The following is a 72,089-nucleotide window of genomic DNA, read 5'->3' as shown; positions in this document are numbered from 1 at the left end:
TAGAAATGTTTTAATCATTGAACTTGCACTTTTTACTAAAATTCAAAAGTATTTTTAATTTCATTTTTCCTCAAAAAATTTAGGAAATAGTGAAACTTTTTGAAAATATTTAGTCCCACATTATTTAGACAGAAAGAGTTAAGAGGAGTTTATAAGCTTTAAGTTCTCTATTATTCTTACTTGTAGAACAGAGAGAGAAGAATGTTGGCTTGCATGCTCATGCAAGAGTGGGCAGTGGGATGGGGCATTGTGGCTGTAGTGGCAATAATGGCATACTTTGCATGTGCCATTGTGGCCCAATCATGCGACCCTCCGTGGACTGACACAAACCAGTGTGACTAGGCTAAGCTGTAGTAGAATCGGTCATAGTGAGTATGTCTATCACAAGATCGATCGGAAGAGAACGGCCATGAAAGCGACAATTTTACCTATCGACTATCAAATACAGATGACCCATGGATCGATCCACGAATTTCAGTCGTTATGCAAATTAGTTTACCGATAACGGCCGTTGCGCCTAATAGCAAGTGGATTCTGACATTGCATTGATCTGCTGGCAAATGTCAACCATTAGGCAAATTGGCCAACAGAAAACAACCATATTAATAATTGGCCGATGAATTTTGATCGTTTTTGTGTTTTAGTCAATTGGATCTTATTATTGCGCCTTTCGGCCATGAAAACGGTTAGTTCGGCCGAATATTACCATTGGGACGATTCGACTATTGGATGTCAACTATCGTGATGGTTCAGTTGTCAGAATCCAACCGTTGTAAAAAACAGTTACTTATACCTTTTTAAGTCAAGTTGTGTCTCCTTACAAAAGACATAATTGTTAAGTCGTATATTTTTTTTTAAGACTTGACTGTTGTAAATGATTTCAGATGCATATTTAAGAAACATCTCTTTACGAAAACGCACGACCTTTAATTCCCTATTGTAAAACGAGGATTAAATATACTCACACTGCTCTATCCAGATATAGAAATCATTTGTTAGATTTTCTTTTACCCTCTTTAAAAAAGCACGTGAAGTGGGTTATTTGTTTTCTCAATACATATAGCATACCAGAATTGCAAATTGCGTACCGAGTTTCGACTGTGGTATCCGAATGATTGTTGCACGCATAACCACCAAGGCTTGTCATATCTTAAAAGCAATTTACTAAAAACCAGGCAACAATGTCATACTAAAGAGAATGAGCGAATAACACTTTAAAGAAAGCACATCTGATATGTGCTTTAAAGTCTGGTTTAATCTTTTTATTTTTGTTTTGTTTTCAGTTTCGATCATTACATTGATAATTTCTTAATAATCACAACTATCAAGAAATGGGGCAAAGTCACGTTGTTTTAACAAATTGTTTAAAAATGATCATATAATGTCCCTTATGGTAGTATCAAGTTCCATAGGGAAACTTAGACATCCCAATCACAAGACTTGGACAATCCATTAGGCTTATAGCTATGGAAAAAAAATATAAAAATTCGACCAATTTAATGATCACATACATCCATAAGGTAGCCTTCTTTTTATATAGCCATTTGTTTTCAAAGCCATGGGTTGAATTATTAGAATGACTTGCTGAATGTTTTAGAAACTGGAACCATATATATAAATAAGCCGCTTAGACCTTTTATATAAATGATCTTAACCATTCATTTGTTCGGCTAAACTTAATTGACTGAGAAATAAACCATCTGATCTTATAATAAGTTGCTTAAATGTCCCAATTGAGGGTCCATGGACATCAAACTCTCTATTAAGATCGGGCTATTGTAAGCAAATAAAACAAAAAATAATTTAGTTTGCTAGTAAGGTTAGTTTTACGGTGGAGCTGTTAAGTTCAAATTTTCATTATTTATTTAATTTATCCAACTTCATCATTTCTGAAATTTTGCATGATTCACCGATCCACCTAGTGCAAGACTCCAAGGAATTCAAGAATCCAATTAAGGGAATCTTGTACAAACTTGAGTTATATATGATAGTGCTTACGATAGTTGATTAAGCTCATTCCTAAGGTGACTCGTTAAGTTTTTATATGAGAAATGCTCACACACAAGTAGTTATATGCCCAACTAGCTAGTGTGTGAGGCCCACTATGGTGTTTGCATGACATCTCACTTGTCCAACAAGGTTGTCCCACCATGAAAATGGGATGCCTAAAAATCAGGTCGATCCAACTGTTTGTATAATTCAATCAAACAAGAGGCCGCATGTGTTAGCGATGACTTATATTCAATTAATGTGTGTGATTAGGAAAGTATGGATGTGACAGAGTTGTACTTGATTCAATGTTTGATTGAATGCTGGTGCCTCTCGTGTTGAGATGGACCATTTACGATCGAATTTTAAGACACAACTGCCCTCTCAACCACCAGTTGTAACAACAATCAGATTTGTAGAAGGATACAGGTTAGTCCTTCCTGATTGATTATTTTTGCTTTGTGTCTTAAGGACTTATTCTTTTAATAGTAATTATGGCCAATGTATTTCTCAATGGAATGAAAATAAACAAATTAAAATAGGATCTTTTTTTTTATTGATATATAAATGATGTTGAGTATAACTGACAAAGTAATAAATAAAACTAAAGAATAAAAATAAACGAGAGATAAATACTTGAACTGTCCCATATAAGTAGACAATTTAGATAAATGGTGAGCAAGATGTTACCAATATGTTTGATCAAGTAAGGACTTGGTTTATCAAATCCAATAACAGAAGGCTGTGGATATTTATCATACTCCTAAGTGTACTACAATGGTGTTGCTTGACAGTAGCGATATACTCTAATCTAAACCTCAGACATTTTACAATATGACTGGATAAAAGCAGATGAGCAAAAACTATGCTAAGATTAAAAATAAAAATAAAGACTATGAAGATAGATTGTGTTTAGCATGGGCCTGAAGCTCTTAATTACGTTATCATTTTATAGCTCCGTGAGCTGGCAAAATCCTCGCTAGGTTTCCTAGTTAGTTCAGGATCCTTCACCGCCATGATGCTCAGTTGTTTTTTTTAATCATCCTATCTTGGCTAAAAGATTTCCTAATATCAAAAACTATTTTTCATTTTCTTACCAGTATGACTGCAAAGATTCATGGATCTTTAGGGCTTTGCTTTATTCGGTTTGGTCGCAAACCATTTTCAGATATCCCCCTATCATGACCACAAAGATATGTGTATTTGATGGGACTAGTCTCGTTGAACCCAGATTGAGACCAAATCCATTGGTTCTCATCGGCTCAAATATTGGTCTAATTTTCGAACCTTCGTAATTATCGTGAGAACTTCGAATGTCGTTAGGAAGATCTTCGATCCATTTTAGAAAGATTGTGAGAGACAACGTTATCAAGTATATCCAGATATATGATATGGTCCTTACTTTGGTGAGTCTTTTTATAGATATGTTAAGCGCACTACCTCAATCACGTGCCACATAAATTAGGAATACGTGTTATTTATTGCTGCTTCATTTCTTCTCAAAAACTGCATACAATTTGGTGCCAATACTTTAGGTAGGCGGTGTGTCACAAAAGGATAAGGGGCAAAAGATATCCTAGCATAGCGATTATATCATCATTAGATACATAGCGCCCATACATGGCTGCGTCTTATCAATTCGTCGGGGGGGGGGGGCGTGCATATACCAATCATAAAATAAGATGTTCCACATGAATGTAGAGCTTTTTCGAAAGGTTATTCATAATTTTTCCATGGTGTCTCCTACCAGATGGTTAGATCTACCACATTTTTGATGCATCATATTTTCATATGAGACAATCTTACTTAGAGGGTGAGACATCATACAAACAGCATGCATCGTGGCCCTCACATCCCAACTAGTCAGACCCACAGGTAGTTGTTTATGAACATTTATCATCTGTGACAATAACCAAGTATTCCTTTTATAAACCTCACCACCCCGCAGATAAGCATTAAGTGGGGACCATCATATGGACAGTACTTGTATATAGATGCACACCGACAGTTGGTGAGTTGCCACATTTTAATGCACGTCATAGTCCAGCACTCCACCGATTTGCTACCTTCAGGACGTGCAGTTTGTGCTTGTCGTGCAATACCAGACATGTAGCCAGTGGGTGGTGGATCCAGACCGTCCATCTTGCAAGTTTGAATCTGTTGATGAACCCCAATGGGAATTCATACCAATAGATCTATCCTATCTAAACAAAAGCCGATGCTCGAATAGGCGGTAAAAGCCGATGCGTGGATCATCCAGTAGGAATGATTTCTAGCGGTAAGCCACATACTCGCTAGATTAGGTGTGATAATCATCATCTATGAGACACGATACACTAGGTGGACGGTCTGGATGCGCATCCCATCTCCACGTGGCGACTATTTGGCGAAGAGCAGACGTTCCCAGTCGGCACACTAGATCAAGCTGTGAAGTTAAATCGTCCAGCTCGTAAGTAACGATATTATTATTATATTACGTCCAGGGACGCGGATTGCATGCTGTCGGTGCTTTGTGGGCCCCACCATGACGTATGTGTTTTATCCACGCCGTCGATGTATATTTTTCCAGCTCATTCAGGGCATGCACCCAAATGAGGCGGATTGCATGCTGTCGGTGCTCTTTGGGGCCATCGCGACGTATGTGTTTTATCCACGCCGTCAATATATTTTTCGAGCTCATTTAAGGCATGAACCCAAAATTGAGGAGGATCCAAATCTCAGGAAAACAGTAGTGATCAATAAGCTTTTAATGGTTGGCGCCACTGTTTCTTGTTGTGTGGTCCACTAGAGATTGGGATCTGCCTCAACTATTTGTCTTAAAATGAGCTCGAAAAATGGATAGACAGCGTGGATAAAACACATACATCATGTTTGGGCCCACATAACTTTCCCAGCACCGATCAGGAGCGAGGTCGGTACCGGCCGGGTGAGTATGCAATCCGCGTCCATGGTCAAACACGACGCGGTTTGACTGGTGATGCTGCCCGTGGTGAGGCAGGTGGCTACTGGTCGGTGCTCCGTGGGCTCCACAATAATGTTTGTGTTTTATCCACGCGGTCTATCCATTTTTTCAAATCATTTTAGAGATTGATGACAAAAATAAGCCAGATATAAATCTCAGATGGAACACACCACAGGAAAACAGCCTTCATTAAATGTCCACCATTAAAAACTTCCTAAGGCACACTGTAAAGTTTGTTTGACATCCCACCTGTTGATTAGGTGATACAGACCTGAATGAAGAAAAAAAAAAAAAGAAGCAAATATTAGCTTGATATAAAACTTTTGTGACCCCAAGTTTTTAATGGTGGGTATTCAATCAATACCTTTTCCTGTGATGTGATCCACTTAAGATTTTGATCTACCTCTTTTTTTTATATTATGACATTAAATAATCTGTTAAAATGGATGGACCGCGTGGATGAAAAAATACATCATGGTGGGGCCCACTGAGCACCGACAGTAGCCACTGGCTACCTACTGGAAGCGTCACCAAGCGAAACCGCGTCGGTCAAATGCTCAACGTTAGAATAATAACAAATAAAATATTCCGCGATTAACGGAGTCCAGCTAGGATTGAGAAATGATTTGTAGATTTGGTAGAACCGGAGCACAGCAGAACCATCTCTCTAGTGTACAAATGACAGGTAGATGTATGAATCAAGACCGTCCATCAGTTAGATCTACTCTACATAGGAGACCGGTGGAGATGAATAATGGCCCTCGAGAAACGGTACATAAAATAATGAAGTGAACGGTAGATATTCAACAGGATGGAATTGCAAAATCATTGATAGATATGACAATATGATAGGCATCTTTTTTTAAAAGAAGTGCCATAAACATCAAGATCCACAAGATGAACGGTCCAGATTAATATATCACGCTGGAACTTGTAAACGGTGGAGATATGGCACTGCCATACTGCAAATTCTACCTAATCCTCTGCCTCTAAAAGCAACGCATCCTGGTGAGTTTTGACCATCTGCGTCCCGTGATCGGGATACATTCTCCTACTTCTGACGATTGGGACATTAGCATTTGTATCAAGGATCATATTTCGACGATCCAAGCCGTTTATATGATGACCCTCACCTTGGACAGCGAACAGAAATAAAATATGGACGGTCTGTATAACATGAGAGTTATTGTAGCCATCTCACATCCACCGTAAGGCCCATCACATGAACGGGTTGGATTAAAGAAAAAAGTCCCCGATCTACGGGTAAAACTAGGACTTATCTTATTACAACACAACAACGTAGGTGGTCATTTTCCGATCTCGCGTTCCCACATCGACGAACAAAAGAGTCAGTAAAAACACGCCAGACCGATTAGGCGCATGTTCCACCGACAGAGCTCCATAAAAGTACCGAAATCGAAATGGCATCCCATGTGACCCCATGCAACTTGTAAACATTCAGGTCGTTTTCTATCCATTATTATGGAATGGATAGAACTCTGCATCATCAATGCTTTCATCATGTGAACAATCGTAACCGTCCGATCAGGTGCCCACAAACGAACATTGAAGATCTGGTGCGCTTTTGATTATACCTAGGAGCACTAGGCAGTGGATGGAGCACTTTCTTAAATAAAGCTGTCCTACCTTCCTGATTAGTGGGCCTTTTTACAAGTCAATGATAGCCGTTGTTAATATTCTATTAATCCCATCAGTTTTTATGTCACCGGTCAAAACGAGAGATGGGATCATGGTTTTACTGTGCCATGTGTTAAATATAATGCAGTCTAACCAATATTATTAAATTAGCTTGACACCAACTATACCTTATCATATCTATCACTAGTCAACCAAAAATTATATTATAACTTGAGCAGGTGGTATTGCAGGCACAACACATGTCAAGCGAGCAGGGGAAGAGAGAGAAAAAAAAATGAGATAAGGTTTGAGGGAAAGATTGCAAATATACAAAGGTTTAAATTATACACATAAAAAGAGTGAAAACAATATGAAAAAAGATTTCAATGATGAGCGACCCATCTTCACTTTTCTTCAATGTTATGCCTCAATTGAATTTTAAATCTCCCCAATGTTTTGGTATTGTGTCATAACATAAGATGGCACACTAGATTAATGGAGTGGATGTCACACGACCATCACAATAAGCTCATATAACCTTTTAGTACCATTGGTGCAAGTTACCCGGAACACAACAAGACAACTTTCATGAAATAATCAAAATGGCAAAATGGCCAAAAGTGGAAAAAACAACCCATTTTCTAAGAGTTTATACTCCAACTACTAATTGCTAAAGTAAAATGGGCCAAACATTGGGAAAGTTAAGATAAGAGATTATCTGACATTAGGATTGGTAGCTGTGGTTAAAAAGAAAATATTCAATATTTTTATTTGGATATATAAGTGCCAAAGAACCAAAGGTCAAGATTATTCAATTATTTTGACCTTTGGATGTGATGTAGCCATGGCGAGTTCATAGTTTAGCCAATTTACCAAGAGTAACATACAAATTCTAAGTGGGTCCAGCACCATGGCTTAGTGGTAAACAAATTCTAGGGATAGGGTGCCCATGTAGTGTGGGTGTTATATATATATTCTAAGTGCTTGTGTATAAATAAGTCCTCTCTTTTAAATAACTAGCACTAGGGTTGTTGACTTCTATGGTTAAAATGGTGGTGACTATTTGCCTGAAACATGGCATACTTGCAGGCCAATCTAGATCACCCAAGTTGCCCATCCAGTTGTAGATAGAGCAAATCCCAAAAATAATACTGAGTAGATGATAGTAACTATCTATATGACCTTACTATTGATTTTCTATTCTAGGAGTCCTGTACTATTGATTTTCTGGAAGTTTGCTCGAAACATTTTAAGAATATTACAAATCAAGAGATAGATTGAACAGGTACGAACTTTCAGTCAGTGCGATTTGGAGCCATGGATCATTCAAAGAGTTGGCCCACAAGGAGTCGATTTGATTTGGCATGTGCACCAATTCAATTGTTTGTAGGGATGCTATTATTTTGAAATGCACTTATTAAAGCCTACAAAGATAAGTGGACCATCATTGTGCAACTGTCCACATTTTAATAGAAAAGAGAAATGCATTGTTCACTTTCAGCCTATGCCATATAGCCACGTGTACCATGTCCTAACCGCATATCTAGTGACGCTTGGTGTGGTTGGCCATGAACTAAATATTAAAAACAAAAAAATCAATAGGATGATCCAAAAATTGTATGATTGGACGTCTACGAGTGTACAACCGAAAAGAAAAAGCCACGTACAGCTAACCATGCAAAGGCAAAAACCGTCAAATCACACCCAGTCCTGCCTATTCAGACGCCGATTCAGACTAATCCTTCGGTGTCTACTTCTCTTGTACTCTCCTGGGTGACTGCTCACATGTGCAATCATAGTCGGTGTGATTTGACTGTTTTTTCCTTTGTATGGTTAGCTGTACATGGAACAAATTGAGCAGTGGTTAGCTGTACAAATTGAACAAATTGAGAGATCAGACCCCTCTCCAGGCAGGGCCCACTTTCTTGATGCCTTAGCCCAAAATTTTGGCCACTTTGATCTTCTGTGGGCCACAGAATACTTAGAATAGGAACAAATTGAGCAATGCTCCGCTGGGATTGAGCTACATATGGACGATCATGATAGGGGCCCCATAAGAACTATTGTTATCTATATGTTTCATTCCCGTAGTTCATTTATTTTGATGGACTGTTTCAAGGCACGAGGCATATCAAAGGCTCAAGTGGACCACACGAAGTGAAGCAGTGAGGTTTTAAGGCCTACGTTTGAAAGCCTTCGGAGGCGACAGGAAGTTTTGGATCATCATGCCTGCCAAAATGTTTTGAATTTAAAGCATGTTGAAAACTTTTGGAGGCGACAGGAAGTTTTGAATTATCATGCCTCTCAAAAAGTTTTCAATGGTAGCTATTCAATACCTGTATCAATCAGGAAAAAACATAAATATCTACTCAATTCAAAACTTTTATGTCATCCAAAAAGTTTCCCCCGTCAAGTTTTTAATCCGCATGCTTTATTATGATATAGTTCTTATGTAGAACACATGCATTTTTAACCTGGCTAAGCTAAAAGAAGGTGAATTATAAGTTGATGATTAACTTTTTATCTAGATATTGGTATGGGGTGCATAACTTATCAATTATTATTGAAAATTGGTCATCCGAGGTGAACTGGCTTACAAAGTGGGTCGCGTCTATCCATTTAGATAATGTGTACTTTTATCTCAAAAACAAAAAATTTAAAGAAATTTTACTATTTTTAGTAATTCTGAATTTTTTAATATTTTTTTATTTTTAAATTTTAGATTTTTTAGTAATTCTGAATATTTAATATTTTTTTACTTTAAAATCTTAGATTTTTTTTTTTAAATAACTTGCAATTATGTAAAACTCTTCTAAAAAGTTTATTTGAAAATTTTATGTTTAAAATTTAAGTTTTAGAAGAATTTTATTAAAATTAGAATTATTATTATAGTTAGAATTCTATTATTTTTGGTGTCTCAAACAGCTCAATTGATTCGGAGTAGTTATCGGATTGAGGAAGACAACCTTGTTTTGCCCATCCTGTGTCAAGTCTACCAGAGCCTTCAACGTGCTCCCTTTTGAGCTGAATGATCTGTCAAGCCCAGACAGGGCCATCCATCTGCAGCAAAGTCCTGGTGGGGTAGTATTCAATTTACTTGTCATGCAAGTGGGGCCATACTAGCATTTGGCATGATAGAGTCTTCTCTCCACCGTACACATGGCAAGGTGGGATTTCTCAATCATAAGCCTGTGTCTTATGGCACGGACGCGGATTAGCTAGCTACTAAAGTGACGTCACCATGCTTTGTTGCCCCACCATGATGTATGTGTTGTATCCACACCGTGCATTGATTTTGCGATTTCATTTTAGGTAATGATATAAAGAATAAGGCAGATAAAAACTCAACTGAACCCCACCACAGAAAACAGTGGAGATTGAACGCCTACCCTTAAAAACATCTCAATACCACAGGAATTTTCGATCAAGCTGGTATATGTGTTTTCCCTTGTTCAATGTCTGTGCCAACTTATAAACAATTTGGATCTCAAATAAACATTATGGTGACCCTACGAAGGTTTCAACAGTAGTGGGCTTCATTGTCCCACTGTTTTTTATGGTGGGTTCTACTTTAGCTTTGGATCTACTTTATTCTTTGGATCATGCCCTAAAATGATCTCTCCAAATGGATGAACGGTGTGGATACAACACATACATCATGGTGAGGTCCACAGAACGTGGTGACGTCACTTCAGTAGCGAAACTCGCAATTGTAGGTTAAGTATTTTTCCAAAAAGAAAAAATTATCACTGTAAGCGCCACCTTTTATCCAGCGTCTTTTATGAACAGTACAAAACTTACCTCCCAAATTACACCTTGTACGTATAGAGAGGACCAAAAAGCTGCCGCCCGTACGTGTATTGCATGTGAAAAGCAGGGGTATTTTCGTCCTAAAATGCTCTTTCCGTACCTACAAGGTCTAAGTTGGAAAGGTAAGTTTTGGACATTTAGTAAAAGTCGCTGGATGCTGGATAAAAGGTAGCGTTTACAGTGGTTATTTTCTCTTCCAAAAACAAGCGATGGCTAGGATTGTTGGTGTAACCTCAGATGCACTGCATGGATTGAATTCCCACCATCAAAAGCTTCTAGGGGTCCTACAGCGCATACATGTAGGTGGCCCCACCGTCAGACCCAGCTGCTACATCCTATTCCGCTTCTCAAGGTGAGAGGCGGGGGAGGGAAAGTATATGGTAGAGCCTGGGAAACAGAATGTTGTAGACACCCCTCTCCATCATTCGCGGGGCCAGGCCATGAAAGTATAAGTCGGCACCGTCCATCTGATTAATTCCCACCCCGGATGACTGAAAGCACAATAACTATCCTAATTGGAAGATCCTTGACATCCATTCAGTGGCCGGTAAACCAACAGTTGGTAACACGTCAACTGGAAAGAGTATAGAAATATGATCTACGGCGAAGCACACAAAAAAGGTAGAGGGTTTTCCCATGCACGTCTCGACCTTATCAATTTCCGTGGAGAAAATTTCAACTGTAAGACCCATTAACGGCCCATTTACCTGTTTAAGCCCACTTCCTTTTAGCTTCCAAGAATATTCATTGGAATTAACCATGAAATGCATAGAATTAACCTTGAAATGAAGGGAGTTGACTGTGAAATGCACGGAATTGACCGTAAAGTGAAGGGAATTGATCATAAAATGAATTGAATTAACCGTGAAGTGAAGGGAATTGACCATAACATACATGGAATTGACCGTCAAGTGAAGGAGAATCGCCGGAATTGACGATGAAATACATAGAATTGACTATGAAGTGAAGAGAATTGACCGTCAAATTAATCGAATTAACTGTGAAGTGAAAGGGAATTGACTGTGAAATGCATGAAATTGACCGTGAAGTGAAGAAGATTCACCGGAATTGACCATGAAATGCATGAAATTAACTATAAAGTGAAGGAGAATCGCCGAGATTAACTGTGAATTTATGGAATTGACCGTGAAGTGAAGGGAATTGACCGTGAAATGAATTGAATTGACCATGAAGCAAAAGGAATTGACCGTGAAGTGAAGGGAATTCGTCGGAATTGACCGTGAAATGCATGTAATTGACGATTAAGTGAAGGGAATTGACCGTGAAGTGAAGGGAATTGACCGTGAAATGAATTGAATTGACCATGAAGTGAAGGGGAATTGCCAGAATTGACTGTGAACTGACTATGAAGTGAAGGGAAATTGTTAGAATTGATCGTAAAATAAAGGAAATTGACCGTGAAGTAATTAAAATTGACCACGAAATGAATGAAATTGATCGCAAAGTTAATGAAATTCACTGCGAACTTATTGAAATTTATCGCGAAGTGAATGAAATTGACCGCGAAGTGAATGAAATGGATTTTTGACCGTCGACCTGATGGAATCTTGGAAAATGACAAGGTTGGTTGGCTAAAGTAGCTTCTCCTATCCCAAAATCATATATGGCATGTCAAGTAACTAATTTTGGTTTAGAAGATATTCTTATTAAATGAATAAAGAAATAAATGAAAAAAAGAGAGAAATTTTTTTTTACATACTTATATATACATATTTTTATAAATATGGATTAGAGAAATATGTAAGTAGAATAAAGTTCTCCTTGTATAAATTATAAAAATAAAAAAATAAAATTACATAGGCAATAGTACAGTTATGGCTACAGTTATAATCCATAGCCATAGGTTCCTAACCGTTGACCCAATCCCAGCTCGCTGGTTTTTTTTTTTTGGCTGTTGTAATGTCTGCTGCTTTTTGTGGTTCCCATTACCAGGTATGTGTTATATCAACCGTTGTCTTCGCACACTAACCAGTCGGCTTTGGGAAGGATGATGGGGTATTTTGGTCCCGTGAAAAGTCGTCCGTACATCTAAGGAGTATTCTTGAAAGCTAAAAATAAGTGGGCTCAAACGGGTAAATGGCCCATAAATGGGTCGTCGTACAGTTGGAAATTCTGCGAAATGATGACGATTTTCTCTCCATGCCAGATAAACACTGGCAAGTGGGAAAGTATACGATAGATGGTCTACATCTTGGCTCAGTACACGCAGGTCTTCGTTTCTGATCATTGAGCCCATGGCTTGGTGCGCCAGAATATTGGTCTGTTATTTGTAGCCGTGGATAGACTACACGTCAAAATCCTACTTGGTAGGACAATATCATCCTTTTAATTGTGGCCTATCAGATAGACGGTTAATAAGATAAATACAACCACGGTCCACATTCAAATGGAAAAAGGATCTAATAGTTGTTGCCAGGATCTTCCAATCTAGTTTATTTTGGGACTATGCTCCATATGTGGTAGGATTCAACGGACCAATGGTCCAGATTACTGAACCATTGGGCCCACTTCTAAGAATCGAAAGATCCTGTGCACCGTGCAAATATGCAGGCCGCGAATACATAATTCCTCCACCATAATTGCAGGACCACACGGTCTTTCTCTCTCTGTACACCTGCGTTCAACGACGAGAACTGGTGTCCGTGGTTAGCTAATCTAGACCACATGGTCCATCCACGATTGTGATAGAAAAGATCAATGGTTCGGATTGCTCAAAAATAAGGCCCACTTGTCAGAATCTGGATCATGTACATCCTATGCAAAGCCTCTGGTGGTGTTTCATCTACCTCCTCTATCTTCAAGCGCAAAACAAAAAGCTCGAGACTCGAGAGAATGTAGACAGTGCATGTACTGTCCTAATCATCAGGCTGGCCCACTCGTCATGTGAGATGAACGTAAGCGGTTGGCTATCAATTCTCCAACTGTCCATCCATTCCTTACATGTGAGGCCCACCTGATCACTGTACATGGCGGATTTTTGGGGCAGGGAAGCTTCACCTTGGCAGCATCCCACGCGCATGCGGCATTAACGCCCATGAAACGGAGCAGCATCTCAGGTATGCCTGCCACTGCATGAACGGACGAGGATTACGGAGTGAGGAGTTTACCACGCTATAGAGGCGTGCGGATACTCAGTGGGGCCACGGTGATGTATGTGTTTTATCCATGCCGTCCATCCTATTGCCCATATCAAAATTGAAGTACAAATAAACACTATTTCAGGCCCTAGGAAGGTTTCAACGGTGGATATCATTATTCCACTATTTTTTATTTTTTATTTTCTTGTGGTGAGGTCCATCTGAGCTTTGGATATACTTCAATTTTGATCTATCCCTTAAAAATAGCTGAAACAGATAAATAAAACACATACAGCGTAGTGAGCCCCACGGAGTATCTACGGGATGTTGTAACGTGATGATATTCTCGTAGGACAGCCCATGTACCCTGGGAGGGAAACGGATTGGCTGGTCGGTGCTCCGTGGGCTCCACTATAATGTATGTGTTTCATCCATTCCGTTCATCAATTTTTACATATTATTTTAGAGTTTTATACTAAAAATGAGAGGTATATAAATCTCAGGTGTAACAAACCACAGGAAAACAAATGTGATTGGATATCCACCATTAAAATCCTCCTAAGGCCCACTGTATTGTTTATTTGACATCCAATCTGTTGATTAGGTCATAGAGGACCAGATGAAGGGAAAAACCAAAGACCAGCTTGATCTAAAACTTTTATGGCCCCCAAAAAGTTTTTAATGATACACGCTCATTCAACACTGTTTCCTATAATGTGGTCCAGTTGAGATTGGGATATACCTCACTTTTGGTCTTATATCATAAAATTATCTGAAAAAATAGATGGATGGACGGATGAAACACGTACATCATGGTGGGGCCCACAAAGCACCAACCACAAGCCATTGGCTGGTGGCAGGGGGAGTAGCCAATCCGTTTCCCCTGAGAGCACGGAAGCGGATTGGGTACTGAGTAACTCAGTACGCTTAGCGTACTGAGTAAACTCTGTAAGGTTCACCATTATCTATGTATTTTATCCACTCCGTCCATCTATTTTATTAGATACTTTTATAATATGGGTCCAAAATTGAAGGATATCCAAAGCTTAAATGCAGCACACCACATGAAACAGTGTGACTTGAACTTATACCGTTGCAAAATTCTTGAGTGTCACAAAATTTTTGTATTAAGCTTATATTTATTTTTTTCCCTTCATCCATGTCTTTGTGACATTATTAACAGCTTGGATGACAAATAGACATCACTGTAGGGCCTACGAAGGTTTCAACGGTGGAAATCATTATTCCCACTGTTTCCTGTGGTATGATCCACTTGAGAGTTAGATATGCTTCAACTTTGGGCTCAACCCCTTAAATGAGCTAAAAAACCGTATGAACAGTGTGGATAAACCACTTATTTTCATGGTGGTCCCAACTGAGTTTACTCAGTACGATAAGAGCATACTGAGTTACTCAGTACGCAATCTGGTTCCTAAGAGCACACACGGTTGAGGAAGTGAGGCCTACGTCACTCTAGACGGCAGTGAAATGACTTAGCTAACCTTTTGCGCACACTGCGTAAGATGAGACCGGATTGCCTGGGACAGGAGCAAGGATATACCTCCGTGCCCTGTAAAGGTCAACAGAGATGTACGTGACAAGTTCACTTTATTAATCCGTATTAAAAGATCATAGGATGGTAAACCTGGGCTGACTACTATATTTATACTCCATCCAAACTATTCACAAAATTATTACAACAAGGATAAAATGTAGGAATTGAGCAAAGGAGACCTTAGTTCTGCCAGGGGACCCTCCGATGCCTAAGTCAGGCTAGAGAATCTGGATCTAAGTCGAATGTAGAGAGAAGGTGCGAGATATTACATACTTTTTTTTTTTTGGGTTAGCTTGTTAGTACACACCTATATCAGTACACACACTCTATGTGAGCCACCCCCGCTAGGGATTGATACCAAGACCTCAAGTGTTGAAACGAGATATTGCGTACATATAGCAATGGGGTCCCTTGGTATTTATATCCATGGGTTGGATGATCCACGTCCGTTAATCTCGACATGATTCATTCAATCAACGAGATATTATGATCATGTAGATATTATCCGCAATCTATGTTCGGATTCGGCCTTGGCCTTGGCATGCAGAGTATTCGTACTCTGACTCGGCGTTGGATCGTACAGACATGAAGCCGAGTACTAGTAGTCGGAGTCCGTCGATAGATCACTGAGGTCGGAGTTCGCCGGTTAAAGCTAAGAACAAATATCAGGACTCGGCTCAACTATTCTCCTTTGGATGAGGACAAAGGTTCGGGTTAGCTAATCAGGATTACAGTTCTGAGTCGTGATTTAGGAGTTGGCCCTTAGCGTTGCATCCTCCTTATGAGGACTCGTTATCCGATTCGTGTAGCTCAGACTAACCCCAATTATGCTGGTACAGATTTCCCCATAACCGGAACAAATATTACTTTGATACAAAACTTCTATCACATTCAATTCCCTGTGTGAGTTTTGAATCTGCATAAATTTTAATATCGTGGGCGTTCAGTCCGCATATGAGTTTTGTATCTGCCTAAATTTTGAAATTCTATCCTATGTGAGTTTTGAATCTGCATAAATTTTAATATCGTGGGCGTTCAGTCCGCATATGAGTTTTGTATCTGCCTAAATTTTGAAATTCTATCCTATTTTAATATTTCAAACAAATAGAGTAAATTTCTCACTGACATCTCTATGACTCCACAATCTTATGGGAACATAGGTATCTTTGTTCCCGTACGTGGAATACGTCCTACCCCCGCCCGTCTCTAGCCCCCAACGGGCAGTCATGGGGGTGGGTCCACCGTGATGTGTGATGTGTTTATTCACGCCGTCCATTCCTCCTCTGGGATTATTACAAGGTACATTTACAAAAATGAGTCAGATCAAACGCTCAAGTGATCCACGCCAAATAATAAGCTTGGGTTAGATGAAAAGAGAAAGCATTAAATGCCACTTGCAGTAAATGCAAAGGTCTCCTTTGGTGTTGTTGACTTTAGCGTTGGATCTTTCTAAACTTTTAGCTTGTACCTTAAAATGATTTGAGAGGAGGAATGGCCAGTGTGGATTAACCGATACATCACAGTGAATCCGCCCACAGAACCACCTGTTCATGGTTAGAGATGAGCAGGATTGCGTCTCTCAGTGCCCAGCTTCACAGGGAGACGAGATTGCATCCTACCCCCACCTGTCTCGGCACCGAACGGGTGTGGCAGGCCTAATGTATCCGTTTATCTAAGTCGTCTATTCCTTTTCTCAAATAATTTCAAGCATGATCATAAAAATGGGTAAGATCCGTCACTCACATGGATTACATCCTAAATGACTCTGGTATTTAATGCAATTGTCATTTAATGCTTTGTGCGCAATCAATCTTATTATTTGGTTTGATTCACTTGAGCGTGGGTGGATTTGCCTACTTTTGTGATTATTTCAATGGTACGAGAAAAAGGATGGACGGCATTGATAAATAGATACATCACCGGTGGGCCTGCCCACAGAAAGAAATGTCCGTTAGATGCTAGAGACGGGCCCGGGTAGGATGTAATCCACGTCCCACGGAAGGTGGTGGGAAGCGGATTAGCTTCCCAAGTCTAGTGAGCAAGACTCACTAATGGAGTGATGTCACCAAGTCATGTGAGCCCCACCATAATATATGTTTTGTATCTATACCCTCCATCTATTCGGAGAGATCATTTTAAGGTATTATCCAAAAAAATAAGTCAGATACAAAGCTTTAGTGGGTGAGTGATTTCCACCTTTAAAAACTTTTAACGGCCACAAAAGTTTTTGATCAAGCTGATATATGTGTTTTCCCTTCTTTCACGTTTGCTTTAACTTATTAATCGGTTGGATCTCAAATAAACATTATGGTGGACCTTATGAATGTTCCAACGGTGGCATCACTCTCCCTACTGTTTTCTGTGGTAGGGTCCACTAAAACTTTGGATCTACCTCATTTTTTACTCACATCCTAAAATAATCTCTTCAAATAAAGGTCACAGATCTTAGTAATGTCACTTTAGCAGGAGTGTGGCTACCCAACCCGTCAGTAGCTAATCCGCGTGGAAGGTAGTGTGCGCTTCGGTCCTCAATCTGCGTCTTCACTCCCCAGTGCGCATCCTCGGTGCGTCTCCTGTCAATGGACGCGGATTGGAGAGTGAAGCCTAACCCATCTCGGTGGTGAAATGATGTGGCGATTTTCTGTTAGCCAGCCATACATGGCCCATGGCCCCCAGCCTTTCCTTCACGTTATCAGTGACTGCTCAGGCCGTCTAATAGCGCGTGGGTCCGCTTAAGACTGATCAACCAGATCTCATTTAACCAACGCCGGAGGTGGACCCAGCTTGGGTGGATCCCCGGACCCATCAGGCCGGTAGATCCCTGATTTGTGGAGCCCACCTTGATGTATGTTTCTTATATGTATGCTGTCCATCCGATTCACAAGATCATTTTAGGGCATGATCTTAAAAATGCAACCGATTCAAAACTCTAGTGAACTAGATAACATGATTCAATGGTGATTGAACGCCCACCCTTAAAAACAGATGTTGATCCAAAACTTTTTTGGCCTTAGAAATTTTTAATAATCAATCAACACTTTCCTGTAGTGTGGTCCACCTGAGATTTGGATCTAATGCGTTTTTGGGCTCATATTCTAAAACAATACGTGTAAACATGGACGGCGTGGATATAAAACACATACATAATAATTAGCCCCACAGTCAGATCCGCTGACGTTGCGTCCCAATGCGGTGTGGGCTTCACCAATCCGCTCCTGTGGATGTTGGATGGGATCCACCTTGATATTTGTTAGAAATCCATCCCGTTTATCATTTTTTCGAGCTCGTTTTCCGAAATGCGACCAAAAACGAATTGAATCGAAAACTTGAGTGGGTCACACGAGAGGGAAAATTGGGGCAAGAAATTTTCACCGTGGAAACTTTCCTGGGCTCCACTTTGATGTTTATATGTCATCCAAATGGTTTATAAGGTCAATCCTAATATCCAAACCGTTTATAAGGTCAATCCTACTCGGATGAATTGGAGACACAAAAAAAGTCCTGATACAAAGCTTTTATGGCCGTCAAATTGTTTCAACGGTTTTCACTAAATCCCCACTGTTTCATCAGGTATGGCCCACTTGAGTTTTGCATCCACCTAATTTTTGGTTTCTTATCCTAAACTGACCCTGAAAAATGGATGAACATGGTGGATTTCTAACCAACATTGCAGTGGGCCCCACCTACCATTCTTGTGCAGTAACTTCCTCGGAAAGACTTTTGCAGGAAATCTGCGACCCGTCTGAACGTCCGATCTCGCGGAAACGGATTGGCTACTCCTCCTGCCACCAGCCCCATGGCTGCTGATTGGTGCTCTGTGAGGCCCACCACGGTGTATTTGTTTCCTACATGCCTTTCTTTCATTTTTACGTATCATTTTACGACTTTATCCTAAAAATTATAGTGTGCCTTTCATTCATTTTTAAGGATCATTTTATTTTACGACTTTATCCCAAAAATTATAGTGAGATAAGTCTAAGGTGGACTACACCACAGGAAAACAATAGTGATTGGATATCTACCATTAAAATCCTCCTAGTCACACTGTACTGTTTATTTGACATCCAATTTGTTGATTAGGTCATACAGACATAGATGAAGGGAAAAAACAAAGATCAACTTGATCCAAAACTTTTATGGCCCCCAAAAAGTTTTTAATGGTCCACGCTCATTCAACACTGTTTCCTGTAATGTGGTCCATTGAGATTGTGATGTATCTCATTTTTTTGTCTTATATTCTAAAATGACCTAACAAAATAAATGGACGGCATGGATGAAACACATACATCATGGTGGGGCCCACAGATCACCGACCACAGCCATTGGCTGGCGGCAGGGGGAGTAGCCAATCCGCTTCCCGATCTCGTACACGTTGCCCACGTAGGCTCTTGCATATTTCTTTGATTCTGAGGCTGGAGAGCTATCATCTCGAATTAAAAAACGGCTTATAAAACATGGCATTTGTCCTGCTACTGCTAGCTGCTCCTCTCCTAAGATAATAGATCTGTCAAAAGAAAAAGAAGAAAAACGAGTCGGTGTTTTGTATATAGATCTTTGTCGGTTCTCTTTCACTCGAAAAAGAAAAAGGAGAATAAAAAAAGAAGGAATGCTTTGATCTGGTTCCTGGAATGATTACTCTTACTTACAGTTGAAAATCTGTCGCTAATCAGTGTTTAAAATGCATCTAAAAAGATCCTTCTATTTACTAAATGCCAGTTGCAGATGCTGGTTTTCAGCTGGTAAATTTCCCAATCCCGAGTTTCTGCTTCCGTAAGCTATTTTCAGTCGATTCATGGATATATATATTTTTTTTTCGGTCCTGATATCGTTTTGGAGATAGGCATAGGTCAGAGAAGCTGAATTTCAAGTTACTGTGAATTTTCTTGAATTTTACGGTGAAAATCCCAGCTGTTGCTAATGGAAATTTTCTGATTCTTGAATCATGGAATTTAGGGCTTAATTTTGGAAGTTTTAGTCACTTTGAGCTTTGATCCAGCCAATGAATTGAAATCATGTCATTTTAACCATTCAAATCTCAAATCAACAGTAGTTTTAGCTGTGAATAGGAGATTCATGTAATTTCTCAGTTTAAATTCCGAAATTATTGTGATTTTGGGATCAATCTCATCACCGACTTGAAGATCCCCGTCGATTAGTGCATGTGAATTTGAAATTCGAGCTCCAATCTATTAGTTAAGCACAAACCGATGTAAATTTAGTGTTTGGGTTCGAATTGGAGCTCTGATCTAGCAAGTAGAAAATCGATGTAAATTTTAGGGTTTGAATTTCAAGATTGCAGTGATTTGAGCTCCATGTGGTAAATAACTCGCAAGTTCATGCTTTTAATTTCAAGATTAAAGTAGTTTGAGCTCTCGCGAGTAAAGAAGTCCCTTCTCCACCTTGAAATTTAGGTCTAGCATTGTCAACGCTAGCTGTAAATGCTTTTGTTGTTTTTTTTTTCTTTTTTTTTCAAGTTTAATTAATGTTGGTTAGAGAGTGATAATCTCGATTAGTGACTATTGCTCATCTTCATTGATTAATGTAATCCTACCCGTTTATCTTTTACCTACAGTTAGTAAATTTATATCCCTCCCTGAATTTATGATACTAGGTTCCGTTTGTCAGGATGCCACCCAAATGCATTTAGTATGACGCATGGAGTAGAAAAAAGATACATAGTCCGCGGCACTACATGTAAGTGTAGTCTGCGGACCTTCTGCATTTCTGCCAAACAGCTGGTGGCCTGGATCCAATGTCATATATATTGAAATTGAAGTATATGGGACAGGCTTCACAGCAGCCTGGACGGTTGTTACAGCGAAGGAGGCCACATGGGCCCTGTGGCCAATGTGTACGGTGGTGGGACCGGAAGCGGATTGCGTCGTAACTCACTGTGCTCAGCGTAATGAGTAAACTCTGTGAGTTCCACCATGATTTATGTATTTTATCTGCTCCGTCCATCGATTTTACCAGATAAATTTATGACTTGAGATGAAAAATGAAGTATATCTAATGTTCAAATGGACCACCATAGGAAACGGATGAATTGAATTTCTATGTTGAAAAATTCTTGGGAGTTATGAAAGTTTTGGATCAAGCTTATATTTTTATTTTTCCTTCATTCATGCCTATATGATCTCGTGAACAGGTTGGATGACAAATAAACATCACTGTGGGGCTTAGAAAGGTTTCAACTGTAGAAATCATTATTCCCACTATTTCCAGTGATATGATTCACTTGATCTTTAGATATGCTTAAATTTTGGGTTCAACCCCTTAAATAGGATGGAAAAGCAGATGGATGGCATGGATAGACCAGATATATTCAAGGTGGGCCCAACTGAGTTTAATCAGTCCGGCGTGGTATGTTCAAGGCGGGCCCAACTGAGTTTAATCAGTACGATGAGAACGTAGTAACTCAGTACGCAGTCCGATTTCGGTGGTACCGAGGGCTATGAATTTGGGTGGTCGTGCTGATTACGATTTACGAACGTCGTCGTACGAGCATAGGAAACGGGTTGGCAACTCCACCTGTCAATAATGGCTGATGGTCGGTGCTCTGTGGTACCCATCATGATGTATATGTTTCATCCATGCCGTCCATCTATGTTTTTAGATCATTTTAGGATATTAAAAAAAAAAATGAGGTATATCCCAATCTCAGACCACGTTGCCGGAAACAGTGTTGAATGAACGTTGACCATTAAAAGCTTTTAGGGAGCCATATAAGTTTTGGATCAAGCTGATCTTTGTTTTTTTTTTTTTCCCTTCATCTAGGTCTGTATGACCTAATCAACAGATTGGATGTCAAATAAACAGTACAGTGGGCCTTAGGAGTATTTTAATGGTAGATATCCAAACACTATTGTTTTCCTGTTGTGTGGTCTACCTGAGATTTATATACCTCTAATTCTTAGAATAAAACCATAAAATGATTTGCAAAAATGGATGAACGGAATGGATGAAACACATACATCATGGTGTGGCCCACAGAGCACCGACCAGCAGCCACCCGGCTAGCGGCAGGGGGAGTAGCCAATCCGTTTCCATGAGTATATATGATCATGTGAAATGGAGTGTTTATTTTTACGCGGAGAGAGAAACACTAGCAACGAGAAGAAGCGACGAAGAAGGTGGGAATGTGGTGTCTGATAAAAGAGAAGTGCCATTTGGGAAGAAGAAATTCATGAAATCAGGAGCTTAAAGGCGCTAGAAATTGGTTATTCTTTGTTTTCTCTGCTTGCGCAATTTATACATATATCAGTCTAAGAGGAATGTGAGGTTTTGCTGTAGTTGAGTCGCTCGATTTTAATGGGATTTCTTCACATTCCTGAATGGTCTGTTCCATGAAAATGAAATGGGTTTCAGTTATTCTTAGTCCTTTGCACTGAGCCCGACTTCCTTCCCTTTTTGCACTTTTGCCACTTCGAGGTGGCGGGAGCGCTATTTTCTTTTGTAATTGATCTTCTGAATTCGATTTCTTCTACCTCTCTCCGCGCTGCTTTAGTTGCGAGCAAGAACACCGAGAGAGTCGCGTGATATTTACACAGGTGAGTGTTTTCTTATTTAGGCTGGAATCTGGATTGGGTTTAATTCTTGTTTTTTGATGGGTTTGTAGATCTGGTTTGCACTCATTGCTGGCAGATCTCATCCTGAAATATCCTTTTGCTTCTTTTAACTGTTTCTCGAAATGGAAGGAGTTGTTCAAAATTTCCTAAAATACCCTTTTTCGTCTTGCCCCCTGCTGCTTGAGATGGAATAAGCTTACTGTCCCGGCCCTTATTTCTACTGAAATCCCATTTTCTTTTTTCCCTGTGTTTTTTTGATTGAATAAACATTCTTTTTTTTACAAAAAATAAAAAATATATATATATATAAATTTGATCTTTGTTTTGTCATTTTCCTGAAAATGCCCTTCACTTGTTTAAACTGTTTCTGAGATGGAAAAAAAAAGATTTTTGACTTGTTTTTTTTCTTTTTTTCTTTTTTTTTTTTTCCTGTTTTTCAAAATTTCCGAAATTCCCTTTCTTCTTTCCCTTGTTTCTTCTAAATAATTCTCTGGGTTATTTTTATATTTATATATTTGATTTGTTTACCTGGCTATTGAAGACTGGAGAATGTCGCGGCCGCTCCATCGTGGTGGACCTGGCGGACGGATTTCCGAGATTAGTCGTGATTCCTGGGATTCTCAGAGGAAAGATAGAATAGATAAGGAAGACACAGATAGAAGTCGCTCTCCCCACAGTCATTCCTACTTATCATTGCGATTCCTTGCTAGTTTATTTTTCCCTGACAATCATTCCTCCAAATGGCCCTCGATTGAGAATGGTTTTGGATCTGATTACACAAACTTTGCAGCTCCCAGAAGCAGGCAGAACTTCATCCTGCTGTTTCTCAAGTTCAGTTTAGTTCTGGTTGTAATTTTTGCTATTTCGGGGTCTCTTTGGTGGACGATCTCAATATCAGCGTCATCGAGAGGTAACATCTTCCGGGGTTATAGGCGACTCCAAGAACAGCTTATCACAGACCTTGCAGATATTGGAGTGCTCTCACTTGGTCTGGCGAAGCTAAAAGAGGTGGAAATCTGTCCGGAGGAGTATGAAAATTATGTTCCGTGCTTCAATGTTTCTGAAAATCGCGCTTTAGGTTATTCTGATGGCAATGAGTATGACCGTCTGTGCCTTCGTGGATCTATACAAGGTTGCCTTGTTCCTCCACCTAAAAATTACAAAATTCCTCTCAGGTGGCCTACCGGGCGAGATCTCATCTGGATTGCAAACGTGAAAATTACTGCCCAAGCGGTTCTTTCCTCTGGAAGCTTCACCAAGAGGTTGGTGGTGATTTTCACCTTATATCTGATTTTCTGTTAACCGATCTTCCATGATGCCTGTTTGATGATGTGACTAATTCTTTTGGCCACAGGATGATGATGTTGGAGGAAGATCAGATATCTTTTCATTCAGACTCTATCATGGTTGATGGCATTGAAGACTATTCTCATCAAATAGCGGAAATGATTGGGCTAAGAAATGAAGCTAATTTCCTTGATGCTGGCGTGAGTGAATTCTTGCTTATCCTTGAGCTTATGATTTATTCTCTTCATGGCAAACATGAACATAACAGATGAAACTTGGGATGCTTGGCTGATTACTAGGGGCTCACCTTTGTGTGCTAGGAAACAGATTATCAATGCTGCTTGATTTCTCGCTTTACTATAAGTGTCAGTAGATCATTAAGAAATCCTTTTGTATGAAAAAGTCTGGCGAGTTCGTGGAATTTTTGGAGCATGAGCTTAATTTGTGCTGGATAAAGCTTTAGCTTCTGCATAAATGGATCCTCAATTCGAGGGAATGCTTTTCATTGTTATGACTTCAAATGTGTTAGGTTGACTTTCTTTTTACAGCGACATACCTATTTATACGGATTAGTTAGGCTGCATGCCTTACTAGTTTTAATTGCCACTTTTATGTTTGCAGTGTAAACTAATATCTCGTGGTAGGTTCAGGAGTTGGTCCCTTACATATGGAAGTGTCATCTATTTTGCAAATTTCATGAGGTGTGATGCATTTCTGCTGATGAACATTCTAAGAAGTTCTATATGGGTTTGATACCAAGTTCAGAAGCTGGGAATGATGATCCTGAGAAAGCAGGCTTAAAATAAAGCAACATAGATGGTTGCCAGTTCTGAATGTCTGATAGACACCGAGTCCTGTGTCCTATGTGGAGAGCTCTGTTACTTGGGTACCTTGTGGGTATGACAGGTGGCATGTCATTGCATGTTCTATTACTCTTAGGGTCTGTTTGGGCGGTGGGATTAGAAGGGATTAGGTGGGATGGGATTCATCTGGTCCTGTGCCAATTCCACTCCATGTTTGGGAAGAATGGAAAAGCTTGGAATTACATTAAATAGAATTGCATTGGGTCCCGTGCCAATTTCACTCAATGTTAGCAAGTTGTTGTAGGTCCCACCATGATGTGTGGGCTATATCCACACCGTCCACCCATTTATCGAGATTATTTTAGAGCATGGGCCAAAAAATCAGGTAAATCTAATGCTCAAGTGGACCCCACCATAGAAAGCAACGGGGATTGAATACTTACCGTTGAAAACTTCTTTGGGGCCACATAAGTTTTGGATCTACCTCATTTTTAGGCCCATGCCATAAAATGAGGTTACAAAACAAATGAACAGTTTAGATATAACACATGTGTGTTATTCTCAGTAATTTCAAATGATGGTGGGTATATCCATTCAATGTACCACCGTATTATCAACAAAGCAGGGCATTAATCTTATCCCATGGCAACAGGGGACAATCCCTGCCATGGGTAATAATTATGTTTTTTGAATTCCATCCCACCTAATCCCTTCTAATCCCACCGCCCAAACAGACCCTTAGAATTGAAGCGGCAGACAGGGTTATCCTTCCCATATGAAGGTGTTTAGGTAATTAACCTGGTTCGCCTGTCTTTGAAGGTCTTGATTTGAGATGTAATTCACAGCTCAAAAACGGCAGACAGGGTTATCCTTCCCATATGAAGGTGTTTAGGTAATTAACCTGGTTCGCCTGTCTTTGAAGGTCTTGATTTGAGATGTAATTCACAGCTCAAAAATATTCAGCCAGAATTTGCTTCTCCTGAATAAATGTTCAAATCTAATGTTTGTTATTTTTGATGTGTAGTGCATGGAACAATTTTTATAATCTCAAAAACTTCACTCACTCGAAATCTTGGCAAGTTGAGTGGATTGGTGATTTGGACGAGTCAAATCATGAGTCGGTACAAGTATAAAAATATTAAATATACAGACAATAGGAAAAAGTAGACAAAGGAGGAAACATCAGAACTCTCTCTCTCTCTCTCTCTCTCTCTCTCTCTCTCTCTCAGTAGCTGCAAGATCATCGAGTTCCAACTCTGTAGGGTTTCTTATAAAAATTCCTAGATTCATTTCCACACATCGAATCAGTCATCGATCAGTTGATCATTCTTTTCTCTTATTTTATGATGTAATGGATTGATCAGATTCAGTATCGTTCTTAGATTCCATGGCTTGTAGTCTTTAATAGCGAAATTCCAATTTTATTCTCTCTCTCTCTCTCTCTCTCTCTCTCTCTCTCTCACAAACTTGGTGACTCGGTATTTGGTTTTCGAGCCACTTGGTCAAGTCATTGTGTCAAAGCTGATCGGAAGGGGCTCAGTTTCAGGGTGATCTGACCAGGAATCTGGATGATCCTCTAGTTGGATCCTTGCGTATTTAAACTATGGTATGGGACACAATGTAAGATGAATGTGGACATACCTGACTGGGCTAATGTTGCTTTGGATGAAGATGCATTAACATGCTGTTTGGAATGCAGAAAAAAGCTAAATATCTTTCTCAAAATAGAAACACATAGTGAGAGAGTAGGAAGCTGGATGACTGAGCATCTATCAATGATGACATTCCAGGTTTTTCTAAAGAGGCACTGATCTGAGAAGTATTGGCCCATGCTAACAACCAATAAAATCCCAACATCTATCAGTTGAATGATTCATGCCGTTGCAATGAGTGCAAAAATTATTTTATCCATTGTGTTCATGTACACGGCCTCCATTAGTATCCCAGCCTCATCCAGCTCTACAGCTTCTAATATCATTTGCGTCACAACCATGACCCCAGCCTCCATCAATTAGCATTGTTGGGTGAGAATTAGAGAACACAATTGATTGATCTAACATAATTTTAGTAGATGCTGATATAGAGGATGTGGCGTCTTGAAACCTATCTTCCCATTGTAATAAGGCATGTGTTTTATTCATTGTAGGAAGTGGTTTCATTGTTAGAATTTGACCCCATACATTTTTCAATTCTGGATTCAATTCTGCCAAAAACTGCATCAATCTGGTTTCATTGTTGCTTTCAAACCATTTCATGATCTTCTTTACAGTTAAATGGGAGAGGCTGAGTCTCTCCCTCAGCAGTTCAGCCTCCTATCCTCTGTTTTTTTTTTCTTTTTTCTTTTTCTATTAATATAATCAGTGACTTTTCAAAAAAAAAGAAAAAGTGGGAGGCTGATACCCATTTATATCCCACATCCCACTAGCACAATACTCGCTTAAGCTCTTCTTGCCTTGTTTAAATTGACATATATACAAGAGCAATTGATAAATTCTTGCAATATTGTTTTCTTTAGAACACATCCCGTACTGTCTCCCAAATCTCTTTGGTGTTCTTTAAGAACAGCACATTACTATTGACCTGTGACTGTAACCTATTCAATAACCAACATATAACATGATGGTATTCTTTTATCGACTGCTTATATTTGGAATCGTCTTCTGATGGTGCCTCCTTATAGATAAAGTTGAGTTTATCTCTACTGCCCTAGATTGTTCCCCATTGGATGTAATTGATACCATCTAATTTATCGGCAGTAATTTGGATATCAAGATTCTTAGTGGTACTTGGGCTTAACGGCTGTTATGTGTCCATTTCAACACATGCGAAGGGTCTGTAAAAACACAATATCCCTCTTAGAGGTACAACGATTGTTCACCACGCCAAGAAAAGACAGTTAAAAACATTGGAAACTAGTCCCCACCAAAAAACAAAAAAGATGCCCATGATATATTCAATTCATGGAACATCACCAATCGAAACAAAAAAGAAAAATTAAAAAAAAAGAAAGAAAAATGGTGCTGATTTTGCAGTTGTGCACAATGTATGGCTATGGACGTCGCCATACGATCTACTAGACTACCCACAATGTGAGGGTTGGATGGATTCTTCACTGGTAGATGGTTAATGGATATGTTAGGGAAATGGACAGTTCTGAATGGTCGATTTCAGGCATCTAGATGCTCTGATACCAAGTAATCATGTATAGAAAGAGAAGGAAGAAGGAAGGAGAGAGAAGAGGAGGGAGGGATTTGGGTTTAATTGGGGAAGTTGTCCCATATAAGTCACTCACTCTATGTCATTAAAAAAAGAGAGGAGATGATTATATAATGTCCCAAGAAATAACTACATGTTTGTGAGTCCTATGAGTCCTATACACTCCATGTCTAACACATTCCTTTAAGAGAAATTGGATATTTCCTTTGGAATATCTTCCCCCTAAAAGAATCAAGGTGCTGTTGCTCTTAGATTAATGATAAGTCGCTATTTATTCTATCTGTTATACTTGCAGTTCTCTCTCTCTCTCTCTCTCTCTCTCTCTCCATAATTTAGGGTTTACCGTACAATTTAATACTGAACTCAACTTGTGATAATCCTGTTCAGTATTTCGACAAGTCTATCTCATCACCATCGTCCTCATCATTTGAGCCTTATCCCAACTAGTAGGGGTCGGCTACATGAATCCTTCTCTGCCATTCCACTCTATCAAAGGCAATAACTTAAGTTAGACCATGGTTCATCAAGTCTTTCCTTGCTACCTCTGCCTACATACTTTTGGGCCTTCCCCTTGCCTTATTATAGCCTTCAACTTGTATGAACTCACTCCTAATCGACACAGTTCTTGGTCTCCGTTGCATGACCAAACCATCTAAGTCTACTTTCCTTCATCTCGTTACCTATTGGTGCTACTACTCCTAAATTCCCTAGAATGCATTCATTTCTAATTCTATTGTTCCTTGTCTTGACACTAATCCATCTCAACATCCTCATTTCAGCTACAGTCATCCTTTGGGCATGTTGTTCCATAACTGTTCTATCCTATAAAGCATGGCTGGTCTTATAGCCCTCCTATAAATATTCCCTTTCAGTTTGAGTAGTACACGACAATCACATAAAACTCCAGAGGCACATCTCCATTTATAATGCTTTTCATTGTTTAAATTTGTAATGTGATCAAAACCGTAGTTTCAATTCCTTGCATTAGTTGGACTTGAAAGGATAATCACTTTAGTTTGGGGGCTAGTCACCCACTATAGATGGAGTAGGGCTATTCACTTCATTTAATTCCAACCTTAAGATTTCACTTTTTCTGACACTCACAAGGTTGTGAGAACTCTTTAACTATCATGACCGTCTCCAATGATACCTTATTATCAAATTTCAAAATTTACTGCAATAACTTTTGTCACGCCCCGAAATTCGAGTACAGAGTGTGCACCCTTAGGACCCGAGTTTCAGTTTGTAACTCGTACACAAACTGTACTAATTTAATTCCTCAATCAGTTTAATTAGAGATGATAATTATATTCAGTTAAGTTTCACCATAATCTCAATCACACATACATAACACTTAGCACCAATCAACCTGGCATATATAAATCTTGACAACCCTTAAAATAAAATAAAACTTAAAAAATTATTAATTTATTATATCATCGTACTATAATTATGTTTATTCCATACTAACATTATTTCAATGAAATAAATATAAATAATTCATTAAAATCTCAAAATCAATACCAATATGCATTATACATTAATTAAACTATGCTAATAAATAAATCACATAATCAGAAATTGTCTAATGCCGCCATTTCATCTTCAGATAAGTATAGCCACGTTTCACATGGGTCGTGTTTAGGTACGGTAGATCATTCCGGTTTTTGCGCCACATCATCTACTAATGACTCATCCGTATGGTTTTTCCATCAATTAAAAGGTAAGCTGGTCAGGCTTAGTGAAATAACCCAGCATGGTTCATAATCATAGTAATTAAAATAACATAAAAATGTATGCATAATGATATGGATGCAAATGATGTATGAATGCATCAGATGGGGTGATCGTCCATCTGCTTGGGTTGGAGGTCGTCAACCCGTATTCACCCGTTAGGTAGGCTTCCACCTTTCGGTAGGCTTGGGCATAGCCCGCATCTGGTAACGCTCTACCAGGATCGACATTTCTTCTAGGGAGGGCCCCTAGGATCGACCATGCATTATGCAAATGCAATGAATGATGGATGATATGTAAATGCATATTTTTCATATTTAGCATAGTTGTCTTGATCAAAATATTCACCTATGAATTTAGCGTACAATTATCATCTCAAAATACTCAAATCAATAAATCAACCTAACAATCACAAAAGATTTATTTTAATTTTAATGAATTATGAGACAAGTTGGGTTACTCACCTGAGTCTGGTGGTATAGACTCTGCAGGGTAATTAGGTTGGTTTGAATTCCAAGGTCCTATCAATTATATCAACGATATTATTATTTATATATTTTTATTACATGGTGGGGCCCATCTTTGATTAACATCCTAGGTGGCCAAATCTAAAATGATCAAATAATTAAAATTTCTATTTTATATTTCTATATTTTATTTCCTTTTTAAGATCATCAAATTGATCTGAAATTATTTGATCGAGGTGGCCCATCGGATGATTAGATCATTTAGATTCTTGAGGTCTTATTATGTTTTGCCTCTACACATTGGATGAATGGTGTGAATCTAACCACACATACACCAATGACCCATCTCGACCTTCTACGCTAAGTGATACCAACACTTACGCAAAATATCTAAGATTCCTTTATTAAACACTTCTAGATCTAACTAATGTGGCCCATCTGATGGTCAGATTGATTTGAAAATTAGGGCCCTTGTATATTTTGGCCTTAGGGATCATATGATCCGTACAAATCTAATCTAATTCGATCAGATTGCACTCATTAAATTTATTCCTAAAATAATACTGAACAGATCTAAAATCATAAAGCATCACTTTGTTAAAATTGTCTCTACACACCCATACAATGATCAGGTGGATGATCCACACCATCCATTGCATAGATTAAGAAGAAATTAACAACATAATAAAAAATTAAAAAAATCTGAGGATTGGAACTTACCTAATCAAGTCCTCTTAGAATTTCTTCTTCCTTTTACTTTAGGGCTTGTTATCTCCTTTTTTTTTTTTTTTGTAAATGCAGAAACCTTCCGTATCCCTTTTTAAATAAAATTCTCATAAGATAGGATGAGCACATCCTCCCTTATCCTGAATTTGAATTTTTTTAATGACATTTGATAAAAAATTATTATTACTATTTCAAAAATTGATCCTTAAACCTCTCTCTCAACTAAGAGTATCTCTACCAACTCAATTATTAACTTATTCTTATTTTTTTATTTAAAAATAAAATCTTTAAATATTTTATTTAGTTTTTTTTTTTTTTTATAATGTACCAAAATTTAGGGTTATTACATTCTACCCCCCTTAAAATAAAATCTCGTCCTCGAGATTTAGAAACTAACATTTCAAAATTTTCTGGTTTTAATGGCGTTGGTCACACTTATGTTATAGATGGTTTTAGACACTGGATTGGTCTTTTAGTTTTTGTAGTAGTGAATTTATAAATATGTAAAATTTTGTCAAAAACTAAGGTTTATAGAAGATTCAAAAATTCAGACAGTGAGGGTTGTCTAGAAATAAATATATATATTTTTTTCCAGTTAAAAATAAAACAAAATTTGATTTAAAAAAATTAATTTTCTAGTTTCTTAATTGTTTTCTTTTGAACGCGATTTATCAATCTACGATGTAGCCTTTGAATCGCCTTAATTGGACTCGTACTTAATTAGTTGTAAGTTTCTCAAATCAGGTGTTTTTCATTATTTAACAAAATATGAGTGTCAATTATTATTATTTTTAAATATTATGGGGTCCTAGGTTGGGTTTCTAAATTTCAGATATCATAACAATCAATGATCTTATGTATTGCATCTCTGAAAATAACCAACGGAATATTTTAAATTTGGACTCACAGAGGATTTTTAACATTCGAATCGAAAGTCAGGATGACTTGAAATTTGGAAAATATGCCATTAATTATATGGTGAAAAAGAAAAGAAAAATCAGATTAAAATTATTACTTTTACTAAGGTTTTCATCACTGTTAAGGGGGAAAAATCCTGTTATCTTACAGTCGTTTCTATCGTTTACAGCCTAGTGCTTAAATGTTTATAATTTCTTTAGAACTCGAATCATCGTAAAATTTTATGGAGTTCTCCAGGGGTATGTACATGACTAAAAAAATATATTTGGGAATTATTATTTTTAGTAATAATTTTATCTGGTTTGATCATGTATACTAAACTGGTCCAGATTTTCACTTTATAATGTTGAAATTTGTTAGAAAATTAGAAATAATTTTTTTATACCTTGAAATTTATGGAAGATGTTGTCCTATGCCTGAAAAAAGTTCTAGTGAGTTTAATATTTTTTTTTCTCTCTCTCTCTCTCTCTCTCTCTCTCTCTCTCTCTCTAGTATTTTTTACCACCAAATATGGACTTATGATCCTATAAAAAGGAATTTTTAAATTTTAGTAAAGATTATGGTTTTTTTTTTTTTTTTTTTTATACTTAATAATTTTTTTTTCTTTAAATAAAGTACTTCAAATAAAAATATTTATTTAACCAAAGGTAATTATCAAAATGAAAAATTTTGTTAATTTAAATCTATAGAAATTTAGTATGGACAAATTAATTTTCAGTTTGATGACCGTTGTTTCTATTACATTTTATTATACTTTAAAATTTCAGATTAGGATAAAATTTTTTTTGGAGATCTTATTATAAGTTTACTATGTCTCTGTAAAATCTTAGTTAAAAATTCCAACTACAAAATTTTTAAAATTCCTGCCGTCAGTCTTATCCAGAATTTGATGATTTATAACCAGCTTGTACTAATTCACTGGATCAGTATAGTGACTATGAAATTTGATTTTATTATTATTTTTATCTTAATTTAAACTTGTTTATCTTCGATCAGGCTTTCGAATCGCCTTAATCGGAGTAGTACTTTTATAGTTATGAATTTTATGAGTTGGGTAATTCTTGCTGCCCATTGCTGTCCAGCAGAATTTTGTGAATTAAAATATCTTTAAAATTCATTTTCGTTATATTAATTCATCTTAATCTAAATTATATTCAAATAAGAGTGTAGGGAATCTAAATTTTTATTTCTACATTCCACAAAAATTAATAGGAGCTTAGATTTGGGTCTCTAAGTTTATCAATCCATACATCAATTAAGAGGGATATCCTAATGAAATGTTTCTAATTTCAAGGATATACAATTTATGAAATTTAATTGGGTACATAACCTACAGGTCACTTTAAGTTTTAGAAAAGACCTCTCTCTAATACCATTCTGTTATGCCCCGAAATTCGAGTACAGAGTGTGCACCCTCAGGACCTGAGTTTCAGTTCGTAACTCGTACACAAAGTGTACTAATTTAATTCCTCAATCAGTTTAATCAGAGATGATAATTATATTCAGTCTAAGTTCCACCATAATCTCAATCACACATACATAACACTTAGCACCAATCAACCTGGTATATAAATCTTGACAACCCTTAAAATAAAATAAAACTTTAAAAATCATTCATTTATTATATCATCATCAGGGTGTCCCATATTGGTTACGTATTAGCCGTAACGGCCGATATGTAATGGTAACGGTGGGGTCCGTTACGCGATACGGGGGCGTAAGGGGCGATGCCCCGATTTTACTACTGTAACGGCCGTTACGGGCGAAACAGCCGTTACTGACCCATAACGGCTGTTACGAGCCTTAAAAAATAGGGGGAAAAAAAAAAGAAAAAAAAATACTTTCCTTTTTGTTTCTTTCTTTCTTCTTCTTCCTCTTTTTCTTCTTCTCGGGAAGCTGCGGCTGCGGCCGCGGTGGCCTGCTGCTGCTACTTCTTCTTGTTATTCTTCTTCCTCTCTCTCTCTCCCTCTTTTTTATTTTCTCTTTTCTTTCCCTCTTTTTTCTTTTCGGTTTCCCTCTCTCCCTTCTTTTTTTTTTTTCGAAGGTGTACCGCGCACCAACTGGAGGTACGTGTCATGCTAAGATGAGCACTGACAGTCCTCGGGCTCCGAGTTGTACGAACGGTTCAAAGGAGATCAAAGTTACGTGGGCTCCACAGTGATGTATTTATTATATCTACACCGTTCATCTATTTTCAGAGATCATTTTAGAGCACCACCAAAAAAATGAATTATATCCAAAGATCGTCTGGACCACATCAAAAATAGCAGCAGAGATAATGATTTTCACCGTTAAACAATTTGTAGGGCCCACCGGAACGTTTATTTTCCATCCAATCTGTTCAAGCCTTACGACGAGCTTGTCAAATGAATGGACGGTTTAGATATAACACATGTCAGCTTGATCTAAAACTTTTGTAGTCCTCAATAAATTTTTAATGGTGAACTTTTAATTATTGTTGTTTCTTATGGTGCAGTCTACCTGAGCTTTGGATATGCCTCATTTTTGGGCTCATGCCCTAAAATTGTTTGGCAAAATGGATGGACGGTGTGGATATAACACATTCATCACGGGTGGGGCCCAAAAAACTTTGACACATGTGTTACACGTCACAATCCGAGTCCCGCCTAATTCGGGCCCTTAAAAAATTGTACATGAGACATATATTAACTTAAAATTTACCAATTAAATTATGGACTGCAATTGCTAACTCACAATGCCAAAATCAAATTGTTTGAATAGTTTTAATTGGACTTATTTTTTAAAGTAGGGCCTTTTGATTTTTTTTTCATGATTCACTATCCAATAAATGTCCACCAATTCATAAGTGGGATAATGGCAATAAATTGCATGAATTTGAGGCTAATTTGGGGCATAGATTGATCCTCCAAGTCAGCCCCAAATTGAAAACGCCATCTATCTGAATTTAATTTCATTTTTTTAAAGAACTATTGGGAGAATTGATATCAAATTGTTAAGTATATAAATTAGATATTTAGAAAATTAAATATATGAATTTTGTAGTCAAATTCAGGTTACCTGGTTCAAAAATTAATCAGATAGTCTGATACAACTTCTCACCAAAGAGTGGACCGTTACACCACCATAAACATGTTCCAATTTATAAATGAATGCATATTTGGAATGCTTAGAATATTTCAAATTTAATCCATATTTTTTCATATTTTTTTAGCAAAAAAAAATTGCACCGTTACGGGCCGTTACGCCCTCGTATTGCCGTTACACCCCCGTATCCGTATTGGTTTCAGAGGGCACTGTGACACCAACCGATACCGATACGGGATACCTTGATCATTGTACTATAATTATGTTTATTCCATACTAACATTGTTTCAATGAAATAAATATAAATAATTCATTAAAATCTCAAAATCAATACCAATATGCATTATACATTAATCAAACTATGCTAATAAATAAATTACATAATCAGAAATTGTCTAATGCCGCCATTTCATTTTCAGATAAGTATGGCCATGTTTCACATGAGTCGTGTTCAGGTACAATAGATCCTTCCGGTTCTTGCGCCACATCATCTACTAATGACTCATCTGTACGGTTTTTCCATCAATAAAAATGTAAGCTGGCCAGGCTTAGTGAAATAACCCAATATGGTTCATAATCATAGCAATTAAAATAACATAAAAATGTATGCACAATTATATGGATGCAAATGGTGTATGAATGCATTAGATAGGGTGATCGTTCATCTGCTTGGGTTGGAGGTCGTCAACCCGCATCCACCCGTTGGGTAGGCTTCCACCTTTCGGGTGGCTTGGGCATAGCCTGCATCTGGTAACGCTCTACCAGGATCGACATTTCTTCCAGGGAGGGCCCCTAGGATCGACCATGCACTATGCAAATGCAATGAATGATGGATGATATGTAAACGCATATTTTTCATATTTAGCATAGTTGTCTTGATCAAAATATTCACCTATGAATTTAGCGTACAATTATCATATCAAAATACTTAAATCAGTAAATCAACCCAACAATTACAAAAGATTTATTTTAATTTTAATGAATTATGAGACAAGTTGGTTTACTCACCTGAGTCTAGTGGCAGGGTAATTAGGTTGGTTTGAATTCCAAGGATCTATCAATTATATCAACGATATTATTATTTATATATTTTTATTACATGGTGGGGCCCATCTTTGATTAACATCCTAGGTGGCCAAATCTAAGATGATTAAATAATTAAAATTTCTATATTTTATTTCCTTTTTAAGATCATAAAATTGATCTGAAATTATTTGATCGAGGTGGCCCATCGGATGATTAGATCATTCAGATTCTTGAGGTCTTGTCATGTTTTGCCTCTACACATTGGATGAATAGTGTGGATCTAACCACACGTACACCAATGGCCCATCTCGACCTTCTACACTAAGTGATACCAACACTTGCGCAAAATATCTAAGATTCCTTTATTAGACACTTCTAGATCTAACTAATGTGGCCCATCTGATGGTCAGATTGATTTGATAATTAGGGCCCTTGTATATTTTGGCCTTAGGGATGATATGATCCGTACAGATCTAATCTAATTCGATCAGATTGCACTCATTAAATTTATTCCTAAAATAATACTGAACAGATCTAAAATCATAAAGCATCACTTGGTTAAAATTGTCTCTACATACTCATACAATGATCATGTGGATGATCCACATCATCCATTGTATAGATTAAGAAGAAATTAATAACATAATAAAAAATTAAAAAAAAATTTGTACCTGATCAAGTCCTCTTAGAATTTCCTCTTCCTTTTACTTTAGGGCTTCCTATCTTCTTTTTTTATTATTTTATTTTTATTTTTTTAATGCAAAAACCTTCCGTATCCCTTTTTAAATAAAATTCTCATAAGATAGGATGAGCACATCCTCCTTTATCCTGAATTTGAATTTTTTTTAATGATATTTGATAAAAAATTATTATTACTACTTCAAGAATTGATCCCTAAACCTCTCTCTCAACTAAGAGTATCTCTACCAACTCAACTATTAACTTATTCTTATTTTTTTATTTAAAAATAAAATCTTTAAATATTTTATTTAGTTTTTTTTAAAAAAATTTATAATGTACCAAAATTTAGGGTTGTTACAACTTTGCTCCTGCTTTGTCCTTGGAGCTGCTTTTGTCCAGGGTTTAGCCATTAGGCAGATCAAGGTCCGTTGGTTGGAGGCGTCAAGTCTTAACTTGGGGCCAGGTCATGAATTTTGTAGTCACAAACAAAGCTGACTCACTTAAGAAATACTTGAAAAGTAATGCAGCATATTAAGGTATATATTTGTAATTGCGCTATTTGACAATCTGTCATTGACTGTAGACTTGTACCTAGTCATGCACAAATCTAACTCGTGCAACCTAGGAAATGTTTGAAGAGTATCACATCACATCAGGGTTATATACATACATACATACATATATTATTATTATTACTACTACTACTACTACATGTGCTTTTTGATAATCCATCATATGCTGTAGAGAGTGTATTCAATTAAATTTGTAATTATGTCTGGATGTTTTCTATAATATGTGTACAAATCTAATTTGTTTAATGACCCTTTAATTTTTATATGTGATACTAATTACTTTGGATGTGCATAAAGTGCATTGAATAAGATGGTGCGTGCGTCTGTGTGTGTGGCGCACTTGTTTAATTATGCTTTTGTTGTTAATGTATTTATCAAGAAAAATGTTGTTGTTGATGACGCAGATGAAAATGAATTAGATTTTCAATAATGCATATGATACCATGCAATTTGATGTAGTTGAACTCAGATTCAGGTTGGATTGTGTCTTGATGAGGACTCTGGTCATTCCCTTGCCTAGTCAAACTGTTGACATGGACTTAACACTGCTTTGTTTTTTAATGATGGTCCAGATTTTTGAAAGCTATTTTTTTAAAGGCAGATTTTTGAAAACTATTGGTGTCTGATTTATCTAATCATTTACTAATTCTGGACAATTGAAGGTGTAACTATTATGATCTCTTTTTTATTGTGCCTTTTCATAGCCAGAATTTGTCTGATTTTCTTCTTTACCTTTTCAGGTTAGAACTGTCTTAGACATTGGATGTGGTTATGGTAGTTTTGGAGCGCACCTCTTCTCTAAGCAGTTGTTGACCATGTGCATAGCAAATTATGAGATCTCGGGCAGTCAAGTTCAACTAACTCTTGAAAGAGGACTTCCTGCAATGATCGGTTCTTTTACATCAAAACAATTGCCATATCCATCTCTTTCCTTTGATATGTTGCATTGTGCACGATGCGGGGTTGACTGGGAGCAGAAAGGTACTAATTATATGGTTACTTTAGAATTGAGATTTTTGGTTTCTTATTTTTATATTTTATCTTTTGCCTTTACTGTCCTGTATCTGGAGACCACTTTGTCTTATTGAAGTTTGTTGGGTGACTCATCCAACCAGCACACATTTCTGATTGAAATAGGAATGTTTTCCTGATTACTAGCTTAAACCAGAACCAGAGTTTTACTGATGCGATGATAGAATAATAGGTCGATGCTGTCCTCTTTTTTATTGGCAGGTTGATGCTACCTTTTTTACTTTATTAGTAAAACGGAAGTAACATGCAGCTAATCATCTGAGTTGGCTTTGGACTGTCAGAGCATTGGACATCATTACTCACATCGAAAAATCAGATCAAACACCACCCCCCCAAAATATTTGTATGTGCAGGGTTGAATTACATTTTTTACTTTGTGTACAACAAGAACTCATTAACAGTATTAACAGTATGCAAGTATGAGAATTAATGTTTGGCAGTGATCCCCCAACCTGGTTAAGGATTCTTTGTGAATGCATTGTATGCATGTCCAGTACTTCATTTTGGTGTACAAGCTGTTTGTGCCTGATTGTACAGTTTCACTAGATTCAAGAGACAAACCAAGGGAAGCATAGTAAAAAAATAGCACACACCACATTTACCACTAATTCAGCAATTGTTTCAGACAGCTGATTTTTGATATTTTTTTTAGAGTCAGCAAACAATTTATTGAAATTAAAAAGGAACAAAACTACAAGAGAGAAAGGGACAATGAAATATCATCTAGCCTGAAAACAAAGCAGAACAAAGAGGGACGGTCCTCTTTCTGGGATTATTCAGCACATCAAAAACAGATGAAGAGAAATATGCGACCATTCAGCTCTTGGATGAATGGTGTTGGTATGTGTGAGTGCTACTTTGTGGGTAAGAAGCTCCTGTGCATATTTTCTTTAAAAGATGACATGGATGAGTTGTCCACATGATAGTGGCATGCTCTCACACCTGCAGGGACCTAAAAAGATATTGGGAAATAGCTACATAGATTCTATATCTTGAATATATTCTCAGGCTTTCACTTATCATATAAAGAATTTTTAAATTGAAATAGATATGATACATAAGGCTGAGTCTTACTATCCCAGTACTGTAGCACTGTAAGCAAGATATGAACTATCAAAGAGTGTATCCTGAATTATCTCCGGATGGCTGTGTTTGATTCTGTATTCAGTCAAATTCAAAATCAGTATGGCTGTTTTAGTGCCAATTGGCCAGTCATGGACTGCACGAATGCTTGTCATGTATTTCCTTCTCTCTCTCTCTCTCTCTCTCTCTCTCTCTCTCTTCCATTGCGCCCTACTTTTGACCAATCCCATCAAATTTTAAGTTTTCTATATGTATGTGTGTAGGGAAATGGTACTATAAGGTCGACCTCATGGGAACTTCCCATGAGGTCGAGCTGTGTGGGCCCCACCGTGATGTGTGTCAAACATCAACACCATGCATTTGATGGGTCTCCTTTAGGTTATGGGATATCCCAAAAATAAGCCATATACGGTACTTAGGTGGGCCATACCATCTAAAACTACGTGAAGACATTCCGAAAACATATAAAATCACTTGGTGGGGCCCACCTGAGTTTTGGATGCAGCTGAAACTTGGTCTGACCCCTCATCCAAGTGGGACACACACAATGGATGGGCTGGATTTGTGGGTAACCCCTCTCAACTTTTGTATGTTGTGTGGCCCACACAAATCCAGTAGGGCCCACAGCTTTTGGACATCATACACAGATCACAGTAGGGCCCACACAGCTTTCTAGTGTTGACACATGTAGTTGACTGCATGGTAACTTACCACGTAGTCACAATCAGCAAGACACTTGAACAGTCCAATCAACCTATCTGGATTGTTCATTAGGTCTAGTGTACATTTCATGGTGCACCATGGAACAATCATGCCTATCAGACCATTCCAACCATCCAATCATAGCCTTACAAAATGGATGTGAAGATCATAGAAAAAAAATGTGCAATTATCAATTTGAGCTACATATTTGTTGGGGCTCATCAAGGATATTTATGTTTCTGAAGAATCACTTTTGTCTGACAATTGTAACCATTCCATGATTCAATCCATGGCTTGAAAAGTGAGGCTGTAAAAAAGGCCAACTTATGAGTGGATTAGCTAATATGTTTGTGTGATTTTTTAATTGGTAGCCCAAGAAATGCATGGTGGATCTTCTGGTTGATGCAGGCAAGTTACCATGTGTGTCACTATGCACACGTACATGTTCTCTCTCTCTCTCTCTCTCTCTCTCTCACACACACACACACACACACACACACACACACACACACACACAGGTAGTGTCTGTGTGTACATGCGTGCTTGCGTTGCATGTACACATGCACTCTCTCTCTCTCTCATAGATCCATTTGACTGTTGTAAGATGGTACGGCTCTTAGTGTTTTCCTATCCTCCTTTCCCAATATTGATGCGATTCAAATATGCAATTTTAACTAGTTTGGGATTCTGTGAACCTGTAATTGCTATGTTATCATCTCTTAATATTATCCTGCCTGCTAATCATCAGTATACAGCATTGGATAGTTGATGCACTTCTAGTAGTGTTTCTTTATGGATATGATGCTATGCGAGATGTATCAGAGTTCCATTGTTTGAAGATCCGTGTGGACATGACTTATTATCGTATGATATAGTGCCTGTCTCTGTATCTTAGGCTCTTTCATGTGAACAGAAGTTTTGGAAATATGAGTTTGTTGACTTGATTTTATCACATTGAAGCAGATGGTCTCTTCTTGCTTGAAGTTGATAGAGTTCTGAAGCCTGGTGGTTACTTTGTTTGGACTTCACCACTTGCAAACACTCCGAAGTCACTGCGTGATGTGGAAAGTCAGAAGAAATGGGCACTTATTCGAGACTTTGCAGAAAATATCTGCTGGAGTATGCTATCACAACAAGATGAAACTGTTATCTGGAAAAAGACTAGCAAAAGAGACTGCTATGCTTCTCGGTGAGGCAAAGCATGCCGTCATTTAATGTTTGGTGGCCTGATATCCACATCATTTATTAGAAAGTAAAAGCAGTCAAGTTATGTGTATAAATATGTGATGAATATAATTTGTCCTGATTTCTAATAACATCTTTATGCGTTTCCAGGAAGTCTGGAGTGGGTCCTTCTATTTGTAGTAAGGGCCATGATGTTGAAACTCCATATTACCGACCTCTCGAACTTTGCATAGGAGGAACTCAAGGCGGTCGATGGATTCCTATTGAAGGGCGAACGACCTGGCCTTCACGGGCTAAATTGAACTCGAGTGAACTCGATATCTATGGTAATTTATACAGTCCACAAACTAAGATCTCAACTTATGTGTAGGCTCGTGTCATTATGGCCTGTTCTTGTTGGCACTGTCAACACTAGTAGCAAGGATGAAAATATGTACCCATATAACCATCTGTAATATCTACTAACATCTTGTTGCTTCATCAGGTGTACATTCAGATGACTTTGCTGAGGATGCTCTTAAATGGGACTCGGTGATCCGCAATTATTGGTCTCTTCTCTCACCTCTGATATTCTCAGATCACCCAAAGAGACCTGGCGATGAAGATCCTTCCCCACCTTTTAACATGCTCAGAAATGTATTAGACATGAATGCTCGATTTGGTGGTTTAAATGCTGCCTTATTGGATGCTGGAAAAACTGTATGGGTCATGAATGTGGTGCCCACAAATGGTCCTAACTACCTCCCCCTAATCCTCGATAGGGGATTTGTCGGTGTTTTGCACGACTGGTATGTAACACTTCCTTTCTATTTGTTTGTTAGTTGGTGGTTATCTTATATCAGTTTCAAGCAAGATAAAATATATAGGACAATGCATGAAGAATAGCGTTGACATTCAGTCACATATCTTTGGCTGGATACCTTTGCTGCTTTGACGTTCCTTCTAAAGATGTAGTTATCATCCTTTATTCTACAAACATGTATGTCTAATTGAGCTGTCTCTGCCCACTATTAAAGTTATTTTCTTTTTCAGTTTTTAGAGAAACTAATATGTCTGCTTCTTTTCTTGTGTTCACTTTGTGGAGATTGTTGCAAACTGATATTCATTGGTATGCTTCCTTTGTTCTCACTGGTATTTTAATATTGTTGCTATTCTCTATCCAGGTGTGAAGCCTTTCCAACATATCCTAGAACTTATGATATGGTGCATGCTGAGGGACTGCTATCGCTTGAAACTGGTCAGCAGCGCAGGTGCACCATGTATGATTTATTCTTGGAGATGGATCGTATCCTTCGGCCAGAGGTATTCTATCTATCATGCCTCTATTTCTTTTTTGTATATTATGCCGTGTTGTCATCCCAATAGGGAAATCTCAATTCATTGGTCCTTTCGATACAATCAAATAGATTGCCACAAGGGCTAATAGTAATACTGGATGGAGTAGCTCTGGTTAATATTTCATGTGTTCCAGAGTTGCCGCATAGGAGTAGAACCATAAACTCAAGTGACGTTGGAGCCTATAGATGCTTTTGAAGATGGAGAAATGCAGGGAACAAGTGAGTTCCCAATTATTGTAGGATTGCACTTGGGGTCAGCATTGAGTCTGTACCTTTTTGCATTGGTTATGGACGAGTTAACAAGGCAATTGCAAGAAGAGATCCCATAGTGCAGTTGCTTGTAGATGACTTGGTTTTGATTGAAAAGACGAGGGAGGGTGTGAAAACAAAGCTGTATTTATTAAGAGGTGCTTTAGTTGGACTAAAAATTAGTATGTGGAGTGCAATTTTAGTAACAATAGTAGTGGGAATGAGGAATTAGTTAAGATTGCTGACCAAGAAGTTTCTCAGAATGACCACTTTTGGTATCTTGGATCGATTCTTCATGAAATTGGAGAGATTGAGAAGGATGTTGCCCATAAAATTCAAGTGGGGTAGAAGAAATGAAGATGTGTCTCTAGAGTTTTATTTGTGATATTGCAAAACAATTTTGGAGAATTCCTCTATGATTTCTTGTATGTATTGCATTGCCCCAATAGGTCTTTTTATAAGGATACAACAACATACCCAAGGTAATTAATATCACACACACACACACACACACACACACACACATATATTCTATATATGGAAAGAGTTTAACTATTACCAAACATGAAATATTACAGCTGTCTACAACTATCATCCTACCCCCTGGCAAACTGATGTGGAGGGTTAAGCAACAATAGTTTGCAAACAACGAAAGAGTGTCAGGCAGTTGTCATAGTTTTTGTAAGAACATCCACAATTTGATCCTGAGACACCATGTGGGGAAGGGATATAATAATCTTAGATTGAAACTTCTCTCAAATGAAAGACAAGATTAGAAGCAATCTGGATGGTGTTGGTGTTATCTACATGAAGCATAGTCTGGTTAGTAATACGAATCTCGAAATCCAAAAGAAGGCCTCTTAGCCAAATGATCTCGCTGTAGGTAGAAGATATAGCTCGATACTTAGCCTCTGCACTGGTCTTGGAGACTGTTGGCTGCTTTTTACACTTTTAAGATACAAGGGAAGTGCCAAGAAACATACAACACCCAATCAACATCAACATAGGCAACAAATGCAATGGAAAATGTAGATGAGAAGAACAATAATCGTGCCTATCAAGTATTGGATAATCCTCAAGACAACAATCATGTGCAAGGTATGTGGGTCGACAGCAAACTAACTAACAATATGGACATAGGCGATATCAGGCTTGGTCATCACTAGATGAACATGACTGGCAACCAGGTGACAGAATAGGGTATGCTCTTCCAAAGGATCACCATTTTTTTTTTACCATATTGAATATTTAATTTCATCTTACTCTCAATTGCCCTTTGATAGAAAAGGTGGGCAAGATGGATGAGTTCTTGGGTATATTTTCGTTGTCTGATAAGAATACCATGATCGGTTTGAGAAACTTCTAATCCAAGTATGTAAGTTGACCCAAATCCTTCATGTGAAAGGATGATTGAAGAACCTGCAGAAGTTCTGTGATTCTGGTTGTGTCACTGCTAGTTAGGAGCAATTTGTTAACATAAACAAGTAAAACCACAATACCATGAGAGGAAGACTGCGTGAATAATGAAGGATCATGATCACTGTCTGGACCAAGTACCAACTACAACTTAGCAGATCCGTTGAAACCAGGCACGAGGTGCTTGTTTGAGGAAAAAAAAAAAAGGTGCTTATTTGAGCCCATATAGCGCTTTACAAAGTCGACATACCAAAATTTTCTTACTAGTGTTGGAACCAGGAGGCTGAGCCATGTACACAGTTTCTTGTAAATCCCCATGAAGAAATGCATTATTTACATTCATTTGTTGAATGGGCCAATCACGAGTAGCAGCAATAGTAATAAATGTCTGAACATTTTTCATATTGGCCACCAGTGCAAATGTTTCTTCATGGTCAATGCCATACTCCTACTTGTAGCCTTAGGCTGCAAGATGAGCCTTATATTGATCAAGGGATCTGTCTGACTTTATCTTGATAGAATACACCCACTTACTACCAATCATCCGTTAACCATGTGGACGTAGAATAAGGTCCCATGTATGGTTATTTGCTAAAGCTTGCAACTCGTTTGTCATTGCATCCCTCCAACATTGATATGCAACGGCCTGAGAATAAGAGGTAAGAACAGAGACAAACTCGAGACCAGTAAACATGGAGCAGATGAGATGATTGGGAGGGTTGGATGTACGAGTAGATCAACATACCTCTTGAATGGATGGATCAACAACAGGTTGAGTAGCATGAGTAGGGGTTGGCACCTCTCTCTCTTGATGTTGATGTACCTGCAAAGAAGCAGTAGGCAAACTGACAAAAGGTGGAAATCAGGAAACGAGGTTAAATCTCTAGAGACATTAGGAGCAACAGTCAGAGTGGGGGAGAGAGTGGAGCATGAAATAGAACATTTTCTAAGAAGACAACATTCCTTGGCACACAAACTTGACGAGCGTGAGGGTCATGGCAACGATATCCCTTTTGAGTGTCTCCAAATCCAAGATACATGTAGTGAATGGACTTTGGAGATAGTTTATTACGTTCATGTGGGGGAAGATTAACGTAACAAACACAACCAATGATACAAAACAATGAATAAGGAGGAAGCAAGCCAAAGAGAACAAAGTACATACAACTGTTGGCAAGAAGTTTTGTCAGCATGCGGTTTGTGAGATAAACTGAATGAAGCATTGCCTCAGCCCAAAATGTACACGATACAAAGGTGGCTACTATCAAAGTGTTGGCAGTTTTGACAATGTGTCAATTCTTCCATTCAGCAACACCATTCTGCTGAGGAGTGTCTAGGCAAGTCTTTTGATGAATAATCTCATGATCACGTAAATATGCCTCGGAGTCTAAAGATATGTACTCCTCCCTTGAATCTGAGTGAAGAACCTTAATCTTTTCCTCAAATTGTGTGACCAACATAGTGTAAGAACTGTTGGATTTATTATTATTATTATTATTTTGAATACCTGTGATTTGGAGCGCAAGAAATATGTCCATGTATATCTTGATCGTCGTATACTGCTCAAATTGAAGAGGAAATTTTATAGGATGGCTATAAGACCAGCCATGCTTTATGGGACAAAATGTTGGGTAATTAAGGAACAACATGTTCATAGGATGTGTAGCTGAAATGAGGATGTTGAGATGGATGCGTGGTAAGACAAGGATAGAATTAGAAATGAATGCATTCCTAAAATAAGGATGTTGGGATGGATGAGTGGCAAGATAAGGGATGATAGAATTAGAAATGAACACATTCATGGGAATTTAGGACTAGCAACAACAGGTAATAGAACGAGGGAAAAGTAGACTTTGTTCATGTGCAATGGAGAACAAAAACTGCACCGGTTAGGAGTAAGTTGGTACAAGTTGAAAGCTCTAAAAGGGCAAGGGGAAGGCCCGAAAGGATGTGGGTGGAGGTAGTAAGAAAGACTTGATGACCTATGGTCTAACTGAATTTATGGCCTTTGATAGAGTAGAATGGTAGAAAAGGATTCATGTAACCAACCCCAATTAGTTGGGATAAGGCTTAGATGATGGTGATGATCTGTAATTGCTGCATACCTTCAATAGAGGTTTTCAATCCATCGACACACCTCTACATAGCCGCATTGTGTAGGAAATCTGAGCTGTGTGCCAGGTGGGACCCATCATATAGATAATTTAGCCAAAAATTCTGTCTGCTTAAATATCTCTTGGGACTATTATGCATGATGACAGTGGACAGTGTAATAACCATGCTAGTCTTTTTAGGTGGTCCTTTGTTTCCATGCATGTGCTACTATCAGTCAAATCTCATCTATCTAGTGGTGTCCAGCTCATCTTAGTGTGAGCACTAAATAATGGGATCACAGCTTGAAGGGCCTGCCTAACCATCTCTTGGAAGAAACAAGAGTCCTAAAAAGCATGCAGGTTAAGTTCCATGATGGCAGTTCACTCAACAATTGGCCAAGGATTACGTAGGTTAAAGGACTGCTCTGGTGACAGTATACATTTTTATTAGTAATTTTAGCTGCCCTTTGATCTTATTCTATCGAATTGATGCTTAGGTTTCTGTGGCATGTAATGTAAGCTTGTCAAAAAAAAAAAAAAAAAAAACTGAGCAAATGCATTTAAACATAGTTTCTGCAATTACAAGTATCTATAAATTTTAAGTGGTCCAAGGACTCCGCATGCGCCAAAAGATGCTTCTACTAATCTTCCACTTCTTCATTTCCTATGTTGAGAGTAAAATCAAACTTGCCATTTGTATCTGAGCATTGCTTTGCTCACTTTGTTTCAACATTCAAAGACTAAATAACAGTGCACATGCAGGGTTGGATAATACTTCACGACACAGCTCCACTCATTGAAGCGGCAAGAGCTCTTGCAACACAGCTGAAATGGGATGCACGCATGGTGCAGATTGAGAGCAACAGCGATGAGAGACTCCTAATCTGCCAGAAGCCCTTCATCAAGAAACAACAGAAATAAATACCATTTACTGAATCCTGAGAAAAAAATGTAGTATTCACTATTCGTTGAAATTTCCTTATTTTAGTTAGTTGTCATAAAGTTCCACCTAGAAATATTCGAGAAGTTTTGAACAGAGAGAGAGAGAGAGAAGAGTGCGATGGGCACAACTACAAAAACTCCTACAGAGCCGCAAGGTGTCAGTAGGGCCATGTAATTACTTCAAATTGAAGAAGTTGAGAGTACAGGGGTAGGTTTATTTTTTCCACACCATGTCATTGTAAGAATACAGCCCATAGAGGTGGTGATGATTGTTAGATTTTGTTAAGAAGGTTGTGGAATAAATGAATGATGCTGTATTATATTGAATGTTGGATAACGCATTATTGGAGGAATTCTTTTGTTCATCAGTGTCTACTTTCTATTATTTTTGCTTGCTGCTTATGTATTTATGCTTTTTTATCTTCTTCCATATCCGGAATCTAGGAAGCCGCAGCCTCATATTTCAATTATAATTTGGGATATTTGATTAGAAGCAAAAGCTAACATCCGAACCTTGTTCGTAATTTCTACTTTTTGGGCTCACTAAGGCTGTGTTTGGATGCACCAGTCAATTGAATTTTGTATTTTCAGTTCAAATAACAGAGAAAGAAACAGATGTACTGCGCTATCACTACTCGTTAGTATTCTCTATCTTGTTAGGGGGGGTCACAGGCCGACAACTCTCACGTGTGCAGGTATTTCCAGTGTAATTCTGCATGAGAGATTGAAGAGGGGACTTGCATCACGTGTTCCAACGTGGCACATGTTGTATGGGATCTGACCCGTTCATCAGGTGGGTGTCCCACAGTGGATGTGCTGCGGCCCGACAATCAGGCTGGCACATCCATTTTTCTCGTATACTTGTGGCTCGGATTAGTTGATTGATCTGATTTTATGGGCCATGGTTACTGACCCAGTCCTTGATCTAAGGGTCCAGCCATGGGTGTACCATGATGCTATGAAAACCCACCAACTTGGCGAGTTTCGACAATCCAGTTTTTGGCCATCTTTTCCATTGAACCTTGTTGATGCAAAAATTTGGTCCACCTTCTTGAGACCTTCAAGTACCTGCACAAGAAGAAGACTAGAGCAGGGGACCCTCCGATGTCAAAGTCAGGCTAGGAATCTGGGTCTTACGGTATTAAAGGTTTATGGGAGAAAGTTTTTGCGTTCCTTTCACCCTTGAAGTGTTTCTCATTTATAGGAGAGGGATGATCTCGCCGTATGAGGATTCTCTCCCTGATTTCTAGGAGATTTGATTTAGCCGTAATCTACTTACGGATGCTTCCCGATCTCGAAATCCTCGGGATCGAGAATCCTTTCCCAAGATTTTCGGAACTTTATTTAAGCTTACACCGTTTCTTCCTCGCTCGGCTCGGCCTTGACCGACTCAAGTAACAGACGAGTCTCGGTTGGCTACAAGGATAAAACTTTTTGCCTCATGTCGGACGGAACAGGATCGACTTGTGGCCAACGTTCTTCCTTAATCCGATAACTGACACTATAACCGGCCTTGTATGGGTCGGTTTTATGGTCAGTCAGGTTGCTTTTAGCTTTAGGGCCTCAATCGGCCTCTTTAGACATTGCTGCCTCGTTAACCGAGCCAACTTTGTGTCTTACTTTGCTTATGACTCCTGACTCTTAAGGTCTCGGTTGGGATTCATTTCCCAGGAATCCGAGCTAAGTCTCTCCTTTAGGCTTTGTCCCGTCTCAGTCCAATACGTTGCCTCGGATTCTCGGGAGGTGCCGATAGAGTTGGTCCACTCCATAACCGGGTCCCCGAACTTGGTATTTTTTCCTAAACAGTAAGCCCCTTACTCCTTATGTTAGTTAGGTCGACACTAAGGCGTAACGAGTTTTTTGAGTCGGTGTGCCCTGGAGACCGAGGTTATGATGGGGCTTTTAATGCTTCTTGTATCGTTCTTAACTGGCGTCGGTTCGGTCCTCGAGGTCACATGAGCAGACAGCCGTCAGAACATTTCGTCCGCTTATAAGCATCGAATGCGTGGCGAGGGCATTACTTGCATCAGTCGGCATGCGCCACGTGTCGGGCGGGGGAGTTGAAGCAGGCGTCGATTTGACTCCTCCTTAAATGCCGTTGCCACGTGGCTCGGGTATAAAAGGGGAGAGCGGGATTTATTTTCCATTTTCGCGCGAGCTTTCCTTTCTCGTTTTCTCTTCCTCCTTTCTCCTCCTCTCTACTTGTCTTCGCGTTTCGCCACTTCCTTTATTATGTTCGCCACTTCTCCTTTTACTTTCCCAACTGTGCGCTTTTCACCTCTCCGGTGAGTTTTCTTTCCCTCCCTTTCCTTTTCGACTCTTTAATGGCAGCACATTCTTCAAGTCCCCGGGAAGGGATTTTCGGTATGAGGACGAAACGGGACATCTTTGGAATGTCTCGGAATCGCCCTCATTGTTGGCGGAGATAGCAATTAGTGCCAATGAAGCTTTCTGGTTCTCTGAAAGAACGTTTGTAACTTCAGCGGAACGTCCTACTTCGATGGGTCCTTCCGGCAGAGGGGCGTCTTTGGTGACTGCCCCTGGGAAACCTAACCCCTGTTTTCCTGGGGATGACTCGGAAGAAGAGGATGAGGAGTTAGAGGAAACCACTGAATCGATTCCTCTCAGAAGGTCGGCCAGGGCCATTGAGTTGGCAGACGAAGAGGGAGATGCTGCCGAGGGAGATGTTGGAGACGATCAGAAGGGTCCAATCCCATCAGTTTTAACTGAGGCGGATTTAGACAGGATCCGAGTTGGGTACCATGTCCCCAACTCGATTATTATTCGTCTTCCCCTTCCAAGTAAATTGCCTGACCATCCTCCTGCTGGGATGGTCGCAATTTTCCAAGTCACAATGCAATGTAGCTTACGTCTGCCCCTCCAACCTGTTGCTCGGGATTTTCTATCCCGACTCCGAATCGCTCCTGGGCAGATAGTGCCAAACGGGTGGAGGAACTTGTTCGGATGTTCAGTGTTGTGGGCCGAGACAGAGCAACCCCCACTGACTATGGACGAGTTCCTTTATCTGTACCAAATACGGTCAAACCCTCAACAACCCGGCTGGTACTTCTTGTGCGCTTGGCGGAACAAGGGCGGTCTTTTAATAACCGACCCTCCTACCTCCAACAAACACTGGAGAGAGAGGTGGTTCTGGGCATGCGGTCGCTAGAAGACTGCCGAGCCTGGGCTCTTCGAATCTCGTATTCCCCGGGCGTTTTTTAAAGCAGGTGACTCGGCATTTCCTTTCTCCGTATCTTTTTTTTTTTGACATTCCTGAGTCTGACTGAACGCGTTTTGCAGATATCTCCAAGAGAAGGCCGAAGCTAGGAGTTGGTGCTCTAGCTAGGATCAAGGATCTGAGGGAAATAAGTCCGGAAGATCGGTCTTGGAAGACTCTTCTTCAACTAGAGCGTCTCCTTCTCTCGGGCCTAGACTCTGTCGTGACAGGTATCCTCGATTTATTCTAACACGTTTCTATTGAATTTTATCTAATTCTTTACCTTATCTGATACAGAGATGACTGAAGTTCGACCCTTTCTTAAACTGGCGTAAAAAATGAAGGCTCCTCCGAGGTTGGTGCTTTTGTTAGAGCATCGGCCTTCAAAGAAGGCGAAGACGGCTCCGAAGGCTAAGGAGCTATCCGCCCCAGTCGCCCTTGCTCCGGTGGTCCCGACCGTCGTCGTGCTTTCTGACCCCGAAGAGAGGGCAAAAGAGACAGGAGCGGCTCCTGCCGAGTCTCAAGCGGCTTCTGAGCCGGGGCCCGTTGCAGAGCGAGTCTCGGAACTAAGAGAGGAGCAGAGAGGGGAGACTTCAGGAGGGGGGATGACTCAATAGGAGCCTTCGCCTTTCCAACAGGTGGTATCGAGGATGATCCCTTGGGCCATCGCTCATGGGAGCGAGAGAGACTTCGCTAGTTTCTACAACGCCTCTTGGCTGCAAACCCTTGGCCTTGCGGTGAAGATACTTCTTGAGGTAACGTCGGTGATCTCTCTCTTTTTTTGTGATTTCTTCTATTGGTGACTCAGTCTAACCTCACATTTTCCTTGTGCAATTGGCTCCTTGTGTGGTTAAGGCCTGCTCGGATCTGATTGCCGCTTAAAAGCAGACAACTGAGGCGGGAGCAAAAGTCGAGGCTTCCTTGGCTCGGGCTGGAATTCTGTCGGGCGAGTTGGGACTTGCTCGGAAGGCCACTGCTGACGCCAAAGCCGAGTGCGCTCGCTTGGCTTCGCTACTGACGGAGGCTCAAGAAGAGAGTCGGCGAATCCGTCAAGCTCACGCCTCTTGCGCGGATAAGTTGGCTCGGACCAAGGGTGAGGCTGAGGCAGCCATTCAGAAAGCCATTGACGAGGCTACGGAGGCCAAGGATCGGGCTGTGCAGGCCTTTCTCGAATCCCAAGAATTTGAGTAGGAGAGGGATCGCTTGTATCAGAGCGGATACACGGCTTGTATCAAGGTGATGAAGGAATCTTTTCCCGATCTTGATCTCTCGGGATTTGGAGAAGATGCGGTTGATTTCGAGGAACCGGAGCTTGAGGCCGCTGAACCTGCTGATGCTGCGGCTGGTGTCAAGGTCGAGACAACTCCTGAGGTCGCTGAGGTTGCTCCTAGTAGTGGCAGCTGAGTTTGAACCACTTCTTTTGGTACCATCATCAGCTCCATTTTTGGTACTCACACCAGCTCTCCAAATAGACCGAGCTCCAGGGCGAGCTCGAAAGTATTCATGGCCAAGGAAGATGCTTGCATGTTACGGCCGACCTTTCCTTTTGATTTTAAGCCTTTTGCTTTATCAATGTAATGCCACAACAAGATATAGCTCGATGTAATAAACGTACTGATAAATGAATATACTCGGTTTTCTTTTATTCATCTTGATTCAGTTTATATGCTTGTTGGTTTTGAATATTTCTGAACGCTTCGCTGGGCTGACCTAGAGATAGTAGATTTTTAGATGCTCGGCATTCCACGGATGGGGTAGCAACTATCCAGTTAAGTCTTCCAATCGATACGTTCCTGGTCGGATGGTTCTTGAGATGACATAGGGTCCTTCTCAGTTGGGTCCCAGTGTGCCCGCACCAACTTCCTTAGTGTTGAGGAATATTTTTCGGAGAACCATGTCCCTGACTCGAAATCGCCTGACCTTAACTCGAGCATTATAAAATCGAGCTACTTATTGCTATCGAGCCATAGTTCGTAACCGAGCTCTTTCTCTTTATTCGTCCACTAGGTCAAGTCTGAGGGCCAAGAGTTCTTCATTATCCTCTTCATTAAACGAACTGATTCGGGCTGAGGGCAGCCCGATCTCGACTGAGGTAACGGCTTTCGAACCATAAGCGAGGGAGAAAGGGGTTTCTCATGTAGTGGTTCAAACCGTGGTTCGGTATGCTCACAGTATCTTTGGGAGTTCTTCGGCCCACACTCCTTTGGTTTGGTCAAGCTTAGTTCGGAGATGTCGTTTGATGATCTTATTGACCACCTCAACTTGTCCGTTCGTCTGAGGATGATGGGGTGATGTGTATACATTTCTGATTCCGAGATTACCGCACATGTTACGAAAGCTCTTATTGTCAAACTGCTTCCCATTGTCGGTAACAATGGTCCGGGGTACCCCGAAATGACAGACAATGTTCTTCCATATGAAGTCTGTGATCTTCTGCTCAGTTATTCTTACCAGTGGCTCAGCCTCGACCCACTTTGTGAAGTAGTCCACTACTACGACAACAAATTTGGTCTGTCCTTTTTCCATGGGTAGTGGTCTGATAATATCGATTCCCCACTGCGCGAAGGGCTAAGGACCGATCATTGGAGTCAGCTCCTCCAGGGGTTGCCTCGGAATGGCTGCGAACCGTTGACATTTATCGCATCTGTGGACGAGCTTACGAGTGTCATGCTGGATGGTAGACCAATAGTACCCCTAACGTAGAACCTTATACGCGAGTGATTGTCCTCCTGAATGATTTTTATATATTCCTTCATGTATTTCTCGTAGTACGTAGTCGGCTTCACTGGGGTTTAGGTATCATAGTAACGAAACGTAATAACCTTTCTTATACAGCACCCCATTGAGTATGGTGTAGCGAGAAGCTCGAATTTTTAATCGTCGAGTCTCGGCGTGATCTTCGGACAACTCTCCATTGTTGAGATATCGGATAATCGGGTGGAGCCAAGTGGGTTCCGAATCGATTGTGTGAATGGTCGAGCTAACTGGTTCACCGATACTCGGCTTGGCGACATACTCGATTGGAATAGACATAGGTATGTTGTCCTCGTCGGCTGAGGCAAGTCTTGCTAACAGATCGGCTTTGGCGTTTTCTGTTCGAGGGATCTGAGTAACCACACACTGTTGGAATCTATCGATTAACTCTTTGGCTTTCTCCACATATGCTTTTAATTGCTCTTTACGTATTTGATACATACTAGCGACTTGATTGACGACCAATTGTGAATCGCTGAAAACATTAAGATGCGTAACGCCCAAACTGGTCTCGAGTCGGAGGTCGAGCAATAAAGTTTCATATTCTGCTGTGTTGTTCGAGGCTTGAAATTCAAGTCTTAAGGCATATTGCATGTAGGTTTGATCAGGAGTTTCCAGCACTACTCCTGCCCCACTTGCCTTAGAGTTGGAGGAGCCATCGATATACAGCTTCCAGGGGGTTGGGTCGAGCGCTGACTCGGGAGAAGCAGTGGTCAATTCTTCAGTAGGCTCGGTATTCAAAGTCATTGAATCTACTCGTGGTGTCACTTCAGCAATGAAGTTGGCCACGGCTTGCCCCTTAACTGCTACTCTTGGCTTAAATTGGATATCGAATTCGCTGAGTTCAATCGCCCACTTCGTGAGTCGGCCTGAAGCTTCTGATTTTTATAGGACCTGACGTAGTGGGAGATCAGTCATAACGATAATTGTATGAGCTTGAAAATATGGCCGAAGTTGTCGCGAGGAGACAACCAACACTAGGGTCACTTTTTCTAGGAGTGTGTATCTCGTTTATGCCGGTAGTAGTGCTTTGCTGACGTAATAAACCGGCAGTTGTTTCCCTTCGTGCTCCCGTATCAGTGCCGAGCTAACCGCTGCCTCGGACACTGTAAGATACAACAGCAGGGCTTCTCCTGACTTGGGTTTCGATAAGAGGGGCGGAGACCCAAGGTAAGACTTTAATTGCTTGAACGCCGCTTCGCACTCTTCCGTCCAATCCACCATTTGTCGTCCCTTCAATTGTTTAAAAAATGGGAGACATTTATCGGTGGCTCGGGGAAGGAAACAGTTGAGTGCCGTTACTCGTCCAGTCAATCTTTGTATGTTTTTTATAGTTTTCGGAGACTCCATGTCGACCAATGCCTTAATTTTCTCCGGATTTGCCTTGATTCCTCGCTGGCTGATTAGGAATCTGAGGAAATTTCTAGATCTCACACCAAAGGCACACTTACTCGAGTTCAACTTCATTTGGAACTTGTATAAGATCAGGAATATTTCTTCTAGGTCGGCTATATGGTCGGCTGCGTGTACACTTTTGACGAACATATCGTCAATGTACACTTTCATGGTTTGGCCGATCAACCGAGCAAAGATTTTGAACACTAATCTTTTGATAAGTCGCTCCAGCATTTTTCAAACCAAACGGCATCACTTGGTAACAATAAAGACCTTTGTCGGTGACAAATGTGGTTTTAGATTTATCAGACTGATGCATTACAATTTGATTGTATCCTGAATAAGCATCCATAAAACTAAGAAGTTCGTGCCCTGCAGTGCTATCCACCAACTGATCGATCCTCGTAACAGGAAAACTATCCTTTGGGCAAGCTTTATTCAGGTCAGTATAGTCAATACAGACACGCCACTTCCTATTAGCTTTTTTCACAAGTACGACGTTGGCTACCCATTCTGGATAATATATCTCTTCTATGAATTTGGTCTTGAGGAGTTTGCTAACCTCTTCTTCAATGATTGCGTACCTTTCAGGACCGAGCGGACGTCGCTTCTGTCGAATCGGCTGGTAGGTCGGATCGATGTTAAGTCGATGTGTGATAACGGATGAGTCAATTCCCGGCATGTCTTCATGGCTCCATGCAAATACGTCAGTGTATCGCCAGAGCAGGGCTATCAGATTATTTTTTAGTGGCGATCACAGAGACGAGCCAATTTGTACCGTTTTAGATCCGTCGGTCTCGACCAAAGGTACTGAAATAAGGTCTTCCACCGGTTGTCATCGCTCGAGAGTTTCGGCTCGAGGATCTAGTGACTCAATCATTGATACCTCGGTCGTGACTTTTATGGCTGTTGCGTAGCAGTGTCTTGCGTCTTGCTGATCTCCTTTAACGATTCCCACTTCCGACTCAGTCGAAAATTTTATAAAGAGATGGTATGTAGATACTACGGCTTGGAGGAGACTCAGAGAGGGTCAGCCAAGTATCGCATTATAAATAGACGACTGGTCGACTATCAGAAAGTCGACCATTACTGTCGCCTGATGCGGAGGATTTCCAGCAGTAAGTGGCAGCGAGATGATACCTTCTGGGAGTATCTGTCCTCCCGAGAATCCAATCAATGGGGTACGCACTGGCCGTAAGGTCGATCGTTCAATACCCATTTTGTCGAATGCCTGAGTGAACAGTACGTCAGCAGATGATCTTGTGTTGACGAGTATGCAGAACACCATTCAGTTTGCGATGGTTAGAGTGATAACTAATGCGTCATTATGAGGATGATGGATGCCTCGAGCATCTTCATCAGTCAAGGAGATGCAATATTTTTCTCTCTTCGTTTCCTTCGAAGGCCAAGCTATGATCAGGATCTCGGACTCGGGTCGACTGATGCTCCTGGCATGACGTTTTCGAGCATTATTTGAGTCGCCTCTGCCGCGGGGACCACTGACAATAGTCCAGATTTCCTCCGTAGGTCGGTTGTCCCCCGAGCTTTTTTTCGCTGTCCCGGTTCTTTCGACGTGTTCTCTGAGCCGGCCTTCTCGGATAAGCCTTTCGATCTCTTCCTTCAAGTGATAACAATCACTCGTACTGTAGCCATGATCGCGATGGTAGTGACAATATTTATCCTTATTCCGCTGGTTCGGGTTACTCTGAAGCTTATTCGGCCAACTGACAAATCCTTCACTCTTGATTTCCATCAGCACCTGCTCTTGAGGTTTATTAAGCGGGGTGTATGTAGAAAACCTTCGGTCGGGTTGCTTGCCCGACTTGCGTTCATCGCGTGTTCGGTCGTCCTTACGTTTTTTTCCTCCGGTTGAGTCAACTTCCTTTTTGGCCGACTCTTTGGCTGAGGTTTTTGCGTTCTAGGCGACCTCACGCAAGTTTCTTGTTTCCTCGGCGTCCACGTATTTATCTGACCGAGTCATGAATTCAGCCAAAGTCTCAGGCGGATTCTTGTCCAGGGATGCCAGAAACGGCTTATCCCTAATGCCTTGCATGATGAAATTGAGTGTCGTCTCCTCTGAATGTTTCCGAACTTGTAGTGATTCAAAGTTGTAACGTTTGATGTAGTCTTTCAACAGTTCTCCCTCCTTCTAAATTATGTTGTTTAGATGCGCAGGGGGCTTCAACTTCTTCTTCCCGTCAATGAAATTGGTGAGAAAGACATCGCTGAGTTCTTCGAATGTACTGACGGACTTTGGTTTCAGCTACTTGAACCAAAGTCGGGCCACGTCTGCTAAGGTGAGGGAGAAAGCCCGACACATCACGGCATCTGAGGCATTATGCAGTTCCATGTACGTTTGGAAGCATTCGATGTATTCCGTTGGGTTGGTTTTGCCTGTGAAAGGTGTAATCTGCGGGAGGCGAAATCTTTCCGGCAGCCTGGCTTGCATCACTTCATCGATGAATGGGGACATTTATGTCCTGGTTGAATATGCATCCCGACTATGCTTCATATCCGCCATCTCCTCTAACACTTCTTTTTTAAAGTCCTGAAGGTCAGCTTTCTAAGGCTTGTTACTTTTTGCCACCCTTTCAACCAGAGGTCGGCCGGGCCTCCTCCAATCTATCTCATGTCGGAGATCAGTGGGAGATAGCACGACAGTCGCGGAATGAGCCGGCGCTGGCTCGGACGGCCCATGGGGCTGACTCGGCTGTGCCAGTGACCGCGGGGCAGTGGGATGAAGGTCGGCAACTTGTTGCGGAACATTCATCGCATATTCTTATTAAGGTTGCTGAGTCTGTTGACGGTGCATCTGCTCCAACATTTGTTTCATAACGTTTATATCGGTTCTGAGTTCCTGGACCTCCTAATCCAACCGTCCATTTCCTCGATTCCGCTGGGTATTCCTAGTTACGGCAGATGCTGCAGGACGAGCCGCGGAACCTTGTTGATCGTCAGGTTGGTTCTGAGCTCCTTGGGCCCCGTCTGGGCCTGATGGTCTAGCGTTATCAGCCTCATTTGGTTCACTAGGACCAGTTTTTCTGGTTCTCACCATTAACACTTACTTGACACTTCTGGATAGAGCCTAAAACACGACTTTTTGTATCGTTTTCCACAGACGGTGCCAAACTGTTGATGTAAAAATCTGGTTCATCTTCTTCAGACCTTCGAGTACCTGCACAAGAAGAAGACAAAGGAGACCCTGACTAGAGCAGGGGACCCTCCGATGCCAAAGTCAGGCTAGGAATCTGGGTCTTACGGTATTGAAGGTTTAGGGGAGAGAGTTTTTGCGTACCTTTCACCCTTGAAGTGTCTCTCATTTATAGGAGAGGAAGGATCCTGCCGTACGGGGATTCTCTCCCTGATTTTTAAGAGATTTGATTTAGCCGTAATCTACTTACGGATGCTTCCTAATCCCAAGATCCTTGGGATCAAGAATCCTTTTCCAAGATTTTCGAAACGGTATTTAAGCTTACACCGTTTCTTCTTCGCTCGGCTCGGCCTTGACCGACTCAAGTAACAAACGAGTCTCGGCTGGCTACAAGGATAAAGTTTTTTGCCTCCTGTCGGACGGAACAGGATCGGCTTATGGCCGACGTTCTTTCTTAATCCGATAACTGACACTGTAACCGGCCTTGTATGGGTCGGTTTTATGGTTGGTTAGGTTGCTTTTAGCTTCAGGGCCTCAATCGGCCTCTTTAGACATTACTGCCTCGTTAATCGAGCAAACTTTGTGTCTTACTTTGCCTATGGCTCCTAACTCTTAAGGTCTCGGTCAGTATTCGTTTCCTAGGAATTTGAGCTAAGTGTCTCCTCTAGGCTTTGTCTCGTCTCAGTCCAACACGTTGCCTCGGATTCTCGGGCGGTGCCGATAGAGTTGGTTCACTCCATAACCGGGTCTCCGGACTTGGTATTTTTTCCCCTAACAAACCTCACTTTTATTTTTTAGCTATCCATTTGAGGGCCACCATGGAAGAGTTAGTTTTGTCCACTCGAGATATCAGTGAAATCTTCCATCGACTGTAGCCTGATGGACAGGATGCATGAACTTGACTTGCGTGATCCGGATGATTGTACAAGTGGGGCCGGTATTTTTATTATCCAGAGTAACGGCAACTGGGATCTTTCAATGTGGGAGATTTTAATGCATGCACCATTAATATTGTGGCCCGACGAACTAATGGTCTGGATTACTTACCTGTGGGCTCCACTTGTACAAACTGAAAATTCCTAAGTTTGGATGAGTGGTGGGGTTCCACCGACCACGCACACGCATGATGAGAGAAGCATGGAATGCGTTGGTTAGATGGGACTGATGAACGATAAAAACGGACTTTTCCTATATTTTCATGACTCTGCCGCAGCGGTCCTCCAGTAGAATGTTTATGATTATCAGATGGTTGTGATTTTTGGGGCATGGCCCATCTAAGGTATACCCCGGCTGATGAGTGGTTCACAGAGCTTTGCTAAGCTCAGACCCGTGTACCAGTCAGCTAATGCATCATCACTCCATATGCCAGACCCGTGTACAAGCCATCCATCATGTGGACCTTCCCGTTTAGATGCAACTGCCCAAAGATAAAGGTAGTCCACTTCGTAAGTGTACCATGACAATGAAACAAGTGGACGACTTAGAAACCTTCAACTAATTTTTTGCACCGCCGTACACTTTTTCAGTAACTTGTGGCCCACCGGACTAATGGACAGATCTGATTCTTGGTATGGGAATGAATCTACATAGCTTGGATACTGCACCTGTCTGCCACCTTCGCATGCATGGTGTCACGTGCATTATTTGACTTGCAAGCATGTGGGGGGCCTAGCAAACCTGCCTATTTATTTCATGCTTGATTTTTATTTTTGTCATTTTCAAGGGTGGGGCACACTGGGCTGGGCCCTACAGTGCACTGACTATATAAACCGTTGATCTTGGTGGTCCATCCCGAACCAAGGAGACAACCACCGGGTCCACTTAGGCAACTAAGTCCCAGTTCCATAGCCTCGGTGCCCATAGAGTTGCAACTTGGGTTGAGCCCGATCTGACCCGACTCGCTGGACTGACCTGATATTAACCCCGGTTGTGTTAGGTGTCGGTTGGATATTTGTGACTTGGTAAAAAACTCGAGTCCAGTTTAGAAGAATTTTGGGTCATCTACAGTGCCGATGGAGCAGAAGAACTTTTGTTGGGTTTTAGAATCGAATATATTCCTTTTATCTAACAATTTAGCAACACCCGACCTTAGCTCAGTTGGTAGAGCGGAGGACTGTAGTGGGCACAGCCTTGTCAGATAATCCTTAGGTCGCTGGTTCGAATCCGGCAGGTCGGAATTTTTTTTTCTTCTTAATTCATTGATTGAACTTGAACCAGTAATGGAATTGGTGGGGTCCATCTCTGGATTATTTTTTATTTTTTATTTTCACTTGTGTGAACTTAGACCACTAGTTGAACATGTGGGGTCCATCTCAAGTTATCTAAAATGCTAATTTTCCCCGAGTTGTGTGAATTTAGACTACTAATGGAAGGGAAGGCGGCCATCTCTGGACTCTGGTTATCTTATATGTTCATCTACTGGTCATTGTGTTGGACAGTTCATGTCCCCGACTATGGTGGAATGGACAGTTAAAGCCATCCTACTTGCATCTTGTTGGGGAAAGAGACGAGCCATCCCAATGTACGAATGGTCTGGATCACCGAAACGTGGGTCTGACTTGTACGTTTTGCTGGATGGTTTGTATGTGGGACCTCCTAAAATGGGCCGGATAGTTAATTACAGCTCTGAAATGTGGAAATTTAAAATTTATAATAAGTTAATTAGTGGATGGATGCCATAAAAAGGGAAAGAAATCGATCGGATGTGAAACTTCATATACAACCATTGTCATCATTTTCATCCATCTATAAAATGGTACATGTCACATCTGCACGAGATCTAGACCGTCGATTAAGTAGAGATCCTTGTGAAAATGTCTTTGCTTGACTTACACACCCCAGCCTATGTATCTCACCCATGGAATTCATGGGTGAGGTATAGATCCTCCTATTCTAGACCCGACCCATTAAGTAAATAGTTGGCTCATTTTGAGCTGTACCCACCCTAGATTCAACCCAACCCTAATTTTAACAGGTGGGTCTAGGTGAAAACAAATACCCCAATTGTTAAATGGAGCGTGTCCAGGAATCGCCTTTACCCTACATGACTCAGACATTTACATCCCTAATTTTGACCGTCGATCATAGGCCTCATTCCGTATGTAGCATATAATGCCCAACTGGGCCCACTTTTCGTTGGGTTTGAAAACTGGAAGACTAGGCCCCAAAGTATCAGAACCATTGAAGCAGCATCATACACCCACATGTAACCCATTATATATATTGTTATGGGTAAAAATAGACATGCCAATGAGACGAGGTCAGGTCAGACATTCGTGCACATCACGAGCTCAGCCGTCGGAAGATGAAGTACCTACTTCCATCAAACATCGAGCTCTTCCATGGTCCCATACATTTCCGAGCTGCTGCTCGAGTCATGTCTTGAATAGCTCCCGCCCGTGTGATAAGATGAAGAGGATGGTCACCCCCGATTCCGTCCACATTATGTTAAGGAAAGGACCTCGGCCTTTTGCTCAGACAAAGGCAGATCGGTAGGTCGACCATTTTCTTGATACCGAGGAAAAACCCGACCACCTTAGACTCTCCACCTTGGTCTCCTATTGCGCGCCTCTACTAGTTTCGACCTAGTACCGACTGTCCAGATATTACCAAAATTACTCGTCCAAGATCTTAACCGAGGATCTTAAGAAATAACTACAACATGGGGCTGTCCAAGATCTTCACCAAAGATCTTGGAAGATCATTGCGATACACTTAGGATCCGAATCTCTCTATAATACGCTCCTGCTAAATAGGGAGATCATCTCCTACGCCACCGACATCTCTCACTATAAATAGGAGTATTCCTATGGTGAAAGGTACGCACAATCCAACTCAGAAAATACTTCTAAAAACCGTACGTTCTACTATACCTATCTTGTCTGTTCGCCTTTGGCGTCAAAGGGTTCCTTGCTGCCGCCAGAGTCTCCATCTTTGTCTTCTCTTGCAGGCACCAAGTGGTCCAAGGAGTCAGATTTTATATATATATATATATATATATATATATATATATATATATATATATATATATATATATATATTTATATATATATATATATGGCTCTTTAATGACCCTACAACCTACAAATTAGAGCCTTTGGTTTTTGCCGAGGGCTCCTTTGGCATCTCTACTCTAATTCAATAAGAGCTATTTTAACAAGTTCTTTTTGTTTTAACTCTTGTTTTACATCAACTTATTTGGTAAAATTATTTTTTCAAAAAAAAAAAAAATCTCATTTAAAATAAGCATGCTTGGTAAAACTTTCAAATAAAAGATTTTTTAAAGATAGTTGACGTCATTTTTTAATATTACAATATCTTTATTATAAGAGTAATCCACATGGTTGTTTTTTAGACCTCACCATAGATTTACCATGTCCCAAACGATAAGAGAATAGATGACTATAATTTTTATATTTTAAGACATTTTGGCCATCCATTATATCGTATCAAATGGGACCCACTTAGATGTGCATGTTTTCGCCATGTTGGGCCACACTTTGATGTGGGCCACCTTTAATGTAACCGTTCATTACGTGAGCCCACATTGATGTGGGGCCCATGTTCAATATGAGTCGTTCATCATGAGAAGCCCACCTTTGATGTCCACCATCCATCATGTAGGTCCCACCTTTGTTGTGGACCATCCATCATGTGGGGCCCAACCTTCAATATGGGTCATTCATCATGTGGACCCAACTTTAATGTCAACCTTCCATCATGTGGTCCCACATTCAATGTCCACCATGATGAGTCCCACCTTTGATGTGGACCATTGTTTACTCTCCAAGTATAGGGTTGTGATGTAGTAATAAACTCGGTAAGACCGAGGTCGAATCCACAGGGACTGATACCTGTACGTTATCTGAAACCAAGTAAAACTAGAACTATACTAAGATGTGATCTAAACCAAATAGAGTTTTAAGGAATAATTGTGGAATAATTATCTAAAACTTTAAGGAATTCAGAGGAAGAAACTAGGGATTCAGAGGATTCACTTGTAGAGATCAGGGAGAAATTATGCCTGCTTCAGAAATCATGGAATTTAACTAGACTTCCTTTGATATAGTTTTCAAGAGGTGAAAGGTATATGAATTAGAATGGATTCCATCACCAAGCCCTGCCCAAGAGACAAAGTAAACAACAGAATTAAACTAATTACCAACCAACCAATAATGTATGAGGATCAGGAAGGGTACTGTCATCCTACCATGTCCATGGGACAATGATAAACAACAGGGGTTCCTGACTTCATAAACATAAAAAAGGGGGAAAGAAATACTCAAAGTCATTGCAAACCCATTGTAATTTCAGTCACAACAGACCATAAAAGACTAAGAAAAATATTCCTTTAATAATTAACTATATCAAATTCAGTTTATGAATTAAAGGCACACAGTAAAATCTCCCATCTCACTACAGGCTTCACCTCTTAGCCCTAGCTAAGAGGTTTAGCCACACATGAATGGGCTAAATTCAAATATCAAAAACAGAAGAAGGAGAAAAGAAAGAGACAAGAAAAACCAGGTCAAAGTCCAGCCCAAGCGACGCTGCCAGCAGCCAACCTCTCTGTACTCTCTCCCGCACCTTCACGTTTCTTCCTTTTCTTCAAAGGCAACCTCTGCCAAGAATTTTTCTCCAGCCACGTCCAACACCTTCACGTTTTCGCCCCAAACCTGTGCTCATATTACAGCAGTAAAACCACCTTCCTCTCCCACGGCCTCCAAACTGTTACAGCAGCAAAAACACCTCCCGTTACACCAGAAAAATCCCTTCAATCGTCCCAAAACGAGAGCTGCCCGGTTCCTCTTTCTGTTTTCCCTTATATCCTGGTCCCCTGCGAATCAAAGACTTCATGCCCAAGTCTGAGTTGTTGCGTAGGGAGAGAAGGATAGCTATTTACGCAGCCGCGTTCGCGTTCGCAGTGAAAACGCAAAATATCTTGCGTGCGATATCAAACTATCCGTCATTTCTGAGATCTTGGCTAGAATATTGGCCTTCCTGTGGACACATTGGACGGTATGGATCACTCAAATTATTGATGACCGTGGCCCACTATCCCCCGCAAATCCCGGACTCAACCGGACGCGGAAACAGGGCCTGCGCACGCTGGCTCGCTGTCGAAGTTGGTGGGGCCCACATAGATTTTGTTTTGGAAAATCCACTCCGTCCACTGTATTCTGCTCGAAAAATCAGCCGGAAATCACTGTTTTTAGATCCAAATCGGTGTGGTTCATGGAAGAAATCAGCTGCAATAGTTGTAGGGCAGTCCATTTGTGACCATTGAAACCAACACGTGTGCGTGCATGAGTGCATAAAGTCAACGTGGGTTTGGCTAAATCGAGCCCCTCTGCAAGATGGACGGCTCGGATTGAACATTTGGACCATGATGATGGCCCACTGAGATCATCCGCAGTCTCTGTTTCATGACAGAAACAGAGTCTGTTTTTGAAGAGAGATGTCCCTGTGTTGCCATGCACTCTTAGTGCAAAAAGTGTACTATGTACACTATATGATTATTATGAGAAATCCACACCAACCATCTTGTTCCTTATTTCATTTGAGCCGTGGGGGCCGAAGTTAAAGCTTATCTGGACAGCGGGTGGGCCCCAAATCAGGATTTTATGGACTGATCTGTTAGTTCAGCCACTTTCACAAGGATCCAATGGCTGAAATTTTACGTGTACGGTTAGTTTTTGGTCCTCGAGCCATGTATAAAGTTTTGAGCCAAACAGATGATGGAAACCCAGTGATCTTGCATTCTGGCTGACTTTCAGGCCGCTTGAGCTTCAGTTTCTCAATTTTCGCGGATCCCTGGCGTGTAATTTCGTCGATCTTGGTCCCCTGGAGTCCGTCCCTTGCCTTGGTGCATTCTGAACGTTAAATCCATACTTTTAGCATCCCGATCCAGTCTCAGCTCGCAATTTCACCTTGCAACACAAACATGATTAAAATGGGTTATTCAATGGTACCATGTTCATAAATCCAGGCAATAACTGGGTCTGATATGTAATATTTGACCCTCAACAACCATCCATCAGGTAGGGTCTGCTTGATGTGGATTGTCCATCATATGGGGTCACACTTTGATGCAGGTCATCCATCATGTGGGGCTCACCTTTGATGTGAACATGCATTATGTGGGCCCACCTTTGATGTGGACCATTCATCATGTGAGGCTCACCTTTGATGTGAACATGCATTATGTGGGCCCACCTTTGATGTGGACCATTCATCATGTGGGGCCCACCTTCAATATGAGTTGTTCATCATGTGGGCTTACCTTAAAGAAATTGTAAAGAGATGAGAATAGGGTAAGATGGAAATTACTTAAAAAGTTTAAGGACAAACTTGTTCGAAAATTAGTTTAAAATGTTTGCCCACTTAACTAAATAAGCTTCCTCTCAAAAAGTAATATTTTTTCCAACTAATGAAATTAGAACTTATTTACTATTTTTTAAACAATTAAGCACTCTAATTAAATTTTTACGAAACGGTATGAAAGCTTTTATTTTTTTTAGAAATAAGTCAATAAGTTCTTATTCGTAGAGACACCAAAGGCCCCCTAAGAAAATCTTCAGGTAGGTACAATTTTTGGGAATATTTTTATTTTTATTTTAAATATGGAATTATAGCTTTTATTGAAAGAATCATACATCCCTGTCAGAAGGATCTCTTGATCCCTATTGTTGATGGGCCATTTTTCAAAAAGATATCAAGACAGTTGTAATCTTTCAATTTATAGCTTGCAGGTAAGTACAATTTCTAAAAACAAAGTTATTTTTATTTTAAACATGGAACTATATCTTTTATTGAAAGAACCATACATAGTTGTCAGGCTCAAACGGATCTCTTGATCTCTGTTGTTGATTGGCCATTTCTCAAAAATATCTCAAGACTATCGTAACTGGCCTTTCAAGTAGGTACAATTTTTGGAAAAAAAATTATTTTTATTTTAATCATGGAACTTTAGCCTTTATTGAAAGAACCATACATCGCTGTCAGGCTCAAAAGGATCTTTTGATCCCTATTGTTGATGGGCCATTCTTCAAAAAGATCTCAAGACAGTCGTAACCTTTCAATTTGAGGCCATCAAGTAGGTACAATTTATGGAAAACATTTTACTTTTATTTTAAACATGGAATTTTAGCTTTTATTGAAAGAACCATACATCGTTGTCAGGTTCACAAGGATCTCTTGATCCCTATTGTTGATGGGCCATTTCTCAAAAAGATCTCAAGACAGTTATAACCTTTCAATTTGTGGCCTTCAAGTAGGTACAATTTTTGAAATTTTTTTTATTTTAAACATGGAATTGTAGCTTTTATTGAAAGAACCATACATAGCTGTCAGGCTCAAAAGGATCTCTTGATCCCTATCGTTAATGGGCCGTTTCTCAAAAAGATCTCAAGACAGTTCGTAGCCTTTCAGTTTGAAATTATTTTTATTTTAAACATGGAATTATAGCTTTTATTAAAAGAACTATACATCGTCGTCAGGTTCAAAAGGATCTCTTGATCCCTATTTGATGGGCCATTTCTCAAAAAGATCTCAAGACCGTAGTCACCTTTCAATTTGTGGCCTTCAAGTAGGTACAATTTTCAAGAATTTTTTTTATTTTATTCTAAACATGGAATTATAGCTTTTATTGAAAGAACCATACATTGCTGTCAGGCTCAAAAGGATCTCTTGATCACTATTGTTGATGGGCCATTTATCAAAAAGATTTGAAGACGGACGTAACCTTTCAATTTGTGGCTTTGGGAAAAATTTTATTTTTATTTTAAACATAGAATCATAGCTTTTATTGAAAGAACAATATCTCGTTGTCAGGCTGAAAAGGATCTCTTGATCTCTATTGTTGATGGGTCATTTCTCAAAAGATCTCAAGATAGTCATAACCTTTCAATTTCTTGTCTAGAACTAGGTCGTTTGGATGTTCGGATCCTCCAATCTGTTTTTTAATTTTAATTTTCATTTTTTTAATTTTTAATTTTTATTTTTAACATCCAACTCAACTGTTTCAAGCAAAGGTTCACATGAAAGGTTGATGGTGCAATTCCATCCACACGATCTTTTGGATGCGGTCCATCAATAATGGGGCATGCTTAAAACAAAAGTTAATTACCAAGTATGAGAAAAGTCGTAATTAAGGAATTGTCTATGATTACTAAGTTTAATTAAAGTGAAAAATGAGAAATTATATATATATATATATATATATATATATATATATATATATATATATATATGGGAAAAGGTACTATGCGCTCCACCTCACGATAAGCTCCCGTGAGGTTGAGCTGTGTGGACCCTACCGTGATGCGTGTCGGCCATCAACACTGTGCATTTGATGGGTCCCCTTTAAATTATGGGATATCCCAAAAATCAGCCGTATAAGGAACTTAGGTGGGCTATACCATCTAAAATCATGTGAAGACACCGTTAAAACATATAAAAGCACTTGGTGGGGCCCACCTGAAATTTGCATGCATCTGAAACTTGGTGTGAACCCTCATCCAAGTGGGACACACATAATGGATGGGCTGGATTTGCAAACCACATCTCGGTGGGCCCAAAAAATGATTATGAATGTTTTAATGGTGCATGGCCCCTCTCCACTTCTGTATGTGGTGTGGCCCACACAGGTCACGGATTGACTTGATTTTTGAGACCTAGGCCCAAGATGGAATGGTGCATCTGGCTGATGGGGTAGATGTTTGAAACGCATCATGATGGGGCCCACACAGCTTGACCTCATGGGACGGACTCGTGAGGTCGAGCGCATAGTACCTTTCCCCTATATATATGGATTAGCTTGTTAGTACACACTCATGTCAGTACACACACTCCATGTTAGCCACCCCCAGTAGGGATCGATGCCAAGACCTCAAGTGTTGAAACGAGGTATAATTAGTTAATAGACCCAGATCCATAGCTCAACTGGCAGACTAAGTGGAGATACCTCGTTTCAACACTTGAGGTCTTGGTATCAATCCCTAGTGGGGGTGGCTAACATGGAGGGTGTGTACTAACATGGGTGTGCACTAACAAACTAACCCAAAAAAGAAAAGAAAAAAAAGAGAGGTATAATTAGTTAATTAGTGAGTGCATGAAAAGGTTAGTAGAATGAATGTCCTCACATGCAAAGTTGTCAAGAGAGAAACAGTGTATGTTAAAGTTCACATAGAACATGTGAGATTGGAGTTTTTCTCCAAAAAACTAAGGTATGTTTGAATTAATTAGCTTTATGACTATTATAGGATCAATCTTAACTGTTGATTTTAATAATGATGATTCTTTGAAGACAACATGAGATACCTTAGTTAATATCTATTGTCATATTAAATTTATTAAATTAACATAGGTCATGTGAGGAGTGATTCCCCTGTGACCCTTGGAACTTGAGATTGAACACAATGGTTACTAGTGTGGAAGAGTTGTGACCCATGAATGTTAGTATCCTCATGTGTTATGACTATCATACATACTTATAATACAAATGTATACATTTATTTATAAGATGTACGATTATCCTATGTAAAGGAACTATCTTAAATTAAGATGGATGATCTCCATTAGAAGGTAACTTAGTATTGGTAATGCCTTTATCCTTATCTTATATGGGAGTATAAGTGTATCATGTATATAAAATACTAATATTAAACTCTTGGACAATTACATTAGACAGTCGAGTTCAAATCAATATCCAAAAGCTCATTTATCTATATTATGATTTATGTAATTAAGAACTTAATATTGCATGAAAAATAATTGATCCTTAGATGTGAGGATACGTAAGCGCCATGATTCTTTGATTCTTGCTCAGGTCAATATGTGATCCACTAAGTTTATTTAGAGACTTATTTAGGACTAAATCTAATTAAATGATGAGCTTATCAAATGACTTTTTAATTGGATCCAATATTTGTTATTGACCCTAGTTTAATCTCTCCACCGAAGACCCAATCCATGGTCCAACACATCACATACCCGTGACTACTTATCTGCCACATGGGGTTGACAAATCCTGTAACAGGCTACAATTATTTTGACAACTTGTGGTAACACGACTATGCCGAAATCCAACCAAACCCTACTTGTCCAGGAGGACAGGGAGTTCACAAAACAGTGCCATTAATGTACACTTGTACGAGATCCAGACCATCCATCACATAGGGATCACTGTCAGAATACCTTGACCGAATTCTAACCATAAGTTCATGTTGGGCCTGTTTGCGAGCGTGGATTTGAAACCCCCTAGCCCTAGATTAGGAACCCCCTGGATTTGAAACGCCTTAGATTTGAAATCTTCCTATTGTACTTGGCAAGGAATCAACTTTAATCCAAAAGTAACTCTGCATGGTATATTTACGGGAGTTTCAATTTAATTACTAAATCAATTTTAATATATTTAATTAGTGAATGTTTTAAATGGCTGTAATAATCCCACTAAAATATATGCTTTGCCCAAAAATGATGAAGTTCCAAGTCTTGGATGGGCCACAAGAACAAGATCATGTCTGAGTGACTAACCAACAATTTTTAACTGTCGATTTACATAGACAATGTTTGGATGACACCAATCATCATATTAAAGTAATTATAGTGATGCAATTGATAATCTAATTATTTTGGGATATCATTAGTGGGCTATATGCCAAATAGATTAACAGTCTAGTGACATACATGTTACACATGCAACTCTCGGAAAGATTTTAGATGTAATCCAAGCTTTTACTATTAGAGCTATACACGAACAAAGTTAACCCAGTTAACTCACTCTCGCTCAACTCGACTCAAAAAAGCTCAATTCGACTCAATTTGAAACTAAGTTCGAGCTGAGTCGAGTTGATTTTTTAAGCTTGAAAAAATTTCGAGCCGAGTTCGAGCTTGCCCGAGCTCGACTCAACTTGGATCGAACCTCAACTCAAATCGACTTGGATCGGATTGGCTAGATGACTCGGTTATTTTGATATTGATGCTCCTCGCGAAGTGTTTGATGAAAATGACTCAATGAAATATTGTTCAGGTGCATATATTCTCCGCAAGATCCGCTAGTGGCGAGGAAGGAATGGATACAAAACAAATCACTAAAAAAAAACTTCACATTATAAAACTGCCCTCAAATCACGATTTTGATGTTGTTTGCCGAGTGTTTGATGAAACACCTTTATACTGCTTATTACTGTTTTGCATTATACGAAAAATTGAAAATGTGCTTTGTGTTTGAGAAAATGTTGCACAGGCTCGAATTGACCTGATTAGTATCTATGTGTTTGAGAAAATGTTGCACAGGCTCAAACTCAGCTTGAACCTTTTTTTTTTTTTTAACTGCTTCAACTCGGCTCAAACTGGCCGAGTTGCTGACCAAACCGAGCTGAGCAAGTTCAAACTGGGGTTGGCTACTGGCCGAGCCGAGCCGAGCTCAACTCGGTTCAACTCATGTACCAGCTCTATTCACCGTGGATTTGAAACCCCTCTTTGAGGAGATTTGAAACCCACAGTTACTTTATGCGCAGTTACTTTATGGTGCCAAACAACCTGGGGATTTGAAATCCCCTCAAATACATGGTGCCAAACGACCCCTTACCATGCCAAGCCTACTCCTCAAATAAGTTGGCTTATTTTTACTTGGACCTGACTTGGGTTAGGGGCAAAATACATAGCCAAATGGTAAACGATTTGGGTCTATGAGTCCCCAGGACTTATCCAGACCTGACCCATTTGCGCCCCAATCTTAGACCATGGCCAATGGATAGCGGAACCAGGAAGCAATAGCCACTGAAGCATCACAAAGCACCAAAAACCATAAGAATAAGCACATGTGCAAGAGGGCCCGCCTCTCTCTGTCCTCTTCCTCTCATACAGAGAACTAATAAGAAAAGGCTGCACGAGAACCCACATCGAACGCCCTGTACTTATTGGGCTTTTTCCGTACTCCAAAGACCCACAATGAATTATTTCTTCGGACCAACTCATAAGGACCGTCCACTTGGGGCCCACTTAACAACTCATAACGTCAGTCCAATCAGGCATTCCTGTTGTATTGCATTCATGTATTTTGTTTCATACACACCTGTTAAATGTACCGTACAACAGGTTGCATTCGTATTTCCTGAACAGTTTGTACGTGCCATCAATGGAATGCTTTAGATGCTTGTTTGGATCTTTTTGATGAGACTGTACCATACAACTGAGTGAAATATATTTTTCATGACCAAAAAGATCAGCACCGTTCATCAGAAGGGCCCACTGTGAACGTGCCCTGCCCAAAATTCAGATGCATCTTTTCTACCCTTCTCTGAAGCTGTTCTTCTCCAAACATGGAGATGTGTATCCTAGTTTTTGAGACAGGCCGCACATTCGACAGTGTCCATTTGATGAGTGGCCATGGTCTCATACATGTGCAACCATGGAAAGACATCCATCCAAACCATAAACAAAAACTTGCCTTCCACATTGCCTCTCCTGCAAACAGATCTCTATTTGTGTCATGATTTCCAAACACTCGCATTTCCTACTAATCAAGAACTATCCATCTGCCCAAGTAAATTACTATGTTGATAATCTCCTAGTAATTGGAGACTGTTGATGGTTGATCGGCTTCGATCGGTGCCGTCCTCTACGGCCCCCTCCTTCGTTCCCCCTCCCCTTTGTCAAAGGGGAACCTTGGCCCACCCGTCTTGTCAATTTCCTACGAGAATTCCACCCGCCATTCCCAAGTGCAGCTTTTGCTACGCTGTCCATTGCCACCTCTCGGGCCCGCTGGGGCTTAATTGGCTGCTTGTTAAGATAAGCCAGATGAGGGAGGAGGCTAGAAGCCGCTTTCCGAAGCTGATCGTCACCAATGTTGGTCTGGATCGGATTGCCCAACAGATTCAGAGCCAGCAGAGACTTGTAGTTCGCTGCAAGCTGGCCGAGTGCCTTGGCTGTTGTTATCTTGTTGAAGCTCAGGTCTATGACTGTTAGCTTTAGATGCCTGTGCAGGCCTTCGACGTCACTGATCTTGTTGCCGGTGAGATATAGTTCTTTGATGAGTGTGCAGTTTGATAACCCTGAATGGAAATTATAAGAAGTGTCATGTGGCAGAGCGGCATGATTGTTGTTACATACATGCAATTTCTTCCAACTGTTTGTGATGGGTAGAGATGAAAATGGAGATTTTTTACACACCGCCTAAATAAGATATAGCTGTTGTTAAGCTTAAGCTACTGCTTGTTCTAGTCTCTGAAAACTGCTGTGCAGAGACAGCGAATTCATAGAAAAGGAATGATAAGTCGTGGGCAACTAGGAAAACTGCAGCTAGTCATGGGATGATTGGCCAGTTACCCAATCTGGCCCATTCAGTGGGTACTTCTTCAATCATCAAAGCACTAGGCAATGAGGATCTCCCGGTTGCATGACTCGTGTTAGCA

At 40.0% G+C, this 72,089-nt stretch overlaps 2 protein-coding genes and 1 non-coding gene across 4 annotated transcripts in view; 2 read left to right on the top strand and 1 right to left on the bottom strand.

The window, feature by feature from the left end:
• Positions 1-22,492: 22,492 nt before the first annotated feature.
• Positions 22,493-47,523, top strand: LOC131233846 (probable pectin methyltransferase QUA2). 2 transcript variants are annotated; one of them, XR_009165379.1, is made up of 9 exons: positions 22,493-22,602; positions 23,162-23,882; positions 23,975-24,107; positions 37,857-38,097; positions 40,897-41,122; positions 41,269-41,444; positions 41,603-41,906; positions 41,985-42,097; positions 42,282-42,420. XR_009165379.1 is itself a non-coding variant. In XM_058230663.1 (9 exons), the coding sequence occupies exons 2-9, from the start codon at positions 23,170-23,172 to the stop codon at positions 47,132-47,134; spliced, it is 2,091 nt and encodes a 696-aa protein (XP_058086646.1). In that variant the 5' UTR covers positions 22,493-22,602; positions 23,162-23,169; the 3' UTR covers positions 47,135-47,523. The 2 variants fall into 2 exon arrangements, 1 of the variants encoding a protein (XP_058086646.1); XM_058230663.1 differs by lacking the exon at positions 41,985-42,097 and adding an exon at positions 46,976-47,523.
• Positions 47,524-59,754: 12,231 nt separating this feature from the next.
• TRNAY-GUA (transfer RNA tyrosine (anticodon GUA)) lies at positions 59,755-59,848 on the top strand. The gene is made up of 2 exons: positions 59,755-59,791; positions 59,813-59,848. It is a non-coding gene; the product is annotated as a tRNA-Tyr (tRNA).
• An 11,262-nt stretch (positions 59,849-71,110) lies between these two features.
• LOC131233837 (uncharacterized) overlaps positions 71,111-72,089 on the bottom strand; it is a 4,677-nt gene continuing 3,698 nt past the window's right edge. Inside the window, exon 5 of the mRNA XM_058230654.1 lies at positions 71,111-71,729. Within this exon, the coding sequence (XP_058086637.1) occupies positions 71,230-71,729 (500 nt within the window). The 3' untranslated portion in view covers positions 71,111-71,229. The remainder of the gene's footprint in view (positions 71,730-72,089) is intronic.

The sequence above is a fragment of the Magnolia sinica genome, chromosome 2, assembly GCF_029962835.1.
Source record: "Magnolia sinica isolate HGM2019 chromosome 2, MsV1, whole genome shotgun sequence".
Taxonomy (NCBI): Eukaryota; Viridiplantae; Streptophyta; class Magnoliopsida; order Magnoliales; family Magnoliaceae; genus Magnolia; species Magnolia sinica.
Note: the sequence above shows the minus strand (reverse complement) of the source record. Positions and strands in the feature narration are given on the sequence as shown.

What these genes read in the sequence shown, in the direction of transcription:
- LOC131233846 (XM_058230663.1), top strand. Translation starts at nt 23,170, where the DNA reads ATGTCGCGGCCGCTCCATCGTGGTGGACCTGGCGGACGGATTTCCGAG. An exon ending in CTAATTTCCTTGATGCTGGC is followed by an intron (nt 24,108 to 37,856) that starts GTGAGTGAATTC and finishes TTACCTTTTCAG; the next exon opens with GTTAGAACTGTCTTAGACAT. An exon ending in ATCGTATCCTTCGGCCAGAG is followed by an intron (nt 42,421 to 46,975) that starts GTATTCTATCTA and finishes GTGCACATGCAG; the next exon opens with GGTTGGATAATACTTCACGA.